Here is a 72,089-nt window from a genome sequence, read left to right as displayed (position 1 = left end):
GAGGACATGCTGATTGGAAAAACCAAGGGAGCTCAGATTCTAGGGCAAAAGCCGTCTGCTCCCTATCTCTTCTCATACTTCTGATCATGTCGCCAGGCTCGCAGGGGTGTGCTTCATTCCAAGGAGAACTGGAGCTCTCCACAGATCGCTTACTACGATGCAAGGCACAGGTAAGCCAAGAGTTTCCTTCACCAGGAGGGTAATAAAATGCCACCAACAATTGCTCCAGACACCACTTGGTGGCACCAGTACCCTGAAATGATTGAAATGCAACCTGCTATTCTTGATCTTAAAGTGGAAACCTTGGACTCCTAAAAGGTCTGGCCAACCCTCAAGTTCAATTTCTTCCATGATTATCTGACTTCTTCCAGAACTTTCACATCCTCCTTTATCTCAGTCTATGGAAATCCTGAAAACTAGAAGATGATAACGTTTTATTTCAATGATCTCTTATCATTTCAAAAATTCCTTTTTTGCATATACACATATAATTTGCATAAATGTGACCACCTCTTTCAACCACATTTTTCTTACATTAGCCTTTTCCTTTTTTGTTTCTTTTCCTCACCTACCACCACCTTCTAGACAATCCATCTTAACAGCCTAGAACATATCCATTCATATTTGTTTCCATCACCATCTAACCTTATACAAATGTATGTATAGGCAAAAGAGAAATGTAGAGAGATAATGTATAAAAGTTTTTTTGATCAATGATTTAGAAAAGGACTCATATAATATACTGTTTTACACATCTTGCTTTTCTCCCTCAACAGTATCTGGTGGTAATCCTTCTAAGCAACTAGTATTGCTCTAATTCATTTTGGGGGGGATGTTGTCATGTAATATTCCACGGTATAGACATACAATAATTTATCCGACAACAGTTCCTTATTAAAGGGTATTCACTTGCTTTCAGTTTTTTGTTGTTATTTTGCCACAATAAACAATCCTGCTGTAGAAATCCTGTGTTTATATCCTGTAAGGTAGTGCTCCTGTCTCCATGAGTTAAATTCCCAACAGGAGAATGCCAGATTAAAGGGTAAGTATATACTTTTAACTTAAGAAATGTTTTTCTTAATTTCACAAAATTTTAAGAAATGTTGCTAGATTTACATCCCCCAAAAAAGCTCTTTAAAATCCCCATATCCACCAGCGAAATATGAATGACAGTGCCCTTTTTCTCACGTCTCCACTAGCAATATGTATTGTTGCTTTTTTCTTTTGCCAGTCTAATGGATGTAAAGTGACAACTTATCATTAACTAACTTCTTGTTTTCCCAAATGGTTGTGATTTGGAGCATCTTTTCAGTTTGGTTTTTTTTTTTAGCCATTTTGATCTGATTCTTCACAGCTTTTGCCCAAAGCAAGGATTTTTTAAAGGGATTTTTGCTTAGTAATGAAGGTAGAAAAATATTGCTGAACATTAAAGAAAATGGAAAAAAAATAGGTTTTATCATGGTCACTATTACCTATATTTGGTATCTAACACTAAAAGCACTTGGGTGTTCAATTCAGCAGCACATACACTAAAATTAGAACAATACAGAGAAGATTAGCATGCCCTCTGCATATGGATGACATGCAAATCTGTAAAGCATTTCATAGTTTAAAAATACATGCAAACATACATGCATGCATATACACATACATAAAAACACTGGGGAGCCAGAAAATAATCTGTGAGTACTATTCAATTCTGAAATGTCGACTCTAAGGGCAGAAGATGGTTATTTCTCTCTTCATAAGGAATTATCTCACTGTTAGTGCTTTGTTTCTGACTGGACATTGTATTGCTATATATGCTTAAGTAGGACTTGGTATTAAATCGAACCAGTTGCATTTATTTGAGTGTCATTCAAAATACTTGTTTAAACAAAAAAAAGAACAAAAATCAGTAGGGAAAGAAATTGTATTTTTAAGCTTCTAAGAAGATTTTATAAACAATGGAGCCCAGAGAACAAAAAAAGTCATAAAATGACTTGACAGTGTCCTTTTAAGTGAACATATGTGAGTTTATGCCTCCATATGTGTTCACATATGTCCTACATATGCACAACCAGCTGCTAACCAACCAAATTGTTCAATGTGTATGTTTACTGTAAAACAAGCCGAAAGTGTTTGGTCTCTTTGTTAGAGAAACAGCTCATAATTTCAAGTATACAAACGTCAGTTGTTTCTCATTTCTTTTTTTTTTCCAAGCCAAATGAGCTGTTGATGCCCAATTTGGCAGGATCCTAACTGAGGCTGACTCTTGGCCAGCTGCAGAAACCTGGCCCTGAAAGTTTGGGAAAATTTTTACAAGAATAAGGAGCTTTTCCTAATGGCTCCCTAAACCAGAGGAAGTTTCCTTAGAGCCTCCGCCGGTTTTTTCCTACTCAATATCCCAAAGGATAATCACTAACATTGCTTGAATACTAATGGATGGAGTTAGGGTGTGAAATGAGGGTCCTCCCCGACTTTGGTCAAATACTTTCAAAACCCACTGTTAACAGAAAACGTTCTAGGGAGGTAGAGATTATATCTGTGATAACAACTTTATCTATGAGTCCTCAGTATCTCATCTTTCATTCAGCCTTTAGACAGTGCTCCGCAGCTTAAAATGGTGAATGAAATTTGGACCAATTTCCAGTTGAAGGGGCAGCCTTTGGACGGATTAGACCCCTACTTCTACAATCACAGCATTGAACCCAATCATCACGATCGGTATCCTCTACTACTCACATTAATATTCTCTGAAGAGCAGGCTGTTGTGAAAAGAGCTCATGCTCTGGAGTGGAAGAGTCTCTCCAGTCCTGGCTGTGTCGTTCGTTGCCTGGCTGTGTGGCTGTAGTAGCTTTACGCTTCCAACTTCAGTTTCCTTATGAGCTATATGGAAATAGTAATACAGACTTCCTAAGTTTCTGATGAAGATGAAATGAGATAACCTATATAAAAGATGATGCGCAGTATTGGGGACACATTAAGGGCTTAGTAAATGTGAATGCCCTCCCTCTCCAATTCTCTTTTCTTCTCTCTAGTCCCTGCAAAGAGAGAGAGACATAAGAACCAGGAATATTTCTTGGTCAAGGGGATAATCTAAAAGTCCCCAATCCCAAAGATGGGAGGGATGGGTAAAGGAGAGGCTGAATTCAAGAGAAAAAAATCATTTAAAATGTTCTCTTTTTTTTCATATTTTTATTAATTATTTTTATTAACATATAATGTATTATTTGCCCCAGGGGTACAGTTCTGTGAATTATCAGGCTAAAATGTTCTCTTTTGACAAAAAAATAAAAATAACAGAAATAAAACGTTCTCTTTCAATATCACTGAAACCAGACAGATAAATATGCATGTGTGTTCATAAATGCATGCCCATTTATTGAACACCTACTGTGTGCCTTGAGTAGTGCTTGACAGAAGAAATATTTAAAGCACCATCATAATTTCTTCTCTGATGCTCAGTTTCCTGGGATTTATTTATTAGTGATGATTCTCTGCTTTTCAAAGTGAATGCCATCATAAGGAAGAAGTATGAGTATCGTTGTAATTGTCTTACTCAGCCTCTGTAAAACAACCAGAAGCATCCCACCCATCTTTCTGTCTGCCAACACAGGCTCTTTCTACATCAAACCACCTCTCATTCCTTCTTTCCCTTCCTCCATTCAACCTTCTGAAGGCTGTCCAGTATTTGGCACAGCTGAAAAACACAATTCCTCTTGTTGCAGGTGTCTGTGTTTTTGGAGCAAAACGAGCCTCTGTTGACAATTGTAAAGGAAGGAAGAACGGCTGTTTGCATCTGGGCGTGGGGTAAGAAAGAGAGAACAGCTGGTGGCAGCTGTGGCAGACAAGAAAGTAACCCAGTGAGCAGCTGCTGGTAATTCAGAATCTACTAGACTGCCCGGAATAACTGAAATCCAGAAGAAGCATGTGAGACTCGACTTAACTACTTTACTGTACCCTGCTCTTCATTAGATCCGACTTGTCCTTCATTAGGGACATTCCCATGATAGCTGCATGAGGACTCCCAGTGGGAATATCAGACCCCTCCTTCCCATCCATAACCCTTTGGAAAATCACACCAAGAAAAGTAAAATGGCACAGACGTTACTTCCAGTAAGCCCATGCTTATTTTTTACAAGAGGAAGCAGTCTATGGTTGACAAGGGAAGGAATGTTACCAGTGATGGATCTATCATAAGAATGGGCAGAAAGAATTCTTTCTATATTACAAGAGATTATGGTCATTTTGATGATGATCCCACACTTCAGAATTCAGTAGGCTAACATAATGTGATAACTTAAGTGTAATAGAAGCCTAGAAAAATACATTTTAAAACCCTGTCAGGGGTTTCAATGTTTGTTTTCTCATATGTATGTAATCCTGTGAATGTGTATACATAGAAATATTTCCCTCTACTTTCTTTTTTATTCTTAATAAAAAGAAGATAAAGAGTCTTTATATCATGCATCTGGTGACAAAATATTTGGTTGGTTGTCATGCTTCCCACTGGTTCTTTTACTCATCTGGAATTCTAAGGTAAACTGAGAGGCCCCAAAATGTGTCATCTACTTCTCATCTTGTTCATCACAGAAGAAAAGCATCTCATCACTCCAATTTATAGAATTTCAGCTCTTTAGTTTCTAAGGTAAAGTTCAAGAGAAGAAAAAAGAAACTACCACAATGTTATATATTAATAAATTATATACAACTAATGCCCCCAAATAAAAGAATCATTAAGGAAATTATATGGCAAGCTATCTGTATTTACAGAAATGATAATTTTGCAGATAGTAATAGGGAAAATGCTTGTGATGTAGCATTTGTGGAGAAGTCTGCTAAGATCATTCACACATGAAAAGTTAATGCAGGGTGCCTGGGTGGCTCAGTTGGTTAAACAATTGCCTTCAGCTCAGGTCATAATCCTGGAGTCCCGGGATTGAGTCCCACATCAGGCTCCCTGCTCAGCAGGGAGTCTGCTTCTCCTGCTAACCTCTCTCCTCTCATGCTCTCTCTCTCTCAAATAAAGAAATAAAATATATTTTTTTAAAAGTTAATGCAAAACATACATCATGATTAAAACTAAGGTAAAAGGATAAGCACAGGACAATGATATAAAAGGAATTTGTTAAAATAGAAAAAGCCAAAGAAGACAGCAGAGGAATCTTAAATTTTATTTCTTTTATATATTCTTTCTGTTGATAAATTATATTAGTATAAAAGATCTAAATAATAATAATTAAACTATTATGAAAATTACTAATAAAATCACTAAACTATAAGCTCCGTAAGGACTGGGTCCTTCCCTGTTTCTGATCACCTTTATCTCCAATGCCTGTCACAGTGCCTTATTACCAATAAATATTTGTTGAAAGAAGAAGTCAATGAAATGAGTCATCATTTTAAAATGAAATTTATAAAAGAGAGAATGAAACCACTTCCATCAATGGCATACACGTGACTGAGAAATGAAGGCTGGCTCTACTCTAGAGATCAATTAGAAAGATCCCCGAAGATATGCTAATGGTATTTTGAAATCAGCTCTGTCCTGCCTGGTGAGATATGTGGCCCAGGCCTAAATGACCCCCCACATTCTGAATTAGAAGGGTGAGAAACTAGACAGTGCAAATATGCTTCCCGCTCTAAGATAGGATTCTGTGACTTGGATTAAGAGGAAAGGGAGTGGGAGTAGTTGCCAAAATACTAATGTCACAAGCACTTGGCCCTTAATTTACTGACCAGAATGGCCCATGACAAAGTTCTCAGATGTCTTGTGCTCTAGGTGAGTAGCTTTGCTCAAAGCAAATTTGATTAATGTTTCTATCCTCAGCTCCCCTCTCAAGTCCAGGCTTGGTTACCCAGTCTGGCATTGAAAGCTTGAGTTCTAAATCAGCTAGTAAGAATATGAGATTTTTTCATTCTTGATTTTACTGTCCCATTTTCCTGCAACAATAAGGTCCACAGTTGAAAGAATTTTCACTATGTCAAAGGCTGCCTTTGAATCAGCCTTGTTTACTAAATTCCTCCCTGGGGAAGTTGGGATAGACTCATCATTCCAATATGAACATCCTTATACAAAGTCTGTTTTCCAGATATCTTGAACCTTCCCCAAGCACAGCTTATATAAAGTGTGAATGTTCCATGTTAATGTAAAGTACTCCTACACTCTAAATATGAAGTAACTCAAGACCCTGACAAATTTGTATGTTATCCAAAATATGTTTGCAGATTTTTCCCTCTTGCCTATAAAATAGCATTAAAGGAAATGTCTTGCTCTATAAATATAACTGTCAAGAGTTTAAATGACTTACACTTCATCATCATCATCACCAAAATCATAAACTGCCTTTTTTTGTCCAGGGCTGGGATTGTAGTATACTCAGCATATTCAACAGATATTTGAGTAACATGCTGAGAAGATGCAATCTTCTCTGATAAAAACTAGGTTTTTATCAACCTTCCCTAAAGGGACCACAGCATATAGTTATTTCCAGATATAATTTCTATATTAGAAGTGTGAAGGCTAATTTTATGTTTCAACTTGACTGGGCTATGGGATACCCAGATATCTGGTCAAACATTATTTGTTGTTTCTATGAGAGTGTTTTGGGATGAGATTAACATTTAAATTGGTAGACTGAGCAAAAGCAGATTGCTCTCCATATGTGAGTGGGCCTCATCCAATCAGTTGACAGCCTGAATAAAACAAAATATCTGACTCTTCACCGAGTAAGAAGGGATTCTTCTGGCCTGAAGTCCTTCATACTGGTACCTTGGCTTTATCCTGTCTTTGAAGTTGAACTGAAACACTGGCTTTTCCTGAGTCTTTAGTCGACCAGCCTTCAGACTGGAACTACACCATCCATTTGCTCTTTTGGTCTCCAGCTTCACCAGCTCACCCTACAGATCTCGAAACTTAATCAACCTCCATAATCATATGAGCCACTTCCTTAACTAAATCTCTTTATATACACATCCTATTGGTTCCGCTCCTCTCAAAAATCCTGAGTAAAACAACACATAAGTAAGTAAATAAAACACATAAGTAAGTAAAAAAAACACATAAGTAAAACAACACATACTATTCAGCACATGAGATTCTATTCACTAAAGGAGGACTCTGGAAAGATGGCAGAGTAGAAAGCACCAGGGATCTGTCTCTCCACCCAGATAACAATTGCATTGACAGAGTCTCTCTGATATAACTATTTTGAAACTCTGGAGTTCTTGAAGGCTTGTAATTTCCAAGGGAAGACTTGGATGGTAAATTGCAGTTAATTTTAGTCAATTTCAGTTCTTGGCAGAGTAGTAACTAACCGTTCCCTACCTCAGTCTTATGGTAGGCAGCTCTGCCAGTGTTCCTGGAGCAGCCTGCACATACTTTGATGGAGCCAGGCTAGGCAAAAAGGATGTTGTCCTCTAAACATTGGAAATCTATGCTCTGCTCATTGATTGCTGCTTCTGATCAAAGAGGTACAGACAAAGAGGTGGACAGCCATTGTTGTTTCACTTCCCCTCTGTTGTTGCTAGCCCCTCCCCTGCCAGCTAAAGTGAATTTAGGGGATTTAAACTTTTCAGTTTTTCTCCTTTCAGAAGCCAGACGTTAAAGTCTAAAACATACAAGAGCACCTGCATATTTGGAGAAAATTAGAAAGTAACTGCACATGCCCAGGAAAAAGCTCAGAAAAGACGTTAGAAGACCTTAGGTTTATACCTCAGCTGATCCTTAGCATAGAGACCTACAGTAATCAAAAACAAAGAAAAAACAAAGACAATAATAAAAACCAGTAAACCTTGGGGAAGAGTGAGGATCCGATTTCCAGAGTCACCCTGGTATGTTCAGTGTAAAACAAAAAAGCACAAAGTATACAAAAAATAGGAAACTGTGGCTCATTTATAGGAAAGAAAAATAATAAACCAACAGAAACTCTCCCTGTAGACTTAATAGCAGATCTCCTAGACAAAGACTTTAAAGCTCTTATCTTAAAAATGCTCAAAGAACTAAAATAAGATGTGGAGAAAGTCGAAAAAGTGATATTTGAACAAAATGGAAATATCAATTGATAGAAAGTCTAAAAAGAAACAACAAAAAAATCTGGAGCTGAAAAGTACAGTAACTGAAGTGGAAAAAAAAATCACTGTAGGGATTCAAAGGCAGATTTGAACAGGCAAAAGAAAGTATCAGTGAACCTGAAGACAGAACAAGGAAACCTATCAAGTGTGAGGAACAGAAAGAAATAAACTGAAGGAAGGCAAACAGAACTTAAGAGATCTGTGGAACACCATAGCTAATCCAGTAGAACTAAGATGTGCAAAGAAAATGTAGCATCTTTTTTTATCCTTATAAATTCAGTCTCTTCCACATTGTGTCTGATAAATGCTCAGTCTTTAAAGCTCTCCCCTTCTCTCTTGCTCCTACAGAATATATCATCTTAGAGTACACAGGCACTGATATGACCTCATGGTGGCCGGGGGTAGGGAATGGGGCATCTTGGATCCCATTCACCATCTGAGTTCTTGTTGGTTCTTCCTGTGGGATTGCTGTCTAATTTCTGAACTGACCTGCTAAAGTGAAAGTGAACCTGTCTTTAGGGCACTGTACTGGCATTCACTACGGAAGTCAGTAACAGTAGCCAATTATCTCTGGTCTTGAACTCTTTCAGATCTCCCATTATACTCTTTGTCCAGTCCCCAGGCCCCCAAACAATATGGTCCCACCCCCTTATTTCTCTGACTTCTTTTCTGTCATTCTTCCCCTTGCCCACCCTTCCCCAGCCACACTGACTTTCTCTCTGTTCCTTGAACACACCTGGTATGTTCCTATCTCAGGGTCTTTATACTCTAGCCCTCTGTCTGGGATCATGGTTTGTTCCTTCACTATATTTGAGACTTTGCTCTGATGTCACCTTCCATATAATATATTCTTTGACCATCTTATTTAAAACTGAACACCATTCCTGAGATCCCATAGTCCCTTGTTTATTTATTTCTGTGGCACTTATCACCATCCAATATAACATATGATTTACTTACTTTTATTGCCTGTCTCCCTCCTCAAGAATATAGGCTCACTGTAGTGATTAGGGCTGGCAAATGGTGTAGAGAATTCAGAATTAATGTGGTACTTGCTGCATGACCATGAGATTCAATGACGTGAATCAATCCCTTAAGAAAAGTTGAGCCATGAATGATTGAATAAACAATAAAATTTTGTATTGAGTCAGTAACATGCTTCCCCCACCCATTCCAGTCCTTCACCTTTCAGATTTCCACATTTTCCTCATTTCTGTCTCTACTGGCTTTCGTTTTTAAACTCCAAAGGTACTAGCCAATGACAAAAATGTCTTAATTTTTTTCAAAAACTTATTGAAGTCCTACTTAAATTTTTGTATTAGTGAAGGTAAACACTGGCTGCTGTAATGAAAACATTTTAACCTAATAGAACCTTTTTCTTCACTGACATTATCAACCCAAAGTGTTATATGCAGCTGGCAGGTGGATTTTCCCCACAGAGGGGTTTTTAAGGATCAGGCATCTCCCAGATTAAGACACCAGATGCCCTATCAGTCACTCAGCAACCAGGCAGGAAAGGAAACAGGGGATGAGATAGATATTGGCTGCCTAACTACCTTGACCGCACACATCACTTCTGCTTACGTATCATTGGTCAAAACTAGATCATGGCATAACTGGATGCAAGGAGCCATGGAAATTGTAGTCTCTGCTTGGGCAACTGTTTCCCTGTGCTGATTCTATGCCATGGAAGGAAAAGGACAGATCTTATTTCCCATTTAGCTTTTTCTACCATCACTTGTCCTATGGTGTATAGGCATTCTCACATACATTACTTCATTAATTCCTTCAACTTCTTTATCAGGTATTAATATCATTTCCATTACATAGAGGAAAACACACCCAGAGATAAAAACTGGCCTCTCAAGTTTTTAAGATGTGACTTCATTCATGGAGATTTACATTTTTAATACAGTCTTTCCTGAGTTATAACTTAGATACTACACCATTCACAATTTAAATTATATATTTCAGTGGTTTTTAGTATGTTCACAGAGCTGTGCAACCACCACCATGGTCAATTTTGGAACATTTTTATCACCTGCAAAAGAAATGTGTGCTCAGGGGCACCTGGGTGGCAGTCGGTTAAGCATTCAACTTTTGGTTTTGGCTCAGGTCATGATCTTGAGGTCATGAGATGGAGCTCTGGAGTCAGACTCCATGCTCAGTGCAGAGCCTGCTTAAGACTTTCTCTCCCCTCCCTCTACCCCTCCTTCCCAATCTGTCTCTTTCTCTATCATTCTCTCAAATAAATATTTTTTTAAAAGTAAAAAGTAGAAATAAATTCAAAAAGAAATATACATTAGCATTTCCTTCTCATTTCCTCTTTAGCCCCTTTTTAGCCCTAAGCAACCACTAACCTACTTCCGGTCTCTATAGATTTGCCTTTTCTGGACATGTACTATATGTTGGTTAATTGAACGTAATAAAATAAATATCCAGATATAAGTGGAATCATACAATACATGGCCTTTTGTGACTGCCCTCTTTCGCTCAGCCTAGTGTTTCCAAGGTTCACCCATGTTGTAGCAGGCATCAGTATTTTATCTCTTTTTATTGCCCAAAAATATTCCATTGTATGGATATACCACAAATCTGTTTATCCATTCATCAGGTGATAAACACTTGGACTCTTTCCAATTTTGTTTAGTATGAATAATTCTTCTATAAACATTTGTGAACCAGCTTTTATGTGAACATGCGTTTTAATTTTCTTGGCTCTATACTTAGAACTGAAACTGCTGGGTCCTATGGTAACCTGTGTGTTATCTTTTTTTTTAAGAACTGCCAGGCTGTTTTCCAAAGTGGCTACGCCATTTTACGATTTTCTTATCAGTGTAGAGTTAGAGTGTTTTAATTTCTCCACATCCCTCCCAAAGCTTATTTTTTAAATCTTTTCTATTATAGTGGGGTTTGCATTTTGAAGGATGACTGTTTCTGTCAACTTCAAGAATTATGAGTTATGGATCAATTCCTCTAGTAAAAAGCTAAGTAAGAATGGAGGGGCTTAAGAAAAATTTTAAAGGATTTGTCTTCTGTGTTTTTTCTTCCAGGTATACCTTGCCTTAATCTGCCATTTGGATGCCCAGAAATCCGAAGCTGTGTTGTGGGATTCCATGAATGCTTGCCCTTGTTGGGTTTATCCCATATTGCAGACTCTTCCTAATCATTCCTTTCTTGACACTTTCTTGCAGACTCTTCCTAATCATTCCTTTCTTGACACTCACAATAAATAATTGGATGCAGGAAATTTTGAGCCTTTTGTTTTAACCCATCTATTTAGATACTGTTGACTTTCAGATATGAGAATCTTTTAACTCCTGTGTTTAGGAGTAGAAAGCTTTACATCAAAATTATGCTTACCTGGATGAATACTCATTCATTAGGAAAGTATTTTTTAGAACTAATTTCTATTAAGCTACTTTAATAGATAAAAATACTTGATAAAAATTTTTTCCAAGGCATTAAGACATTTCTAATTTTCTTCTCTTTTGGTTTTTAATTTACTGAAATTCTTTTCATTGGAATCAGTTATTTTCCACATAAGGTTTAAATGAAAATGTTATTGAACATTTTTTTTCCCTTACTGTTCATATCAAATTTTTCTTGATTATAGTTTCTACAATTGCATGTGTTCTTTTATGGTCATTATTTGTACTAAGTCCAATGGTCTCAGGTCAAATTATTCACACCCAAACTTAGTAAAAAAATTGGATTCTTACATCAATTTTTAGGCAATAATAAGTTTCAACATATGCCAATTTAGCTGTTGGCAGTTTTATTTAGTGTTGATTACTTTTGCCAAGTCTAATTTTTCTCTGTTCAATATTTGTATGTTTCAATGTGAGCATCAAGACATGATTTGTCAACAGATTTTTATCTCTAACAAATTTTACCATGTGTAGTTTCAACTATTGTCCTTTGTTTTGTGGTGATCATTCCTAACAGTAATATTTAGTATGAGTTGGATAAAAGACTGACGGTTTGGACTTTTTTTTAACTAATACATGAGAAAACTGTAAGAAAGTTCCCTCAGCTATGTCAAAGTTATTCTGCTGTCTGGATTTCTCTGTCTTATGACCCTTCTTTAACGTATTTCCAATCATTTTGTGTATTCTCTACCAACTTCCCACGCTGATGGCACAGCAACAGCAAATGATGGGATCAGAATATCCTTGGGGTTAAATGTTCCTGTGTCATGAAGGCTAGGGGTTTAAACAACCCAGTGTCACAACTAAGATATCCAGTTCAATATGCCGTTATGTCTGATTCATCACTGGGATCAGCTGGGGAGCTTTACCTTTAAACATACAGATTCCTAACCGATCTCTTCCCATCCCTGCCTATCCCTGAAGCAAATTATCACTTCACAGATCTGGGATAGTCTCCTAGCATCTGCAATTTTTTAAAAAGTTCCTTTAGTGATTCTTATGTCTATCCACAGAAGTTTGGCTGTCTTCTGGGCTAAGCCATACCCAGAAAAGGGCTATCTGTATGGGTCATGCCTATGTTACAATACTTCCATACCTTAAACTTACCAAAAAAGAGAAATAAGATATTAGGAGGAAAAAGGACACTGCTGGTGGCTAAAGAAGAATGGATGGGTTCCCTAACCAGAAGGGCCTAGCAAAGACGTAAGAGGTGAGCAGGTAAGTAGTCTTCAATTTGGGGGTCAAGAGAAGGAAGTGGAAGCAAAACAGCACAGTTCAGAATCTATGTGCTCAAACTGTAAGCACTATGGGGTCTTGCCTTTTTCACAGTCCTTGTTCTACTTTGACTGGTCCCGGGCAGACTTTTAAGGCTGGACAAAACGGTGCCTTGCTCAGTAACTAAATCATCCGGTAACCTGATACAGCAGATATAAATCTCAGTCTACAACTCAAAATGGGGTGGGGGGATAGATATTTATTTCCTGTGATTCAAGTTATTTCCTATTTTTGAGATGCCTGTTCCCTATAGAAAGAAAAATAAGTTCAGTCAGTTTAAAGTTTGCCCTAAAGTGGGTCTGAAATAGGATGGCGGGACTGTGGTTTCAGTGCCAACATATTTTGAAGGGAAGCCTGTTATGTCACCTGTAGAGGCAGATGGACCCTCGCCCAAAGTCTGGTTTGGATGTTGCTACTGATGCCATCACACATCTACCAAACAGTTAGGAAAAGGCTTATTATTTACATAACTGAGATGTCTGGGAGGGCAGGGAAGGCCTCTCAACCAAGTCCAAAGTGAAAAAGCAAGGGAGAGAGACTGGTATATATTTTTAGCTGGGTTGAGGGGTTGGGGCTGAGGATGTGAGTCCCCATGTGGCAGGAACTTGTGGTTTTGCTGGTGCCAAAATGGTGAGCACTCGGGCCTTACAAGATCAGCTGGTCCAGATGTGGTACAGAAGGAGAAGAGGAAGAGGTGAAATTTAACAGCTGTCAGCAGTCAAATATCAGAGTCCAGATCTTCATTATAAAGTCATTCATCTTTGATTTCACTTGTCTACACAGAAATCTTCTGAAGCAACCAGCATCTTGCCTGATACTTGATCTGTAATAATAATTATTATTATGGCTACTTTTGTTAATTACAAAGTCTCCCAAGAACTGCCCTGTTTTACATGGATATTTCATTTAACCCTGACTGCACTCTGAGGACACAGGTATTATTATTAATTACCCCACTTTATAGTTGAGGAAAGTGAGGCACAGAGTTAATGGCATCTGCTTCTCGCTGGTAAGAGTGAGAGCCAGGATTCCAACTCAGACTGTCTGGTTCTTTACCTCTATTTCCTGTCCTCCTCATTCTTCTCATCCTACCTCAGCATGGTATAACCGAGCTGCTTTGGTGCATGAGCAGTTGTACAAGTCTGTCCCGACCTCTAGAACTTGCTGTTTCCATGTGACTCTAATCCTGGAAGCAGGGCTCTGAGCCCCACTCTGTGAAAAAGACCAGCCAAGAACCTGGCAGAAATCAGATGCACTTCCTAACTGGATAATTAAAGATTTTGTAAAGGAACTGTTTACAAAAATGTGAGTAGAGGTTAGGAAAAGCAACAAAGGAGGTGACAGGGAGCCATCACCACCCTACATCCAGCCAGTATAAATGAGGGGAGGAAGTGGCTACAGGAACCAAAAAGTGACCAGTGCAGAGAAGGCCATCTGACAGAAGCTGCAGCCTTCAGTTAAAGGGCACTGCTGGGAAGGCAAAGGAATAAATACCCCATTCTTCTTTTCCTCCTGTTCTCTAGATCTCTTGCCAATGTCTTCTACTGGCCAATGAAAGAATGGAGGGCAAGGAAACTGTTCATATAGTCTATACAGATAGTCACCCAGGGCACCAGGTAGGATGAAGGGTGGAAAGTGGCTCTGTGGAGTAAAGCAGATAATCACCATGGTAGGCTTTTTCACTGCTTTTATCATTCCTCCTTATTATACTTTTATCACTCCTCTTCCCTTCTCTTCTCTCCCCAGGCTAGGTAAATAACAAACTGACAAACACACACACACACACACACACACACACACACACACACACACACAGGAACAGGGACAGGAAGCTGTCAGGGACAGGAAAGGAGTGCTCTCTCTCTCTCTCTCTCTCTCTTCACTCTGCCTCCCCATTTCTTAGTGATCTGGTCAACTGCAAATACTACAGTGTCTGCCATATATTGGCTTAAATACAAAAGAGGTTTATCTGGCTCACATAACTAATTTTATGACCCAGTGGGCCATCAAGGGCCCCAAGTTTCTCCATCTTTCAGCTCTACCATCCTTGATATTTCAGCTTTCATCCTCACTCTGGTTGTCTTATGGTTTCTAAGATGGTTGCTCCTCCTCCAAACATCACATCTATGCAACTGTGTAATAGGCAGAAAAAAGGATAAAGGAAAAGACTCTCAGAAATGCATCATTTACATCTCTTTGCCTAGATTGAGTCCCATGACCACTTTGGACTACAAGAGAATATGCCCAGCAAGTGGTGTGAGTTGAGAGAACTGGAGTTCCCTTGAAAAGGGTAGAGGGGCAGCTGGGTGGGTCAGTCGGTTGAGTGTCTGACTCTTGGTTTCAGCTCAGGTCATGATCTCAGGGTTGTGGGGATCAAGCTCCCTGTCCGGCTCTGTACGCAGCTGAGAGTCTGCTTGAGAGTCTCTCCCTCTCCCTCTGCCCACCCCCCATGCTCTCTCATTTTCTCTCCCTCCCTCCCTCCCTCTCTTTCAAAGAAGTAAATAAATCCTAAAGAAAAGGGTGGAAAGGAAATAGACACTGTGTAGGAAACGATCAGTGCCTGACATTCCATTTTTATCTGTATCACAAATCTGCTCTGCTCTCATAACTCCTTAGGCCTTTGGAAATCAAATCCAGAAAGAGACTTACAGACTTAGAAAGAGAGAATATACACTGAAGCACATGACTGCTCCAAAGTACAGGTTTATCACATCTTCTTGCAGGTGGTGTGAACATGTGACCATCTTCTCAACAACTGAATGTGAGCAGAACAACTGTGTGCCCCTTGAAGTTAGGTCTTAAGACACAAGACCTTTGTTTAAGGTACATCTTCCTCCCCTCTCTACAGTCTAAAAGCTAGTGCCTCTGACCAGCTTCTGCTATGCTCTAAAGGATAATGGACTAACGAGATAGCACACCTCTAAATGTCTACATCGATCAGGAACATATGCAAATCTGGACTATTAAATCCAGGACTGTTACAGAAAGAAAAAAGAACTTTATTGTATAAGCTACTGCCTTTTGGGGTCTCTATATTACAGTTTTTATCCTACCTAATGTAGTTTCTATCCCAAACATGATTCTCCAGGATGGTTATAATCTCATGCAGGGCTGTGCTTGGGTTTATTTGTGATATTTTCCTAGGTTTCCCCAAATCAGTGGTTGAATTCTTGCCCTCCTCATTTGCTTGTCATTACTCATTTTCCCAGGGCTCTTTCTCTTTTCCAAACACTATTCCATCCTTCCCACTTCCCCATCCAGAGTTCAAACGAGAAGGGAGTAAATTATTTTTGTGGATTAGTAGCCATTGTTTGGGCAGTGTGGATTTTGTCAAGGATGAAGATTCAGAGTTAGGAACTAAAGTCATGGGCAAGAGGGGTATGGAGCAGCACCTGAAGGAGACAAGAACATACGAAAGCCACACTGGGAAATTCTCACCGTCCCTCCTCTAGGTCAATGGGCAGACAGAGTCTCATCATTAAACCTAGTCTAGGCTCATTCAGTGCTCTAGATCTATGCCGCTTGAGATAATTAGTCTCTGATTCTTTGGTATGACTGCCATCAGGGCTTTTCTTAAAATTATACCTCTTCTCTCTGACCTCCTATGGAATCTTGCCTTTGTAATTCAATTTAATTATTTATCAAGTGAGTGCCTGAGGTATTTAAAATTCTGAAGAGAATATAGTAAATGACTGTGGAGACAAGCATGGACATAAGAATTAAGAGAAGGCTTTGGACAATGCCTCTTAGCCAAGATCCTACCCATCTGCAATTATCCCAGAAAAAATCCTCTCTCCACCCAGAGTCTATAAAGATGACTTCTGTCTTGATGTCTTATTGACATCATAGGGATATGTAACACTTTTGATTCTCCTCATTTACCCAGAAAAAAAATAATACAGTTGAAGTATTAAAAAAAAAACTATAGAAACTTTAAGAATCTCAAAGATGGCTATGAAAAATAGGAGAAAGAGATGAAGAGCTATACTGTCAGTTACTCTTAGAGTGCAGAGGTCTTGAGCTGAAGATCTTGGATAAAAGGATCACTCCAGCAGCCCACTGCTTGGTCCAAATATCAGAATAGCTATCACCTTTGTGATGTCACACTCTGGAAGATTCCAAGGGATTCTCAGTTTTAGATCTCCTGTTGACACAGAAGTCCAAGAGGTAGATGCATAATAACTTTCTAACTGGGAGACAGGGATCCAAGGATTGATTCCCTGGACTTTTACTGCAGTGTATGTAGTTAGCAACACTTGATATGGTCCTTTCTAATGAAGTTTGAAAATAGTCTTATGTTCTTGTCATTTTCTTTAATCCAAGACCCAAGTGTGAAGGTCATGTAAGAGTTCCTGTAGATTAACATTTGGAAAGCTGCTTGGACCTGTTGATTATAAACTTGAGTATGCTGTGTTAATCCCCTATAGTATTTTGCCATGTTGGAAGGTGAAAGAACAGTTAGGATGGGGGTGAGATCTCTACATGCACTGAGTATCCAGTGACCATCTCATATGGAGATTAGGGCCATGAAGTTTAAGTATAAAAACCTTTGGCCTCAGCAACTAAAGTTCCTCAGATAGTTTTACAAGTCTCAGTTGGTACCTCTATCACCAAACAAATAGGTGGGTATTGCCAAATGGAAAACACAAAGTCTTAGAGTTTCTTCGCTACTATCAAAGCAGTTGCTTTATGGCAATGAAAATCTTCTAGAAGTCCAAGAAATAGAAACACAATAGTAAGTACATACTCATAACTACATGAGGTGAGTGACTGAATGAAATCCATCTGTAAATAGATGTCTAAAAGATCCGAAAGGTTTTGGGTTGTGTTTTTACCACAGCTTTACAATTTTCTCAAGACAGTAGATTTGACAGATGGGAAACACACCACAGATAGCCTCTACAATCTTACTGAAGTGTCCACAACAATGCTTATTGATGATGTTTTTAAGATTTCCTTTCCGTAATGGGTCATAGCATGTAACACTTTTTGAGAAAATCCACTTCAGTATCTTGATGCAGGTCAAGAGAATATCTTGGTATCACCATAGCTACTGGGAGGATAAAAAATTTAATCTTTTCCAATATACTTATTTATAATCAAATGTGGATACTAAAATTAACTCAAGACCTAATGCTGATACTTAGGAGCTAGTTTTGGCTTTGACTCTTAGACTTGTTGGAAAGCCTGAAGGTGTTAAAGCAACTCATTTAGTATAGTAATCTGCTATTACCCTTTGTTGCTTGAGTCTGCTTTTTACTATGGGGCCCAACCTTAATATAGTCAATTCCTTTGGAAAAACAAATCATCTAATAGGAATTTTATGTGACTACCATGTTTAAATGAAATACCAGATGCAGTTAAACCACATTGCTTCCAAAGCACACCAAAATCATGAGCTATCCCAAAAGCATATTTACTATCTGTATAGATAGTTCCTCTCTTATCTCTCCCTAATTGGCAGGCTGTAGTAACTGCTACAATTTCAGCAACTTGTACAGATCTGGTCCCTGGGAAAGGATAATATTTGAGTGAGTTGCCGTCACATACTAAGCTAAACAACCTCCTTGCTCCGTTCTCTTAATAGGCTCCATCCATAAGCATTTCTAAATCTGGATTGTCAAAGAGTTTCAAAGAGATCAGAGTGAGGTAAGGAAAATTCCTGAATAAGTGCATGACAGTCATTAGGTTTGTTTCCTCCTCTGGGAGAGAAAGAAAGGTGGGGGAAGGAGAGTCTAGGAGCTACAGCAATGGATAGAAATATGTGTGAGTGAGAAGAGAAGGATTTCATAGAAGGTTAATCTAAAGCAGAAAAGCATTGAGTGTTTTCAGTCAAGAGTAAGGTCTGAATGACATGAGGAACGATAATGTTAAGAGGAGATCCTGAAACTAAGTCAATAGAAACCTCAATTAATTATGCAGCTGTTGCCACTGAAGACAAACAAAGAGGGTAGACTTTTGTTATAGGTAAAGTGAGAGGCTATTATGAGTGGTGGATGTCAGAAGCCCTTTGGGCTATTGAGTTAGAACCCTCAGAGCTTGTCTTTGGATGCTTCATTTACAATAGAAGGAAAGGTCTATGATAATCAGAGAGTACAAGCATAGGAGCTTTTGAAGAACACTTTTTAAATTACAGGAGGCACTAGGTGAGTCTGTCCTAGGCAAAGGCTCTGGTACTGAGAAGTTTATCGGTACAAAAATAAAATAATCTTCTCTTCCATGGAGTTTCAGAAAGAGTTTGCCCAGCCCACATTAGAGTAGCACTCCATTTGCAAGGTAGATTTCACTCCAACAGATCTACAGAGTGGAATCATTGTGTAGAAAGCATGTTGACTAATGATAGGAGATTCCTACCATTGAAATGTTTTAGCTACTCCAAGGAAGGAATGATGGAAAGGTGGGTTTATGGTAGAATATGTAGGTCTGGTATCAACAAAAAAGGAACATCCTTGGTTTGGTTTTTTTTTGGGTTTTTTTTTGCAATTGTATGGAAATTTCTTCCTTTTGTCTTAAGGGCAATTTTAGACAAACTGAAGGATCTACTTACTCAAAAGGAAGTAATTCTGTGGCAAAAATTTGGTCCTTTATTATTTTAGATTCTGTCTTTTAATTCAAGGCAGAGCAAGCATTTTTCCAGTATCCCTTTTCCTTATCATATCTACACATATCTTTGTATAGTTTGGCTATAGAGATGTTTTTGTTCCGGGTTTATCTAACTGCTTAATTGTGAAGAGTTGATAATTGAATCTTTTTTTTTTTTTTCTGAGCCAAAGTATCTTCAAAGTGCTCAAGTTCTTGCAGTCCAGAGAGAAGGTCATCTACCATTCAATTGTCTGTTTCCTAACTAAATCTGCCACCTCTGTATTGATGGTTTTAAGACCATCAATACAGAGGTGGTTAGGATGATTGTGGTTATCTTTGTTCACACTGAGAAAAGAGTGTTGTGGAAAATAGTAGTTAACCTGTCTCTGAAATCAAGGATGGATCTGAGTTTTTCCCCTCCTTATGTAACTGGATTTTTGACCCATCGATTTTGACAGGAAAGGTCTCAGGAATAGCTGCTAAGAAAGCTTGTCTGGTTTTTACACTTTTTATATCCACCTGCAGTTAAATTTCATCCCACTTTTTTTCTATCATTTTAGTAATCAATCCATCATGCTTTTCAAATCAAGTTCAGCATCTCTGCTTAGATGAACTAATTGAAAGAGATCAAGGACTCCCTGACTATAAATTCCTAAGACAATGCTTAAATTCTTAAACTAACTTTTGTCTTTCCTAAGAAGGGATTAGAAAGTTCTTAGCTATACTATGGAAATCTGATCTTGACCAAGGTTTAAAGCTGTGAAACAATTTCCATCTACATTAAAAGATATTGAAGGGATATTCTCCAGTGAGAGGACTGTATTTAGGAAGGGACAGTGGAGAATAGGAAAGGGGGTTGAGACAATGTGCAGGGAGATGAGGAGGAGGAACAAAACATGGGAAAGAGGAAGTGAGAGGGGGCCAGGAGGAAAGTCAATCCAAAGATGGGGCAGAAGAGAAAAAAGAGAATTTAAGTTTGGATTTTTAGATGATCCATATTTTTATTAGCTTTTTCTAAGGAGTCCCTAAGTAATTTTATAATTTTGCTGTCTTTTAGAAGATTTTTGTCTTTAAGAGGCCTCTTCTTACCAGTTAAAACTTGTTGACCACTAAATATTTGGAATCTTTGAATCCTTTGATGGGAAGGTACCAATCAAATGGATTTTCTCAATCATATCCCAAGTTCCCCAAGGTGGTCAGTAAAGTTCTAGAACACTCACAGAGCTTCTACAATTTAGTGCTATTGGCTTTATAATGTTAAACCTATATGCAAGTGGCCTGAACAAACTAACAAAATCTCCTTGGCATTATGGCCCCACTGTGATTTTGAACACCTCTATTAGTAGAAAAATCAAACCTAGAGATGTATACAGGATGTAAACAAGACAATAAAGATGAAGAATAAAGGGTTAGACAGTGCTTCAAGGCCAGGAGAGCCAAGCACTGGTCTAGTCCATAGAAGGAACTGGTCCTTTAACAAAGTGGTCTGGGCTGAACAGCAAAGTGACCAATCCTGCCTGAATCTCAGCAGTGAAACTATGGAATAAAATCAGCTGGAGAGTCATTACCATAAGGCTCTGAAAGGAAGGCTCCAAAGGAGCATTTTAACTTGGAGAAGGACAGCGGAAAATTTTGCATGGCTTTAGCAGGAGGGGGTTGGCCGAAATTCAGCTAGACTTAGCAGGACAGGGTTTGGCGGCAGTCCAGCTAGTTTCGGAAATGGGAATACAGGGATTGTTCTTGTGGAATAAGAGTCATTGTTTGGGCAGTCTGGATTTTATTGAGAGAGGTGAGGAGGAAGAATTAGGGGTTAAAGTCATATGCAAGAGGGGAGGGGAAGGAAAAGCAATGGGGGTCCAAGAGATTTGAGAGTTGGGGGTACAAGGATTTGTGAAAGCCACAGTGGAAAATTCTCCCATCTTAAGTCACTCGGGGTCTCTTACACACAAAACCTATAAAACTTGTTTTCACAGGGACCTTCAATGCCTTTATTCAAAGTGATTTCTAACAGTGACCATGTTAGTGGGAGCAATGTCTTATAGCAGAACTCCCTTAAGCCTCGTTAAACTGCTGGACTAAGCTGTGGACTGGGGGAATTCTGGGAGAACAGGAGGAACTTTTCTCTTGATTGCCTCTTCTTTATATAGATGATAATTCAAATCTGTCAGGAAGTCTGCAGGGTAAGATTCAAATGGAAAAAGGTAAATCCAATGGATAAATTCCTCCATATTACTGCATGTCCAGATAAATGTGAAAACCTTTTAGAATTCAGCAGTGGTCTTTTATTCTGTCAAGATCCCAGGATAATGAAGCATAATTTTGAGGAAGAGAATTCAAAGTACTTGGATGTTTGCTTATTTTGGTTCAGGGGAATGCTGGCACCCTTAGAACACCAGCCCTTAAGTATGCGACATTGGAATGGAAGTCAAGTAGGAAAAAGCGTTGGTTCGTCTTACATAAACTTCAGTTGAATATAACTTTCTCACGACATTTCAGCTCCCTACCCCAATCTTGGATAGAAATAAGTTAAAAGATAGGACCAAAAGAAGAGACAATGTTGAAAGCTTTTCCAGAGGCTTTAAAACACTGGAAAGCATTCAGTTCTGGTTTGATCTGGGGTATAAGTTAGTCCACTCGTTTTTCTTCTCTGGATCATACAGCTGGTTCCTGAACTGAATGTTCATCCATGCCCTTGTGAACAAGTTCCATAGCAGTTAGAGGTGAAATTACTGGAGAGGCTTCCATAAATCTGAGTCATTGCAGGGAAATTGTGTTACTTTCATCCTTTCTCCTCCTCATGATTAAAAAAATTTTAATAAAAGCATTGTTTTTGCCATAATTTCAAAGAAGGTCATAACATTTATGGATCTTGGCAAAAGCATCATTTAAGCAACGACTTATTCCAACTTTGAGACAGATGTAGTATAACATGCTGTAGGTGTTACTTGTCTGTACTTAAGAGTCTCATGAAATACAAAACCCATTCATTATTAAATTTTAGTCTTGTTTGAGGCTTATTTGAACTTGTTTTTTCAATGTGCATGGAACGTATAAAAATTGGCTTTGTCCAGAACATTCATTTAATTGCTTTTGACTGCTTGGTGAGTGCACTACGTACCAGGCATGACAGTGTTTTGTGTTAAGAGAGTGTAGTTCTGAAATAGCAGAAAAACAAGGATAATATTATTACAATTTAATACAAAATTCATTATGTCTGGGATACTGATGATCATTATTTTATTCGTGTATCCCTGAAAAGGCTTAATGATTAATTATGCACTTTTCTGCACCAGATGGTTCTTTTGGAATATATATTTCTTCTCGTCCATTTGCCATTCAGCTACTACATTCCACCAAGTCAGTATTCAGAACATTTTTCAACTGTCTCAAGAACATAAACTGTAGAAGTTCTATAATTTTTAGTGCTATGCTTTAAAAATTATACAGAGATAGATTTTTTTTTCCTGTATCTAAAAGGGTCTACTTAGAGGAACTCCATTTAACAAACTTGTATCAAGTTAAGTGACTAGAACTGTGATACGTACTATAGATACATCTTTTTTTCCCCATGAAAGTAAGATTAGCGTGTTTGCTTATACATACAGGGATATTTAGGATAAAGATATAAGAAAAATTAGAAAACAAAACAAGACTTTACAAACATGTCAAATTGGAGGTTCAGGTAAGCCTTCAGTTAAAATTGTTACATAGGTAAGAAAAATAGTTAGATTTTATCTTCCTTTGCTCTCCTCATCCTTCTTAATGACATTTTGTCTCAGCTATAGACACACTTATTCAGTTAGTTGTATAAACTAATTCACACTAAGGTCGTCTCGAAAAAAATCACTAAATATTTGCTGAACATCTCCCATGGACCAGACTCTGTATTTGAGACTCTAAACTTTCTTTCTTTAACCTTCAAATCATCCCCCAAAACATCAGCATTAACTGTAAGTTTATTAAAAATGCAAACTCTCAGACCTACTAAATTGGAATCTGCACTTTAACATAATCCTCAAGTGATTCATAAACATATTTAAAAATCTGAGATACAATCATCTAGAGTAGTGGTTCAACTTAATCAGAATCACTGAGGTGGTTTGTTATCAGGTCTACGTTTGGGGAAACTCAGGTCCAGAAGTTATAAAAGAGCCAAGACTGATTTTTGCTTTTAAGCCTTTTATAACATAGCTGGGGATCAAATCAATCACACATCAAGTACAGATCAGTTAAGTGTAAATCTGGGTGATTTTGCCTTTAATGCAGTCGTTCTGAGAAAGAGTAGTGTGGAGTTGAGTTGTCAGGAAAAGTTCTGTTGCCTGGGAAGATGATGGTACCACTGATTAAATTAAGAAAGATGGAAAATAAGGCTGATTTGTAAGAAAAGATGATATGTTTCATCTCAGATATATTGACTTAGAGAGGTGATAGATATCAAAGAAAGTTTGTTCCACTGATACTGGACATGCATGATCCTACTGCGCTAAAGCTAAAAATTAAAAGACTATCTTCCCCTTGAGGACAGGATCCCTCCATTACTCACTCTTCTATCATAGGTGCTACTGGTATACCTGACACACAGGAGACATTCCATAGCTTTTTGTTGGCTTTTGAATAAATGAATTTAGATTTGTTCCTTAAAACCACGACCCTTCACAAATTTTCCCACTTCAATGCATTTAGTCTTTGAAAGAAGACAATAGGACTAACCAAAAAGCTTAACCCAAACTATAAAACTTTAATAGCGGATTTTCAGGGCCTGAGGAAGCCAGAAGAAAAATATTTTTGATAGGAGACATTTAATTTACTGTATCACCTGTTGATAAGGCTAGTATATGGGGAACTCTACACACATCTCTTCTATTTTTTTTAATGTTTGTCATGTGTTCTGTTAGAAGGAAAGTTGTTAGTAATCTTTAACACTCCCAGAAAGCTTTTAAAATGCAGTCGAACAGGGCGAATGGGTGGTGCAGTCAGTTAAACGTCTGACTTGATTTCAGCTCAGGTCATGATCTCAGGGTCCTGGGATCAAGTCCCATGATGGGCTCTGCGCTTACTCGGCGTGGAGTCTCTCCCTCTGCTCCTCCCCCTCTGCTCGAGTTCCCTCTCTCTCTCTCTTTATAAAGAAATAAATCTTTTTAAAAAATGAAGTCGAACTTTATGATTTTCCCATTACCGTTATTGAATAGCACTAGGTGCTACCGCATGCAAAGTCTCCTCCTCTAAGCCAAGAAAAACCTACATATTGTGGGAAGAGAGAAATGTGGTTGCTAGCCAATTCTTCTATAACCATTCATCACATCTTTTGATTTCCAGTCTTCCTTGGAGCCCAGTTTATATACATAATGTTGAGTTTGCTTTACTGCTACCATACACCACAAAGAGAATTCTTCTACAATAAACTCAAGTCAGTGTCAGGATCCATATATTCCATCTTTGATCTTAAGGTAATATTTACTGACTTGGGGGAATCCCATGATAGATGTGACATTACATCCGGGTCATTCAAAATAATGAAAAAATTATTAAATATATGATCTCTCTTTCAACAGAGTAGAAAAGGTGTAAAGAAAAGAAAGAATCATAGCCCATTCTCTTCCCCACTGGAACAGGATGGGTGAAATCACAGTTTCAAAAAACCAGCTTTTATGTCTGAGCTCCAATCCAATGTATCATGGTTTATTAATTTACAAGCAGCCTATAGTATATAAACAATCTGTGTAAAAAATCAATTAAGCTAATCCTCTTTGTAGAGGTTCCTAATTTGTTATGCAGCTTTCTTCTTTATTGTTATAATCAGACAGCTTTCAGACTTAAAAACACATACCGTATACTCTACCCATACCTAGAAATGACTATCCCACTGATATTCTACCTTCTGAGCCAAAATCACCCACTCCTATTGCTTTAGGAGCCACTATAAGAGAAGCACCAGCAATTCTTGACTACCTCATTGGAACAAGGTGGAGAAAAAAAATACCTGGAAAATAAAAACAGTTTAGGAGAGCTGACCCTAACCAGTTTCCTCATTGGAATGACATTAATCCTAGATTCATTTAGGTTAGAAAAGCATCTTCTCTTTAAAGTAAATACCATTTTGTAAGTTATGTGACTATTTTCCAATTACATTTTAGTACAATTTGCTTGACCTGGTTGCTTTCCTTGTCATGATGGGTGGAGATGAATAGCACCCTGGGTTGGGAGTTTTGACTGAATTATGGAAGGCAGGTACCTTGGCATAGGGAGCCACGGGAGTGGGGGTGGGGGGATCAGAGGTTAAAAGTTTGCTTGGAGCACTTAGGGGAGTACAGCTGTTCTAAGAATTGAGGCTAAATGGCAGGAGTGAATTATGGAAAGTAAGGTGAGGCAATGCCAAAATTAAATTTCATGCGTTTCAAATTTTGTTCTACTAATCCAAAAATAGAAAAATAAACTCTTTTTGCTCTTCTTCACACCCCTTCACACATCCTTTCTTTTAGATTCCAGAATTCTTAAAAAAAAAGAGAGAGAGAGAGAGACTTTGTCTTGCCTTGGATTCGGTTGGTAAGCTCTTAAATGCACAATGATCTCAAGCTCGTATTTCTCAACGATATGCCTATTCCCTATCTAAACTACCTGACAATCCAAAAGCTTCTTTTCCATAGGATTTACAAGTTACAGTATTATGAAATAATGTACATGGAGGCTGGGAATATAATGGTTTGAATGTACATACCTAAATTTAGGCAGTTTAAAATATTAATGATACTCTAAAGGATTTCAGCTCCAAAGTTGGTGAGATTCACTCTCCAGAAGGTCACCAAAATAGTGTGCTTTTTCAGTTTAAGCCCTGGAGGAATACAAAGTTGCAAAATTCCAAGAAGATTAAATTCGGTTGCATTGCTAAATTGAAAACTAATTCAACAAGAGCCAATTGCACATGAGACAAAGTTCTCCACCACACCCTAATCCACCGAAACATATTGAACAAATCATTTGGCTAAAGAAGTGGGAACACTATTCACAATTATGTTATCATCAAGGGACAACTAGGGACAAACTATGTTCTAAAAATTGGAAACCAATTTTAAACCGTGTTGGAAGTCTTCACTATACTGGGCAGAATGTCTTGCCTATGGCTTGTTGCCTATTGTCTATTGAATTGAGTGAAGTTGAAAAAAAAGAAAAAAGGAAAATCCATTGTTGCTGTTTCAGCAGTAAATAGAAAGCAAAGAAGAGCTTTAGTTCAAAGAGCCTTAGGGTTTAGAAACAAGTTGATAAATACATATATTTATGTATATTTATTTGTATATTCTTATGTTTATTTCAGGATTTATTTCATATTATATGTTCATATAGTTCATATGAAATCAGATTAATAAATACAACTTAAAATTCCCTATCTTAGAGACATGATTCCTGGTTTGATCAAGTAGCCTTCAAACTGAATGTGTAAGTTACATAATTATTTTAGCCAGCCCGCCATTTGCGCTGTCCATGTGATGGAAAACAAATGTGTTGTATGTGAGTCCCCTCTCGTTTTGACAGCATAGACCAAACTGTGTTTTTGAGACATGTTTTACTGTGGGCTCTGGTTAGATCATAAGGACCCTGCCATCCATCCACATTCACGGGCACACTCAAAGTCCTTTCCAAAGCCATTTGTTTGCTTCCATGAAAGCACAAACTGCATAGTAAATCCACGTAATGTTAGGTTATTAATTTGTATGGAACTTTGCAGAGCATAAAGTTAAACTGTAGAAGTATTCTTCAAGACTACATGATTACAGAGAGAGAAAAAGAGGGAGGGTGTGCTATTTTACCACTGTTGGGGTTTTGAGTTATCATAGCCAGTTTCAGAAGCATACATTATGCTCAAGAGTCTAGTATACCTGAGAACATGATACTCTCAACAGGAATTTATTTAGCTTCCAAATGATCCATTAAGAAAGTTAAAAAGTACAAGACATGTTCTCAACTACTGTTTAGCAAACAAATTTTTTAGTGCTTGTAGGTGAGCCCAAAAGACACCAGTGTATAACTATAATAAAACTTACATGTCCCAGGACCTTTTGCCAAGACCATTTATATCTTATTTACTTAGCCATACTTTTGAGGATTACCCAAGCTCTTTGCTGTTTGTACTTACTTTCCCTCCTCCAGGAAATGGAGGAAAGCATCCCCCCTGGAGAAGAAGTTTTCTTCCCTCCAAGAAAGAGGCTAACATCTCCTATATCCATATATCACTTCTCACCTAATTCTAAAGATGTGTAAAAATAGGCCATAAATTCATTTACCTGCTAGGAGTCACTATGTGTAAAAGATAGCAAAGATGTTTCAAACTGGCAAGATTTTAAATTGTCTCTGGATCTTTATTTATGTGTATTCTTTGGAGATAAGTAATTGCTTGTTCCTTTAAAACATCTTTGTCTTACATTAATTAAAAAAGATATACATACCCCATATTTATTGCAGCATTATTTACAACAGCCAAATTATGGAAGCAACCCAAGTGCCCATTGATAGATGAACACACACACACACACACACACACCCACACACACACACGGAATATTACTCAGCCATAAAAAAAGGAATGAAACCTTGCCATTTGCAACAACATGGATGGATCTAGACAGTACAATGCTTAAGTGAAATAAGTTAGAGAAAGACAAATACCTTATCATTTCACTCATATGTGGAATTTAAGAAACAAAATAAATGAACAAAGGAAAAAAGAGACAAGCCAAAAACAGCCTCTTAACTGTAGAGAACAAACAGATGGTTACCAGAGGGGAGGTGGGTGGGGGGATGGGTGAAATAGATGAAAGGGATTAAGAGTACACATGATAAGGGCTGAGTAATGTGTAGAGCTATTGAATCACTATTTTGTATGCCTGAAACAATATAACACTGTATGTTAGCTATAGTGAAATTAAAAAAAATTTTAATGGAAAAAAATATTTGTTTTATTATCAACTAAATCTTGAACCTCACTTCAGGATTACTAGATTTGTGTAATCAGGCCCAGTGGTTTCTCTTCAGTCTGGGGAATCCCAATAAATAATGAGATTATTATTTATTATAATATTATCATGTAGATTGATTGGAAATTCTCTCCTAAAGCAAATTATAAATCTCTATTTAACTAAGGCCACAAGAAATCCAATGTTATTTACTTAAAATAAAGATAGGGGTGCCTGGGTGGCTCAGTGGGTTAAAGCCTCTGCCTTCAGCTCAGGTCATGATCTCAGGGTCCTGTGATCAAGCCCCGCATTGGGCTCTCTGCTCAACAGGAGCCTGCTTCCTCCTCTCTCTCTCTCTCTCTGCCTGCCTCTCTGCCTACTTGTGATCTCTGTCTGTCAAATAAATAAATAAAATCTTTAAAAAAATTTTTTTAAATAAATAAATAAAGAGGGCAAGGAATTAATTAATCCTTTTCTGATAACAAATTGCCAAGAATGTTACATGCTTTAAAAATCTATAGCTGACCCCTTTCTGTCCAACTTGTTCCTGCAGAGAACGGCACCCCCACTCCAGTGACTCTGGTCTTCTAGAAGCCTGTGAATCTGCCAACACCCTTTGCTGCCCACTTTCCATCCCCAGGTCGTTTGGACTCCATCCCCTAAATATTTCTGGAATGTATCCACAAACACATGCCCATCTAGGACATCATTGACTGCCACCTGTGTTACTCCACCAGATCTATCTCCAGGCTGGCTCTCCTCATGATTATTCTCCAAATAGCAGCCAAAATAATCTTTCTAAAATAAGTATCATTTTTTTACTCCTGCTAACCAACCATTAAATTACCTCCCTTAATCCTTATGATAAAAGCCAAACTCCTCAGAGCACCTGGGTGGCTCAGTCGGTTAATTAAGCATCTGACTCTTGATTTTGGCTCAGGTCATGATCTCGGGGTCATGAGATCGAGCGTGGAGACTGCTTGAGATTCCTTCTCTGTCCCTCTGCAACTCCCACCCCCCAAAAAGCCAAACTCTTTAACGTGACCTAAGTCCCTCCCACTTTGCCACCTGCTGCTCTCTCCAGTCTCATCTGCTGATCATCACCCATTCTCATTCCTTTGCCCAACTGCCATTTCCTCAGTCCCTCAAGTATATAAACTTAGTATATAAACTAAGTTAGATATAAACTTAGTATACAAAGTTAGATGGCCTACAAAGAATACCAACAGCTTCCTGTACCTAGTTCCCTAACCTAGAACAGAGCGTATGTTTTTGATAACTGCTTGTTTATGCTTTTCCTAATATACTCTGGAGGCAACAAGAGAGTAGGGATTGGTCTATCTTTGTTCAGAACTGTATCCTCAGCTCCCAGCACTGAGCCTGACAAAACTTAAGTGCTCAGTAGATGCGAGCTGAACACCAAATCACAAAGAAATAAAAAGAAAGATAGAGTCATTGGGGGAAAATACCTCATGCCAATACCAGAGACCAAGAGCAATTTCCTTTTTAGCTAATGACTGATACAAAAAAGGAAAACAAAAATAAATGTGTATAGGACAAGAAAAAATAGTTCACAAAAGTGTAAAAATAGGACTCTACAGTAGACATAAAGGCAATTTCAGCCACACTTCAGTGAAATACCCTCTTTCCATGTAAAATGACTGGTAGATTTTGTTTTCTAATGGAACGCAATGCTAGCAGTTTAGCAAGGGTACAGTGAAAGGAATAATGCCATATAATTTAAGTTTAAATTGGTCCAAATGTTTTTGAAACAATTAATGCATAATCTTAATGGGTATACCCCTCAGGAACTCATCCTATACAAGCAATTCTAAATGTGAGAGATTTATAAAACTACACAAAGCAGCCTTACTTTCAGCAGTAAAAAATCAGAAACAATCTAAAAATTCAATAGGATAGACTATGGAAGACATGATGTACCTTTTTTTGGATTATTATGTAATTTTTATGAGAATGATTAAGAAGCAATAGGAAAATGTGTTTATGATATAGCTAAAAATAATATAAAATTTTAAGCACAGTATGATTAAGTATATAAAAGCTAGGAATGAAAATAGTTTTGGTTAACAGTCACAATTTTTCTGTTAATTCAGTGAAAACAGAACTTATGCCTAAATTACCCTAAAATTTCCACTTTACTTTGTTCCTGTGAGCTATCTTTGTTATGAAGAAATAAAAATACTTTCCATTGGCTCTGATTTTGCTATTTTGATAGGTGTTTTGGGGAAAATGAGAGAAAGAATCACAATGACTCAAAACCATGTCATGTATGCATGTTTCCTTTGTTTGCATGTTACCATTATTCTTAAGACGATAGTTACTCAAGTTCTTTCGAAATAGTATCATAAAAAGCACCCAATGTGTTTCTTACAATCCATTCCTATATTCATAAAGAAAAAATGTAATGGTTGGAAATGTCTGTGTTGTAACATGGTATAAAATAGGTTACTGCTTATCCTCGTGTAAATGGATACTACAGATTGATGGGAAACTTAGCTACCAAATTACAAAATCCCAGAAAAATGTCACCATACAATTTCTAAAGGATCCTTCTTCAAACAGGGATTGTGTAAAATCAGACAGCCAGATAGGATTAGTCATGAGAGATTTACTGGAGGAAATACCTGTGAGGGAAGATAAGGAAAAGAGCCGGAGGAGGCTGGATGACCTGTGAGACCATGATGCAAGTCTGAGCCCCATGAAGGGAAGAGGGAAGAATGGAAGGATGGATAGGAAGCATCTTAGACTGCAGTGCAATTCTGAGAAAGTGCAGCAAGATTGTCGGGAAGTCTCTGAGAAAAGTCTCCCACCAGAGAAAGAGGAATCCTTTCTCTCCCAGGAATGGCCCTGCCTTAAGTATTTCTGCCATTGTTCCATCCCAGGCTTGAAGGGGCTCATTGTAAGTACGGCTTCCATGCGAATGCAGTGATACATTGAGAGCACAGCAGCTGGGCCCATCAGGTAATTATGCCCTCTGCAACAGGAGCTCGAAGAGGCTCTTTCTCATGGCTGCCCAGGCATCAATATTTAATCACATTCAGAATAGAGCATCTCACTTTATAAAAGAGCATCTATTCCAGTGATTGCTCAAAGGAGCTACCCAGTTATTTGATGGCATTTTTTGATGTAAGATGACCTTGTGTTTCTCATGACAACAGCCCCTGGCAATAATTAGGAAAGCATAGATCTCCATTGTTTGGGTGGGGAAATGGAGATAAGGAGAAGCTAAGGGATCTACGGAAGCTAAAAATAAATACCAAACTAGAACCCAAATCACTGTTGTTTTAGTATAAGAAGGTTCCTTCCCCTTTACATCCATTTACGTAGAAATATAATAGAAATTTCAGGATGTTAGCAGAGATAACACGTAAACAACCAAGACCAAATGGCTCTCGAGATCACTGCTGCATATTTATAAGAAAGGAGAGTTCACAGTTAAATACATTTATTTCTGAATAAAACCAAAAGACTCAGCTGTTTATTCATAAACTTTCCTGAGAGACATTGATTTTTCATCAATTATTTCATTTTCCGACTAAGGTTTTCTTCAACAAATCTTAACAGCACATGCTCAATTTTGAGGTACAACCAAAAAAAGAAATCGAATGTCTTTCTGGTCACTGGACACAAAGAAATTATTATTTTTGAAGGTTTTAAAATGTTCTCCCTTCTTTTAAAGACTTTATTTAGTTATTTGAGGGTAAGGAAAACAAGCAAGATAGCACAAGCAGGGAGAGAAGCAAAGGGACAAGGAGAAGCAGACTCCTCGCTGAGCAGGGAGCCCAGGACTCTGGGATCAGGAATTGAGTCGAAGGCAGACATTTAACCAACTGAGACACCCAGACGCCCCAAAGAACTTACTTAATGGCTTTAAAATAACTGTTAGTGTTAGGTTGCTCCCGCCGGCGACAGTGAGAAAAAGGCTACGAGGCAAATGAATCCGATTCCGCGACTGAGGGAGAGAGTGTGTGAGAGTCAGGGAAGTCGCGCTGGGAGGGAGTTGGCGAGGTCCTTTTATCCGGTTGAGGTAGGGCATAGCCTTGCGTCCATATAAGGCAAGGTATGCGGTGATCGGAGAGTATGGGGCGGGGAGAGTGTATCGGACCAAGGTAAGGCATGAGCTCGAGGCCATGTATGGCAATGTATGTGGTGATCGGAGGGTATGCGGCGGGGGACGTCCGTGATGGACAGTACCCGATTGGGAAGTTCCTGCGTGGAGAGTTTCAGTTTCCTGACGGTGACGTGGAGGCCTCAGTGAGGGTGGCGGGAAAGTCCGCCATCTTGGAGAGGGTTGGTGGGAAGATCCGCCATTTTGGAGCCCCAGTTTCCCAGCCGGCCCATCCCTTAGTTTGAAATAATTCTGATCTGACCACATAGAAAGTAGGTTCCTCCTTCAATTCTATACATGTAATGATGTGTTCTTAGATAGTTCCCACCTTAAAAACATTTGAAAGTTTAGTTAAGTGTTTAAGGCAAAATAGCTATAATTTTCTTTATGATGAACTATTGATGTAAAAAAATTTGTTTATGCACAAGGAGTAGTTTATTGTCATGAGATACTTATACCACTTCAGATCCTGTAAACATCATGAAGGATTTTATTTTCCAAAACTCAAGCACATGTCTGTCTCAACATCAAAACCACCTCTCACCTTATCATCTCTACCGGTGGGTGTTGTTAGTTCTAAATTTTGGATTTAAAAATTTTCCAGGATCTTATGAATATTATATAACAAGTTTGGGCAGAGGGAGGATGGATGCTAAACTTACTAAAAACATCATTTCCAAGGTACCCTTTGAATGACATCCAAAATTGGTTTGTCTTGGATTTCTTTTCTGATCTTGAGAAAAATGCATGAATTTTCTTAGGCAGGACATGTATTTGAAATGATGAGCTGCATTAGTCATCTCCACTAAGGTACATTATTCTTAAAACAAAGTAAAATAAAACTCATTGCCATAGAAAATTTGTTTCCTCAGACTTCAAAGAACTAAATTCTCTATTTCTTTATAACAGTTACAGCAGTACAAGTTTTAGGGACCATCATCGCCAGATTTTAAATTGAGCCTGAAACAACCTACCTCAAAGACCTCTCGGGCAGTTGAGTAACTTTATCTTTTTCTGCTCAAGCCATCTAAACAGAACAAACTCACATCATTTATTTTGCACATTTGACTCCACTCCATTGGGACAAAATCATTTTCTGGATGTAACGGAACTGCAAAAGGGTGACCATAACACTTGATCATTTAGAAGGAAATAGAACATACACTCCCTATTCTACATACATGAGGTCACTGGCATTTTTGCATAATGATTTCATAAAAATATAACCATGTGCATGACTGGAAATGAATTTATTTAAGTTCCACTCAGAATAAAAAAAAGCATTCAAGGAAGTAATTTATAAAGTTTAAAAACCATGTTTTGTCTTTTTTCAGTTAAAATTATTCTGATATATTTAAACTTAAAATCAACCAGGGACAAAATTATCAGAGAATCTTGGAACTTGAAAGACTCTCAGAGGTTGTTTTAATTGAGATACAGTTTTAGAACTATGTAATAGAGATCGAAATTAACATTGACTTACCCAGGATGAAAATTAATTTTTCTCTCATATAACATGGCAGACTTGGGCAAACATTGCTAGTAGGATGATTCTGGTCTGTGAAGTCATGTAGGGACCCAGGATCCATCTATCATGCTGCCTTGCCATCACTAGTGTGATACATTGTCCACCTGGTTAAGATTGATCATTACCGAATCCTTAAACTGGCCAAAAGCCTGTCACATGGCCATACCTAGACACAAAGGAGGCTGGGAATCAGCCACACCTAGATGCAAAGGAGGCTGGGAGTAGAGTGTTTATTCCAAACATTCATATGCCTAGCTGAAATTCAATTAATATGGGAGAACAGAAGAAATTTCAGAAGATTAACTAAAAGTCTGGACCTCAGAGGTCATTTTAAATCCTAATATATGGACACATATAAAAACTGAACTCTGAAGATTTAAGAGAGGTTGGACCTCTGTCCATGTCCTCTTGATTCCTTATGGTTTCCTAGGGCTTTGTAAGACACATTTAGAAGCCATTGCTGTGGACAAAAGATGAAAAACTGAAATTTCTAAAAGGGTCAGGCAGCTAAAGTAAATAAATGCAGCAAGTCAACTGGGTCCTATGGCTGGCAATGGAGCAACGTTAAGAAAGCTTTCCCAGTTATATCAAAATGGGTCTGCTGCACTCCATACCAACATCAAGTTATGGGCCCCAAGTTACCAGGCATTCCAATTTTTCAAGAGAAGTCAGAAATCTGTATTTTAGTGAAATCTCCTGCTTTTCAAATATTGGTTACTAGTTAACACATCTTGTATATTGTGAAGGCCAGAAACACATCTGCAAGCCAGATTTACTTAAGGGTCTCTCAGTACAATCTCTACTTGTCTAGACCAATTATTTAATTTTCTAGACAAGGAAACAGAGGCCTAGAGTGACGAAGTGATTAGACTATGGTCACCCAGCTAGCCACACCTGGTTAAGTCTTTTTTGTCTTTCAGTTTAGGACTCCTTATGCTACACCATCAGAAAATGCCACTATGAATGTCAGAATAAGCAAGGGAGAAAAACACAGAAAATAATTCCTTATAAGTAATCTAATTCTATGCTTCAATTTAGCGTTCAGCTTTGAAATAAAATATTTAACAGCAGATCAAGTATGTGTCCTATGCCCCATTCTCTCTGAACCCCATAATTGAAAGTAAGAGCTGTTCTGTTTTCTGCCTGCCTGGCCTGGATTTGCCAGAGCCTTGGCTGCCTGATCAGGAACACATGAGGCCGGGAAGTGTCAAAGAATATCACTGGCACCCACCCAGTAGCCAATCTTGCCTCTCTCTGGCATGGCCCATTTAATTGCACACTCATATCATATCAGTGGCAGATTTATTGCAAAACACATTTTTCACTTTTATGTGTATTTTTTTTCTGTGTGCTGTAAAGTTATATGGTTAAAATATTTTTGGCTTAAAATTTTAAATATATGGAAATGGATAACATTTATCTTCTAAATGCCTGAGTGGAATTAAATTGTTCATGGATTCGTTATACGGTACTTGCATAAGCTGCTTTATGAATATTTCTTTTCTTTAGAAGACCCTTGTAGGGTCTTCTTATACTAAAATTGTGTGTCAAGCATGAAGAAGTACCTCACACCTTATTTCTACCTTATGGTGGGGTATTTTCAGTCCAAAACTTAGATGAACGGATGTGCTTACTTTTTGCTTTTTCACCCTAAAACTTTTGCTTTCATCAGTCTTCCTAATACTTAAGTTAAAAAAATTTTTTGGTCCAGGGAATGTTATCCTAAATGTATAGTAAGAAAACTCTGGAAATGTAAGTAGTCTATACCCACATAGTAATTCAAAAAGATATTTAGTTTTCAAACTTGAATTTTTTTCTAATTTAAAATCATTAGAGCTCTTTTTTTTTTCATCTGAGGTTTTGGTGGTTTCTGTGATACTAGTAGTTGGCAAAAGTAATGTCTATGGGGGGCCAACCTCAGAAAATAAGAGTCAAGGGGTGGATTTGGTTTGGCTGGGAAAACACAGTATTTTTCCATTCCCTATTTCTTATGTCTTAAATCATCAGATTTTATTAATAGAATAAATTGAACCACAAGGAACACGTCCAACATCACTGTTAAAAAAGCACAGACACGAATGTACAAACAAAGCTTCTCTATTTCCTGGTCACTTTCTATAGTCTTACCTCTTTTTATCTTCTGTTTTTCTTTACTATTCATTCTCTTCCTCTCTCCTATTTATTGCCATCACACTTCACTTGTTTCTTCTTTTAACTTTCCTCAACATTCTATCCTGTCCTGCTTCATTTTGTCACTGCGTGTCTAAAAGGATTGGTAAATTATTTATAAATTAAAATTTAATTGTTTATTTGTAAATTGAATATATTTAAATATAATTATAAATGATAAATTATTTATAAATCTTGTTATCTATTACATATACATTCTATCTTCTTATAGATTTGCCTGATACTTTTATAAATGTGTCCCCAGACAAAAAAAATAATGGCATAAATATTTTTATGGGCTGAATTGGGTCCCCATCCCCCACCAAAACCACCACCAAATTAATATGTTGAAGTCCTAACCCCTACTACCTCAGAAGGTGACTATTTGAATATAAGGTATTTAAAGAGGTAATTAAGGTTCAGTGATATCATTAGGGTGGATCTTAATCCAATATGGCCTATCTTTATAAGAGATTAGGACATAGAGAAGGAAGGCCATGTGAGGACAAAGAAAAAAGATGGCCTTCTACAAGCCAAGGAGAGAGGCCTCAGAAGAAACCAACCCTACTACTGATCTTGGATTTCTAGCCTCCAGGACTTGAAGAAAATAAATTAATTATAAATTAAATTATTATAAAAATTAAAAATAAATTATTATAATTTGAGTCACCTAGTCTATACTTTCTCATGGAAGCCCTAACAAACTCATTCCAGTAACATTCAAAAATCCAGTTTAAAATAACAAACCTTTGTGGGGACCTGGTGGCTCAGTCGTTTAAGCACCTGCCTTCAGCTCAGGCCATGATCCCAGAGTCCTGGGACTGAGTACCTCATCGGGTTCCCTGCTCAGTGGGGAGTCTGCTTCTCCTTCTGTCTTCTCCCCTGTGCTCATGTTCTTTCTCGCTCTCAAATAAATAAATAAAATCTTAAAAAACCCTCAGAAAATACATTTTTTAAAAAAAGATAACAGACCTTTGCAAGTTACATATTTTTAATTGAAAGTTACATTTTACTACACCATTCATAATATCCACTATATGAGATGTAGTATGATAATACAAATTCTCCCACTTTCTAGTATATCTGAAAGAGTAATTGTCTCAGATCCACAGTAATTCACTTAACTTTTCTTTCCTTCATCTTTTTAATCTATGGAACAGAGAAATCCAAGTAAAACAAATTTCTGTTTCTCTAGCTCTAACAATCTTATTCTGTTGATCTCACTGATGACAGTGTGAAGCATTGTTTTTGAGCCCCCCCACCCACCACTCACACAAAAAAATGCTTAAATATGGTGAATGTTGCTGATCTTTTTCCACTTTTTTTTTCTTTAAAGATTTTATTTATTTACTTGAGAGAGAGACAGTGAGAGAGAGCATGAGCGAGGAGAAGGTCAGAGAGAGAAGCAGACTCCCGCGGAGCCGGGAGCCCAACGCGGGACTCGATCCCGGGACTCCAGGATCATGACCTGAGCCGAAGGCAGTCGTCCAACCAACTGAGCCACCCAGGCATCCCTTCCAGGCACTTTTTAACTCCAACCTAAATATGAGTGTTGCATTTTCACTACATCTATGGTAAACATTTGTTGTCTAAAAAAAAAAAAAAAGATTCTTTTCCTTCCTCTGCTAAAGAAAACAGCCTGGCTAGTATACAGGTGGCAGCTTTTGTTACACTGAACACAGAGCTAAGGTGCGAATGTGACAGAAAGATAAAATCTTAAGCAGTGAGAGTCAGAGAAGAGAATTTAACTAGCAATGCTGATGAGGCAAGAAGGAAGATTATTCAAGAAGCACAGTGAAGGGCAAAAGCAGTTTCAGAGGGTGCCTGGGTGGCTCAGTGGGTTAAAACCTCTACCTTCAGCTCAGGTCATGATCTCAGGGTCCTCGGATCAAGCCTGTCATTGGGCTCTCTGCTCAGTGGGGAGCCTGCTTCCTTCCTCTCTCTCTGCTTGCCTCTGCCTACTTGTGACTTCTGTCTGTCAAATAAATAAATAAAATATTTTTTTTAAAAGTGGTTTCAGCCTGATTCAGTATGAATTACTTCATATACATGACATTGAATCAATTATAAGGTAATGGGTTTAAATGAATAATTAGTCATTGCTAATTCACCCGCTGAAATGCGTCTTTCCTTCCCCTAACCTCAATTTCCCTTATCACCCTTCTCCAAGACAGCAGGACACCAAACCTCAGAGTAGAGAAGATAAATGAAAAGAGGTTGTCAACAAGCCCACAACTCAGTGGAGACATTACTGGTTTCATCTTGTCTTGCTTCCCCTTTTAAGAACACAGATAAACTGAGGTAATTGCATTTACCATGTGAAAGGAGAGAAGGAAACAAAGGGGGAAATATTGAGAATAGTTGCAGGGGTTGACAACTGGGCAAAGAAAACAAAAGATAGATCAAAGATGGGATCTCGCTCTCTCCCTCCCTCACCTCTGCCTCTCTCTTTCTCGGCAACCCTTCCGCTCTTTTTCCCTATTTCCCTCCCTTCCTTTCTCTCATCTTCCAAATTCTTGATCTCCGTGGCTCCTTTGAAACTTCCAAGCTGTCTCTCCTACCCAATAACCTAGTTCCATAGGGTACCATTTCTCCTGTTCTGCTCTTTTCAGTCTTTATTTATGACCCTTAGTGCTTTGGAAGGAAGGAAGGTGGGTCATTTCTCAGGAGAGTATCTTCTCATCTAAATTCCTATTATGCCTAATCTAGTCATGCCCAGTTGTCACAGTTTTGTTCAAAAGTGGAAAAATTCTAGCTATCGTCCCTCCTTACATTAGTATCCTCCACTGACTTGCAGATGATCTACCAGAAATGTCTTCTACTTGACCAGCCATAGAGATCCTTCAAAGACTACATTTCCTTGAAAGTCAGGCTAAGGAAATCAAGTTCTGTAGTTAAAAAGCATTATCTCTGGGGCACCTAGGTGGCTCAGTCAGTTAACTGTCTGCCTTTGGCTCAGGTCATGATGATCCCAGGATCCTGGGATCAAGTCCCACATGGGCTCCTTGCTCAGTGGGGCATCTGCTTCTCCCTTTGTCTCTCCCTCTCCCTACCTCTAGTATGCACGCTTTCTCTCTCTGTTTTCTTTCTCCCTTAAATGAACAAATAAAATCTGGAAAAAAAAAAAAAAGAAAAAGAAAAAAAAGCACATTATCCTTACCATACCTGTCAGGCTGTCCTCCTCAGACCACAAGGATACTGAGAATTGTAGCCTTCAATCATTTGCAAGGAGGGAAGCTTTCTACCCCAGAATTTCTAATGGAATTAATGCCAGTTGAATTTACATGATAATAAAAGGTGTGCATACAGTCAAAATAAAATGCTTCCCAAGGATAATAAGGTCTTGGAGTGGAGCATTTTTTAACTTCACAAGGAAGTTTAGAGCTATGGAATCTAGAGCAGTGAGTAGCTATTGGTTTTTATTCCACGATTTCCTACACATTAAGACAGAGCTGTAGTGGTCCAGTTGGGGCTTAACTAGGAAATTCTAGCATTAATAAAGACTGTCCTTAGAGGTTTACTTATCTTTGTCTATTTACTGAACCCATACAAAACATCTGAAAAACACAGTGGCATGTAGGGTGGGGTGTGGGGGCAGTGGAAGAGTTGAGTAATAATGAATAAACCCAAGTACAACTAATAATAATAGCTAGCATACACTTAGCACTTACTACATGTATTGGTAAACCATTTAATTCCACCTCCACTCTGAAACTGAAGCAGAATCTATGTCTAAAACAATTGCTTTGCAGTACAGCAAAGTTTGACAGACAAAGGGCATACAAAGAAGCACATCATGAAAGGTTTTTATTCTGCTTCGAAGTAAACAACATGTCAGGTACTGCTGTATACAACCAAGTCTTGTGTAATAAATTTTCACTATCCTGAAACCAAGACCAGGGGGGTATAGTAGTTAAGAGATGACATAAAAGACTTACCAATAGCCCCAGTCAATAATCAGAGGTTTAAATTTCAAAATAGAATCAACAATTAAAGGAAGGAATTTTTGTTTATATCCCAGTGCGTCTGTGTCAAAAGTACACTTTGGGGGATGTAGGTCTTCGATGAGTCCTACTTAAGGTGTCAGTGTCCAGACTACTCACTAGTGGTCTATTACGGTCAATACCGGTCCTTTACGAGATAAAGAGCTTTTACGGCAATGTAATCAACATACTTCTCCCTTCGCTGAGAACATCTCACAACCCCCTAAAAAGAAGAAAAATGTCCAGTTGAAGTAGAGTGTGTGTAGTCAAGAAATTGGTCTAGATTCTGGTGCTAGCTTCTGAGTCTGTTGTAACTGATAGCAAAGTTTGTGGACGGACAGTAGCTTACACAGCAGAGTTTAATGGCAGTGCTGTAAAACATCCAGCCTTTGTCAGCTGGAAATTATATTCAGCTGCTAATAGCAAAGACCCAACTCCAAGCGAATTAAGGGACTCTTCTCTCACAGAACAGATGTGAGAGCGTATATGGGACTTGTGTGTCTATTGCAAGCTGAGCTCTCCCAGATCCACTAAATCGTACAGCTGGGTGGGCCCACAGCATTGCCTTAGAGGGAAACGGTGCATCTGGGATCAGTTGCTGGTGGGGCTGCAAGCAACTGGGCAAGTGGCCCAGCAGGTGCCCTTGTGTTATCTCCACTGTCTGCACCTGCACGTATCCCCTAGCTCCTCCCCGTGGCTTCCTGAAGTCCATTATGATCAAGTGGTGGAAGAGAAAGATGGCCACGCTTGTTTCCACAGACTGAACAGTTCACTAAGTAAGTGTAAGCCAAAAACGGGTGGTTGCCCCTCCACAGCCCCACCCAGGCTGGCCCTGAATGTAAGTGGGGAAGGAAAACCTCCCAATAAATAGGGCTTCGGGTTGTCCACCCAGTCACCTACTTTGTATAGAAAGAGAAGATGCTTAACACAAGAATATGGTCTAAAGAATAAATAATAAGATTAAAGACAAAGGTCTGGGAAGGGGAGTGGGGCAAGTACCGCATGTTATCCAGTAGAAGCTTCCACCACCAAGAAACTAATAAATAAATTTTAATAAATAAATAATAAACAAAGAAGCAGACAATGAATGCCAGCAGCCCGTATCCTAAACCACCATATTCTTGGAGCAGTGGGCCCATGAACAGGATAATGGTGGCAGGATTGGAAGCATGAGCCTGACTCCCTGGGTTCCCACTCACCAAAGCTGATTAAATGTTTCTTCTGTTGAAAGTCCAAACCTGCCAGCAATCAAGACCAATGCTGAGACCCCCAGAATGGCACCAATTCTCCAGACCAACTTGGGGCCAAGTTGACTACGTTAGATTCCTTTCATCCTGAAAAAATGCAGTCATTTACCTCCACTGAAATCAACACATATTCCCAGTACGGGTTTGCCTTCTTTGCCTCTAGGACCTCAGCCAGCACCATTACCCAAGTGCTTATAGAATGTGTGACCTACTACTTTGCATCCCATATGACATGCAGGGTACAAAGGGACCCACTTAAAAGCAAAGGAAGTTAGCCTGTGGGCAGCTGATCATGGGATCTTCAGTCTAAATATAAAGGTGCTTTAACTTTCTACCGCACACTGGACTACTACACATCGGGATATCAAACAGGACATGACCCATCATTCTATCTGAAACCCCTGGTTTTCTAAAGGCTTTCTCTGACGATTTAGGCCTCAGTCAGACTGCTTTCCCTAGCACTCCTTTTAACTTTTATTGCCCCCTTCAGGAGATAATTAAGGTGTCCAATATCACTATTTCTCTCTTCTTTTTATATCTTATCTTATTCTTATGGAGTCTTGCCCTTGCAATATATAATACAACTCTTGGAATCTATCTCCGAACATGATGGTGCCATCCAACCCGAGTTATAGCAATGTCTTTTTGGTTCTTGTAACATAAAAAATAAAAACCATATTAAAACAGATAGTACCTTCTAGCAGGCTAGTGGTTACAAAATAAGAATCATATTGCTACATCAAACTGGGGAATTATGTCCTCCAATCTCTGAATAAGTGTTCTTTCTTTAAACCGATAAAAAATTTGTTTTTATTTTTCCCTTTAAGAGAACCTTCATCTGCTTCTACAAAATACAGGCAGGATCAAATTTTGTTACCTCTGATTTTTCCATTTTCCCTTTATCTTGTGTTTTCTAGTTAAATCTGTAAAAGGCTTAAAATAAATATGTTCCTCCTCAAGATGAAGATTTTTTAAGCCTGCAGTAGACACAATTTTCCCAATATGCCAACCACGTGAGCGCAAGCCAAATAATTCCTCAGTATTCACAAAATCTCTTATAAAGCAGTTTCACAGTAGTTTCCTTTATCAACATTAACTTCTATCTGCTCCCAGGGAAAAAAAAAAAAATTCTACATCTGTTTTTCTCTAGTCCCCATTTCTGTGCCTTTTATTCATATTTCCATTGCCATGTTCTATTTCATCCAGCCAGCTTAAAATATCACAGTGCTCCTTTATCCACGTAACATTGTCTTCTCATTTCTGTAATATGCACTTTTTTTCTTTTAATAAAATCTTGGCCTGCTTAGCTGTATTCGTGACACATCAAGCCAGAAGTTCTTATTTTTTTCCAGTTATTTCTTCCAAAATTTATCACACATTGCTTTACTCTTGAAGCTTACATCATCCTCTTTCATCCCTCACAAGGAATGACTACAAATATGCCTCTTGGAGTAACTCTTAGTTATTTGATGGTCCAAACTCCCATAACATAATCCCCAGGCAGCTCAGGCTGATTTATCTTTTGAATCTTTCTGACAATAAAATGTTGTTGAAACAATTCTATGATGTCTGTGTTTCATGGCTTTGAACAGATTTTCCCTCTCCCATTTTGGCCTTCCCTTTGTTTACTTAGATCCTGAAGAACACGAGAGATCTGAAAGAAAATACACCCTCATATCTCCATAACACATAAACATTAAATAGTCCTCTTTGCACATCACTGACCTTACTCTTTCCTTTGTTCTCTCTCTTTCTTTCTCTCTCTCTCTCTCTCTTTTTTTTCCCCAAGCATCAATTCCCCCTCTTCTGGATAGTTCCTGGGGATCTGAAGCGTTTCCTGACTAAGGGCACCATGAGCTATATTTCTATTTTGAAGTCCCCTAGCATTTACATCAAAAAGAATGGAATCAACTGCTGTGTATTCATTGTAAACATATTGCTAGCTCTGTGTGTGTGTGTGTGTGTGTGTGTGTGTGTGTGTGTGTGTGTTTGCACAAGCACATGTGCACATGCCAGGGTAGATAATTGCCTCAACTCATCAGCCGAAGGTCTCTTTCTTCTTTTGCATCATGATTTCTGTCTATACAAATGCTGCAAATGCAGCTGTGAATAGATGCTTGCGTGTTATATTATCTTGGTCCTTATTCCATTCATCTAGAATTTATTGAGCATCTATTCAGTGTCTCTCACCATGCCAGCTGCTCAATCAAGTGGTCTCAGCTTCCAACAGCTCATAGTCTGCAGAAAAAAAGAAAAACAAGAAAATAGGCATTGACAACAGAGTATAAAATCTACAGGAGGAAATGGAATTGACAAAGAAAACCCCTAAATCAATGTAAGAAGAGGGGGAGGAAGGAGAGAGTGGGAAGAGGAGGACCAGTAGAAGTTCCCTGGGCAGAGGAAAGGCGGGCAGAATGTCCCAGGCAGAAGGCAAAGCAAAGCAGAGTAGGTTTTAATGGCATGGTTGGGGTGACGCACATGGTGCCATATGGCTACAAAGACAAATTCAGGAAGATGGTGGGAGATGGAACTAACAAAGCAGCAAGAGCCAGTTTTGAAGGGCCTTTGTAGGGCATGTTGAAGAGTTTGCCCTTTGTCCCACCCCATTACTTTGTGGCTCTAGTCACCAGACTTCTGACTAGCATTGGGAAGGCGGTTCTGGATTCCATCTGCTGTCTGATTTCTGCTGCTCAGTACTTAAAGCACCTGTAATTTCAGGCCGTACTCCCAATCTCATGATCTACCTCTCCAAATTATCCCAAACGCAACTGCCATATTAACAGTGTTACTGCATTTTTCTCTCACATCCAAAAACCTTCAGTGTTTTATTGCATACCAATCGCAGCAGAAATCCCTACACAGCATGACTCCCCATGAATCTCCACTACCATTTCCTGTTTTCCCGTAAACACACCTTTTACACATGGGTGCTGTAGTTTCCCAAATCTACGCCCTTCCTCAAAATGGCCTTTCTGTGTTTCATCTACTCAAGCCTTTCCAGTCTTCCAGACTCACGTCCGATGTAATTTGTCTCCTTGGAATCAATAAGGAACTTCATTTCTATTATCTTTTAGCCCTTATTGTACTGCATCCTGTAGGTTTATGTATTCATTTTAGTCATCTGACTAAAACAATTGCTCCTTGAGGGTCAGAACTGTGTCTTGGTCACCTTTTTAAAATTTTCAACAGTACATAACACCATCTCTTGAGCAGAGATGTCAGGTAAATATTAAACTGGACTATATTAAACTGATGAGATATTAGTGAAGGGCAATCAATTTACTCTTCTCCTCCTCAATGATCACAGTAGTTCATCACCTCAACTCCCTTTATTATGTTATTTGCAAGGTAGGTAGAGGCTGATGTTTTATCTCTATTTTATAGAAAAAAAATTTGGATGTTAAGGACTTAAGAAGCGTAAGCATAAATGTAACTGATACCTACTCAGAGTTTGTTTAGATTATGCTAGATCCAGGATTCCTTTCCTGGAAAGGATTAAAAGGGAAGCTTTAAAAAAAATATATTAAGGGTTATTTTTACTACTGTTTATCATCAGTGCTGGGAAAAAAACATAACGGAAAAGTTGTTAAATCACTAAAAAAAAAAACCAAGTTAGGGACTTCGAATTTTATAATTCAGGGACATGAAGACTTCACGTGCAGAGATAGAAAGTTAAGAGGTAGTCGGGAGTGCTCTGGGTTCATTTAAACTGCTTTGGGTTAATTTGTTGAAAGTCAATTGATTCAAAGCCATTTCAGCACATGGCAAACCCACCAAAAGACCATCTGGAGGAAACTGTCAGCTTCATATCCTGAGGCTACAGGAAACTTGGTTACAACCATTTGCGGGCAGTTTCAGGGATGGGACGTGAGCCCACCAAAAGAGAAAAGGCTATAAACTGGATTTAAGAAAAAAGACTGCCCATTCACAGATAAAGCATCAAGCACAGAGCAAAACCAGCATCCAAATTATAAAATACGCGTAAAATTAACATCCAGCTAAGTTGAGCAGATAAATCCTTACTAAAATAGCTGAAGCGTAAAGGCTATATAGCAAAACTAAAACTTTGAAAAAAATCTTCCATAATTCATCAATCTTGACAAATTGACTTTTTGGAAATTGATTTTTCAGTGAATTGTCCTGATTCTAGTTGGGATAAATATTTAGCCTCAAATGCTCACACATTCTTCTATAAAAGTTCGAGGTTTGTGTCTGAGCATGATGTCTCTGATCCAAGACCTTCGTCTGTACCTTAAACGTATCCTACCTATTATTGCCTTTCCTTATGTCCTTCTTTCAAGATTTTAAGTGTTATGAAAGTTGGGACCAGACACCACATCTTATGACTCTTCAAGTCCTTAGTACCTTTTTGGTAGACAGAGCACCACCCAATTGCCTCGCCTTTGAGGGAATAGTTAGGGGAACCCTCAAAAGATGATTTCCTCCTTACTGTGGTTCAGTATTTTCACCTTCACTATGAAAGTGTTACTATTTGCAACTATGGAAGTGTTACGCTATGACAGTGTTACTGTTACAACTAAATCAAGAGTATTCTGGAGCTGAATGAGGTTTTCCTGCCTGATTCTGACCCCACTCAACTTGACCACGTCTTTTCCTTTTCTTGAGTAGAAACTGGAAATGGAACCATATCTCATCCTTCTAAGTCCTACTAATTATTGGGTAGTTTTCATGTAATAAACTTGGAATTTCAAGAAGTTTCTTTTATTGATAATGCTTGCTTTTACCAAGAATTTGAATTGCTTTAACAACTTCTTCTTTCTGTTTTGCAATGACACAAAGCCTACTCAGAAAACAGAACTTCTCAACCTATGAAACTGAGCTTCTGGCTATTTTTATTATTTTAGATAAATAATAATGGTCATTATTGGTGGTTCCCCCTCCCCCTTGATATTATGACCCTTGTACGACCCACCTTTATCTCTCACCCTGAGGGAGGAGGTCCTCCCATGTCTGATGTCTGAGAATCCTGGATATCTCCTGGATTTCCAGCTCTGGAAGACTATACTCTGGTCCAGTCCTGTGCTGTTTGAAACTCATTGATTAGCTTGTCATTAAAGCCTAAGTTTATCGTCTTGTGAAATCTGATTAATACCCACTCTTCTAATCATACTTTGTTTATATGCTGTCACAGCATTTGTCATATTTTATGTTAGCTATACCCACAACTGAATTCCCCACTGGATTGTGAACATATTTTTGCTCTTATGCTTTCATTCTAGGGATATCCATCTTTTCTGGATGTGGAATGACTAGATTCCCAAAAACTCTAAAGTTTAACCACATGTAACCAAATCCTAAAACTACTAGAACATGAACTCCATGACACATGCCAGCTTATAGAGCAGTGCCTGGCAAAAGTCAGTACTAGTCTCCATCATGTTTGTGATACAGAAAAATACTTTGTTAATATGCAACAGTATGAAGGGAACAGTTTACATCAGTCTTTTTCAATATTTGTAAACTGTAAAGACTCAAATACTCCTTTCATATCTTAGAGACAAAACACAGTCTAAGATTTTTGTGTAACAGTGATTTCTAAATTTTTCAGCATGGATATTTTTCATTCATGTGCTTTCACAAGAACACCCTTATTTGAATACTTAAATAATTGTCACTTTTAAGCTTTACAGGTTCTAGGGTTTTCTGCTTCCAAAGTAACTGCTATAACCACATCGGAACTCAAGGAACTGATGTTAACTTAGGTAGAAAGAGCAGTCCATTAGGATAACTTGAAGAGTCAAGACACCATACCCCAGAGTTCTCCCGGGTGCCCTGAACAATCTAGACTGTTTCCTGGTGTGGCATGTCCAGATGGGGTCCAAGAGTTCTGTAGGGAAGAACTTAAACCTGACCAGCAACTGTGGCTGGGATATGCTCCCATTACCTGAGCCTCTTAGGGACTCAGGTTCCCTAAGACAGCAGACTGGAGGAAAGGAAGGCAGAGCATCGAAAGAAAAACTGGCAAAATGGAGACAAAGCCTGGCCAAGCTGGGCAGAGTGAGCTTCAAGAGAGCCAGAGTCCAGGAACAGGGTCTGATTGCCGGCTCTGCGCCTGGTGTGAGCACAGGTGGAGGGGAGCAGGAGACACGTGGACCACCAACAACTGGGCAATGAGGGTGGCAGCAGATCAGTGGAACAGAGGAATCGTGGCATAGCAGATACAAGAGCAGAAATTGTCAGATGGAGCAGCAGCAGCAGCTCGAATGATGTGTGAGACCCTCCCGGAGTTGGTGAAGACTCAAGTGAGGTGAGAAGAGCTGGCTCTCCTACCAAACAATGCTCAGAACATGGGTTCCCACCCACCGCCTCTAGCTAGAAAAAATACAAGTTGCCTCAGGGAGAAGCATTCAGCTGAACGGAAAGAAACAAATCTTTAAAAATTCAAGTCATGTTACCAGCTCAGCGGCTAGCAGCTTTTTCAACAAAAATGTATACCCCTGTCAAAAGAAAACAGCATGTTGGAAAGTCTCCATGTCATGACACTTAGGAGACAAGGGGAAGGGATGCAGATGGTCTCCCCTAGATGGGAAATAGATGTGTAGTGCCCCTCAAGCCATGCCAGGAAGACACGCTCCCCCTCAGGACATTTTTCAGGCTCATTCAGCAGGAGTGGGTTCAAGGGAAATATCATGGAAAGGAATGACTCATCAACTCACTAGTGCCTTGGCAAGAGTTGGTGCATCTAGGTTCCAAGACTGCAGAGAATGTGGGGTCCAAAGAGCAAGAGGCCTGGAGCAAGAGCCCAAGGAACCTGAAATAGCACACACGACAACTTACTACTGGCTGGGTAACAGACGTTCCTTGCCTATTTTCATTTACTCATTTAATCCTTAAAAAAACAGCCTTATGAGGTAGGGACTGTTGTTATGCTCTCATTTTACAGATGAGAGACCTGAGGCACAGAAAGGCTGAGAAACTTGCCCAAAGTCACACAGGTACTAAGTAGCACATCTGAGCTTCAAACCCAGACAGGCTGGCTCCTTCCCCTAACGTCCCCACGTCCCCACGTCCTTCAGACAATGCTTCTCTATTGTGGACTCTGTGCCATGCCACGTTCCCTTCCAAGTATTTTGCATAGATTAGGACATTAAAGGTTGAAAAGGGAAGGTAAGGATAGAGGAAAATAAATTTTATCTAAGGTTTCCTCTGTCTTGGGGTAATTTTTTTTTTAAAGATTTTATTTATTTATTTGACAGACAGAGATCACAAGTAGGCAGAGAGGCAAGCAGAGAGAGAGGAGGAAGCAGGCTCTCCACGGAGCAGAGAGACTGATGTAGGGCTCAATCCCAGGACCCTGGGATCATGACCTGAGCCGAAGGCAGAGGCTTTAACCCACTGAGCCACCCAGGCGCCCCTTGGGGTAATTTAAAAAAAGAAAATAATTAGGATTCACTCCTCTCTACTACTGCAGCATGAAATCTGATTGGGAAACTAGTAAAAAAAAAAAACTATGGCTACAATGAAGATCCGGATTTTTAAAATCATAGGATTCTAATGAAAAAAACAGTAAGTGGGCTTGCATTACTAAGTCATAGAATAGTACAGGAGAATGAAAGTGAATCAAAAACAAATAATGCTAAATATGTCAACCTGAGTAGATGCCCTAAAATAAAAATGTTGAGTGAAAAATATCAAGCTGCAGAATGATACATGAAGTGTGAAATCATTTACATAAGCTTTATTGAAGTAAAATTTAATGTATGCATTTTAATGAGTTTGGACATATGCTTATACCTATGAAACCATCACCACAATCCAAAAGCTGATGAACTAAGTCTGTGTGCTTAAGGATGTAGTTGATTTACATTCTTTTTTTTTTTAAGATTTTATTTACTTATTTGACAGATGGAGATCACAAGTAGGCAGAGAAACAGGCAGAGAGAGGGGGAGGAAACAGGCTCCCCGCAGAGCACCGAGCCCGATGCGGGGCTCGATCCCAGGACCCAGGGATCATGACCAGAGCTGAAGGCAGAGGCCTTAACCCACTGAGCCACCCAGGTGCCCTGATTTACATTCTGAAACAGGTGTCTTGTCCTCTAGTAGACCTGTAACACTTTTAGGCCAGGAATGAACCATTTATTTCATAAAACACAACAAAAATGAAAAATGTGAAATAAACATGTCTTAAGAGCTTATCAATAACTTATGTACACATAGATTTTACAAAGTAGTTGACAATCCTTTTACACAATAATTTTGATGGGTTCCTGTAATAAGACAGATGGGCACAAAAGGTACAAATTAGTATTGTTCTCCAGTCTCTTTCCCCCTCTTCTTTATTCTTCAAATAAGGAGAAAAAGAAGTCCATATTAGTATTGTTCTCCATGGTCCTTGCCTCCCTCAACTGTACTGCCCTTCAGATAAGGAAAAAGAAGTCTATATTTGTATGGTATCAAAGATTTTCCCAGTTGCTGAAGGTTCAACCCAAGTACATGCTGACAGAGTGTGACACCGGCATTCGTACAGAGACGGCACAGGAAGACTGTGATTCTCGTCACTTTAGGTTTACAGTCATTTGCTTTGGCTTGTCCGTTATGCCATAAATATCTCCAATGGCATAAAAATGTGACACCATCCAGTCTGGATACCACCATCTTAAAGGGAATAAGGTCTAGTTTAGAGACATGAGAGAAACTTCCATAAACTCTACCAGTCAAGGTCCAAAAAGGAAAACAGAAACCACTCTGGTCATATCAAACAGAGAGAATTTACTACAAGAAACTCATCACAGAGATATTGGAAGAACTACATGAGCCAGAAGACAGAAGTACACCCAAAGATCAGTAACTACAGAGAATCATTATCGTGCTTAGAAACAGAGAAGCAAAAGGGGAAACACTATGACCCAGAACCCACAGTGTGAGTCTCTGAGGCTGCTGAGAATCCCGTATTGCCAATGCTGCTGTTGGGGCCCCTGGCCCCAGCACCTCAGACACCCACCACCACTGACATTGGAGCTGCACCGACTGAGAGAGAACCCAGAGCTCACGCTGGCCAGTGGCCTCTACTCCCCAAATCACCTGCCAGAAGACAAGAGGAAAAAAAAAGTTTTCTTCCCTCTTCCCTGTTCCCAGTTACCTGCCAATGTTGCCAATGTCTCCCACTAACAGAACTCTCGCAGTTGAGAGAGAACCTGGGGGAAATAGCTTGCAGGCTGTCAACCCCAAATGTGCAGAGGAGTATTGAGAAGGGGAGAGGTAGAACTCAGAGGTCAGATACTCTCAGCCATTCATTAAAGCATCTTTTATACTTCCAAGAGGAGTCCATTTGCCTTCTTAGAAACAAAGAAATAGGACAATTACTTCAAAACTCTAGTCAATTTTTTGAGGCTTTTTCTTCTAGAATTATCTATAATCTTTATTTCTATCTATATAGAAATATCTGTATATCTATATAGAAATACATAGATATATATAGATATTTACAGATATATATTTTCTACATAGAAATAGATATATTTCTAGCTTTATAGGATATAATTGAAGCATAACATTATATAAGTTGAAGGGGTACAACGTGTTGATTGGATACATTTATAAGTTTCAGTGTGATCAGCACCACACTGTTAGCTAGTACTTCCATCCTGTCACCTAGTTAGTATTTCTTGAGAACATTGAAGCATACAGTATTATTAGCTCTAATCACCATGTTGTACACTGGATCCCCAAACTTGTTAATCTTATAGTTGGAAGTTTACAGCCTTTGACCAGTATCTCCTTATTTCTCCTACCCCCCAACCCCTAGTAATTACCAGTCTTCTGTTTCTCTGAGGTTTTTTGTTTGTTTGTTTGTTTGTTTTTTAGATTCTACCTGAAAGTGATATCACACAGTATCTATCTTTCTCTGACTTACTTCACTTAGCATACTGGCCACAAAGTCCAATCATGTTGTTACAAATGGCAACATTTCCTTATTTCTCATGGCTGAATAGTATTCCATTGTTTATATATACCATACCTTCTTTATTCACTCATCTGTTGATAGACATTAAGTTGTTTCTGTATGTTGACTATTGTGAGAAATGCTGCAAGGAACATGGAAGTCCAGATATCTCCATGGAATCCTGATTTCAATTTCCTTAGATACATACTCAGAAGTGGGATTGCTGGATCATATGGCAGTTCTATTTTTAATATTTTGAGGAACCTCCATACCATTTTCCAAGATGACTGCTCAAATTTACATTCCACCAACAGTGCATGAAAGTTTCCTCTTCTCCACATCCTCATCAATACTTGTTCTCACTTTTGTCTTTTGGATGATAGCCATTCTACCTGGCATAAGATTATATCTCATTGTGGTTTTGATTTGCACTTCCATGATGATTTGTGATGTTGAGTAATTTTTAATTACTAGTTAACATATGGTTTCATTGATAACTGTATTTTATACTTTCCTCTACCATCCACCTAATAATGTAAATTTTAAAGATATCAGTATATGCTATATTCATTCATATAATCTTCTTTATCTGTTCAAATTAAATCAGAGCCAGAAGTAGTGTAATTTATTTTCCTCCTTATTATCTGAATTCTCAAGGCCAGGCGAAAAAGTTGATGTATAGTGTCAAAAACTTTACTCTCACAAATAAATATTGCTTAAGTAATTATGTGAATAATAAAGTATAAATAGTTAAGAATGCCATAAAGATTTCCTCCCATTAAATAAATCTTGAAAGTAATGTATTTCCAAATTTTGAAATCCTTAGCTTTAATAGAGACTGTTCAAATTTTTAACATTATTATTAACTGGTAGAACATTTTCAAGAACTTTTGCTGACACCTTCATCTTTTATTCAAGGGCTTTTTTTGTCAAGTCTGAACTGATGTATTACATACCATTTCTTTTCCTAAATGATTTTGGAAATGATACACTTTCTTTTCTTTCTTCTGCTTTTATTTAAAAGTCTAAAATACACATAATGGGGGGTAATTTAGGTGTGGCTCTTCAAAGACTATAGTCCCTTGCATCGACAGCAGGAGGCGTGAGGTTGAAAAAAAAAAAATGAGGATGAGGGCTGAGAATTGTTAGATTTAAAGACAAGAAGGCCATTGGTGGCCTTCCCAGTTTGGGTGGAGCAGATGGTTGATTAGAAAAATGCAGGTTCTGAGGTCAGACCACCAGGATTTGAATCTTAGCTCTACTACTTATAATATCTTTGACAACTGTGCAAGTGATTTATTTCTCTGAGTCTCACTTTCCTTAAGTGTACAATAGAGATAATTATACCTATTTCATCCCACGGAGTAAAAACAATAATGCATTTAAGCTCTTAGAACAATATATGGCAAATAGCAAGTAATCATTAAATGTTTATTGTCATCAGTATTAATATATGGATTAAAGAATAGTCATACACTTCAACTAGAAGCCCCCAAATGGTAGCGCTCAATGGAGTTCACCTTGGCATTCTCTGGTTCACTTGTTCACTTAGCAATTCTGTGTTGGGGAATTTGTCCCACAGATAAACCTATTCATGCACAACATGGTGTGCACTATACTGGTAATGGCACCATTGTTTGAAATCTATAAAGAGTAGAAACAACCCAGAGGGCCAATTACACACCCCAGTCTATATCACCAAAAGAATACCATGCTACTTATTAAAAAACTGAGGAGGACTTCAGTGTTCTGACATAGAAAACCTCCAAGACATATCATGATGTGCAATAAGAAAGGGCAGATAACTGTATATTATGTGCTACATTTTCGTTTAATGAAGAGAATGGTTTCTAAAATGATGTGTTATCCCATCATGTCCACCATTCAATGATCAAATAAATTCTACCACACCTGTAATTTAAACCATGGCATTGGTATCTGCCTGAGACAAGTTAGTGATTCCCACCAGGGAGACAGCTTTCTTCTCTCAATCTCCTTTTATTACAAGTCTTACATCCTCCCTGGTCTCTCTTCCTCTTTCCATTCTACCATCTTCTGCTCTGCTCTCTCAATCCTTTTGTTATTCTCTTGCTTTTTCCTTTGTCCTTGGACCCACAAGCACTTCCAAGCCCTGTCCTAGGTGGCACTGAGGACAAGATCCCTGTACTAGAGCACATCATCCTATAAATAGTACAGCGGCAACAACAACAACAACAACAAAACCCTGGTTTTAACTTTCTACTTTATTACATTCACATCAAGTCTCTAAACAACTATTCAGTCATGAAACATTTTTATCTTAAAAGCCAAAACCTGGAGGATGTGTTGGCCAACAGCAATACCATTTTGTCCACCATCTGAAGTTCAATAACTGTGTTTTCAATCCAGCTTCATTAGTTCTCACTTCTCATTAGCTGAAAACTCACTCCCAAGACAAGGTGCCACAGGAAAGGGCCTAATCTGCATGTTGTGCTCATTTCTGTGCTGAACAGAATTTTCTGTCTCCAAAGTTAGTAGAACAACTAGTTTGAAAGAACAAGTTTTACAGATGAAACGGACCAAAGCTTAAAAGGAAAGCTAGTACCAGCCCTGCGTTTGCTGAAACCTATTAGTACACCCACAGAGTAATAGGAGGCAGAGAAAATAACAACACTCAACCGGATTCTTCTTGGCCCAGGGGACAGTTGCCAGGAACAGGCTTTGCTCATCTTTATCTTATTCAATACTATTTTTCATACTCTCATTCTAGAGGGTTAGAAAAAGAACTGTCTTCAAATTAGTAGGAAATATCAAATGTGGTGGCTGAAATTTCAGGTTTTAGAATCAGACTTAGTAGTTGCAACATTGTCTAAAAGCCACTTAACTTCCCTGAGACTAAGTTCATCTTAATATGGTGAAGAAGATGATTTTTATCTCATTAGTGTTGCAAAGATTATATGAAGAACAGGTCAAGTACTTAGCTTAGAACCTAGCGCGTAATAAACACTTAAATTAGCTGCCATATAATCACTTCCTTTTATAGCCCCAATTGATGATTATGTCCTTATTACTGGTGATCTGCAAAATCTAAACTACACGGTCCCACACAACTCATCTCTAGCGTTGAACTGCATGCTTCTGGCCACTTGTTTTTTGTTTTTTGTTTTTTTTTAAGATTTTATTTATTTATTTGACAGAGAGAGACACAGCAAGAGAGGGAACACAAGCAGGAGGAGAGGGAGAGGGAGAAGCAGGCTTCCTCTGAGCAAGGAGCCTGATCTCAGGACCCTGGAATTATGACCTGAGGCAAAAGCACATGCTTAACGATTGAGCCACTCAGGGACCCCACCCCTAACCACTTGTAAGTACCCATTTCACCATGGCTTCCATCAAGCCTCATGTCTTATTCTGTGTGCTCACTGATGGCAGTCTGCCACCTCGAGCCATGCAAGAAACAAAAAAGTCCTCCTTTCGAAAGAAGTGTTTTTTAAAAAAATTAAATTTGTAATATACCATTCACTAAGAAAAATAATGATCATCTCTGGTGTCATCATTAAATCTTGTTCCTTATTGTCCACAGGCTGTCAGACTAGTTCTTTGGTAAACGTTTAAATGATAAATTTGTAACAATCAAAGAAAGGGCCGGGGGGAGAGGTGAGAAGGGTGCAAAACACAGTTTTAGGAGAGAAAAAAACAATGCCAGAGAGGAGTAAAGGCAGAAGAATGAGAGCACAAGAGTAAATCAATTCAAAATGTCAAAACCGGAAAATAAAAGGAAAAGCAGCTCTGCTGAATATAATCCAGACCTATACATGCATTCTAGGAAGGAGGAAAAGATAAACCCTTCAATCAAGCTCAAACCATGCTCTAGCCCTGGCCAGATCCTCTGGTCGGCTGATGTGTTTATAAGAAATGTACAAGTCTGCGTTAGTTCCTAATTAAGTTAGGATGACTGCCAAAGAAAGTAGTAGTATTTTTAAAGGAAAGGTTATGGTTACAAATGGGTATCAAAAGCCTTGACACTTAAGTGGCCATGAGAATAGCTGCCAACCGAAGCTGCATAATCGGTCCCCCAAGGTTGAACCCACAAGTAATGTTTCATTCCCATGAGGGCCGTCCCTGAAAGAATCTAGGAAATGGCACAACGTCGACTCATTCAGTTCATTGACTTTATTCACTTGGATTGGGACAAAGGCAAAAAAGAAAAAAAAATTGTTTTTAAATAACTGTGGATTTTTTATTATGCTGTTTTCCTCCAGCACTCACCTGGTAAGATGGTCCCTGGAGAGCGGTTTCTTTACAAATCCCTGAAGGGTATTCAGGAAGAAAAAGATTAACTGCCTCTATCCAGAACGTGGACCCCTCTTTGTTCCACACAAGCCATTCTAAGAAATAAAATAATCGACTTGAAGTTTCCTCATCAAATTGGCCTTTCAGTTTAATTTGCTGTTATTAAGCAGGTAAATAAATAATAACAATAGACCGTTTAGAATCATCATCAGTGGCATCGTCTCTACTGAATGGTGCAGATGGAATTCTTGCGGATCACAAATCTAAACACAGTATGTCTTATATGCCAACAAAATGTCATCAAGAGGCTCAGAGAATCCATTTCCATTTTTACACCGTACTGCCAAGGAGAAAATGGGCAAAGCTCAAAGTGTCCGGAGAGCGGAGAAGTCCTTTTGAACCACTCTTGCCAATTAGCACATTTATTTTATATGAATAACATTTTTTGCCATTTATTTTTTTCCTAGTTCCATTTTTTTTTGCCTTTAATGAGCCCTAAGAATATTTATTGGAAATAGCATTTATTGTTAATGAGAATTCCTTCTTTCCTCCTTCAGAATTCAGTGCTGGATCAAAAGTAACAAATGAAATAGCATGCAAATACAACGCACCTTTATGCTTCACTCCAGAATTACACCAGAGAGCCCCCTGGAATGTTGCACTGTCAGCAAAAAGAAAGCATTTGTCTCCTTTCTAAAGAACATGCCTACCTAAATGTTATAGGGATCCACTCCATCAAAGCCAAGGGGATTCCTTTAAACCCACTTGCATAGTTTTCAGGAAAGATAAGGGGAACTGAGTGATTCTAGGCCTGAAGAAAGTGACTTATGATTCTTCTTGGCCCACAAGGGGTTATTTGTCCCCTAGGTGTCACTTGGCAATGTCTGAAAACACTGCTGGTTTTAACAACCACACAGCTGTGTAGTCACATAACTACAGAGGAATGAGATACAAACACAGGTTGCTTCTGACTCCGGAAGTAAACCCTAAAGCCCCAGAGTCCTCCGCAACACCAAGAAATGAGAAACCAGGGGAGAAAAGTTAAAGGCAAGTCCCCAAAAAGGAAAGAATAAGGTTTAGTAAGTTGTATGAGACTCAGTTGTACTTAACCAGCTCTCACCCCCTCAGTACCAATGCTCAATCCTGAGGACCCCAGCCTCTTTTTTTAACACATAAGAATGACTAAAAATCACTCAAGTTGTACATACTGAATTAGCCCAATTTTCATCTGGTGGTTCTCCAAATTTCCCTACCTTCATTTTATGGCTTAAAAAAAAAGAAAATTCTGTTTCTAAACTAATTCAGAACTGACTTATACATATAAAAATAACTAATATTTCCCATGGAAACTTGAAGCCACGTTCTTGGCCTAAATGATGTTAAGTGGGTGAGAAGCAGCAGCTAACTGTTTCTTCAACTATTTTGCCTTGTGTGGGAGACCTCATGAGAAATCCTCTAAACTCGCTTTGGCATTGTACCCAACTTAAGCTAAACAAGACTGAAGGGTGGGACCCTAGAGCCACCTGCATTTAAAAAATACACATACAAACACACTGTAATTTGAAATGGAAACAGACCTAATTGTTGCCATCTGTGATAAAGTCAAGCCTTCTTAATCATTGGGTACGGGGCAGAATTGGCGAGGTGGGGGGAGCATAGATAAGTTATATAAAAGGAAAAGGATAAAAAATCTTCTTCACAGGAGGGCAGTAAGTGGTCATTCTCATCTAGCTGGTAAGAGCATCCAGACAAGATAAAGAATACAGTTAACAGTACCATACCATAGCTGGGCCTTCAACTTAATGGTTAACAAAAACTCAGTGGTGGTAGTTTTTTTTATTTTTTAATTTGAGTATAGTTGACGCACAATGTTACATTAGTTTCAGGTGTATAACATATCGATTCAATAATTCTAGTTAACGCTATAATGGTCACAAATGTTGCTACCATCTGTCACCTAACAACACTATTTTAATACCACTGACTATATTCTCTATGTTGTAACTTTTATTCCCATGATTTATTCATTCCATAACTGGAAGCCTGTATCTCCCAATTCCCTACACCCATTTTGCCTCACCTTCCCTCAGTTTGGTCTCTGTATTTGTAAGTCTGATTCTGCTTTTTGTTTGTTTGTTCATTCATTTGCTTTGCTTTTTAGATTCCACATGTAAGTGAAATCATATGTTATTTGTCTTTCTCTGTCTGATTTATTTCACTGAGCATAATACCCTCTAGGTCCACCCATGTTGTTACATATGGCAAGAGCTCATCCTTTTTATGGCTATATAATATTCCACTATCTATATATACCATATCTTCTTTACCCATTCATCTATTGATGGACACTTGGGTTCCTTCCATATCTTGACTATTGTAAATAATGCTGCAATAAACATAGAGGTGCATATATCTTTCCAAATTAATGTTTTTGTTTTCTTTGGGTAAATATTTAGCAGTAGAACCCACTGAATGAAAGAAGATATTTATAAATGATATATTCAATAAAGGGTTTATACTCAAAATATATTAAAAACTTATACAACTCAACAACAATAACAAAAAAGTCCAAATAATCCATTTAAAAAAAAAAAAAAAGGCCAGAGGACCTAAATAGAGATTTTTCCAAAGAAAACATACAGATGACAAACAGTCATGTGAAAAGATGCTCAATATCAACTCATCATCAAGGAAATGCAAATCAAAACCACAATGAGATATTATTACCTTACACCTGTCAGAATGGCTAGAATCAAAAAGACAATAAATAACAAGTGTTGGAAAAGATTTGAGGAAAAAGGAACTCTCATGTACTGTTGGTGGGAATGCAAATTGATGCAGTCAGTGTGGAAAACAATATGGAGGTTCCTCAAAAAAAAAAAAAGAAAGAAATAAAGAAAAACGATCATATGATCCAATAATTCTACTACTGGGTGGAATTTACCCAAAGAAAAAGTGGTGGTAATTTTTAAAGTATTGCATAAGAATGGTAGAAAGAGTTCCTAGACTGGAACTACATGAGAAAATTATTTCTAAATTATAGAGGTCTACTCAATCCCAAATGGATTTCCATCATTCTATGATTATTCCACCAAAATCCTGATTTACCATTACCCTCTATTACATCCCTCATCACAAAGTATTGCATTTGTCTACAAACTTGTTACTCTTCTTCATTCGATTGTGAATCTCTTGAGACCAGGGTCTAGACCATGTTGATACACTTATCCCCAGGACATAACATGGCATTTGGCACTAATAGGTGCCTAAGAGAATATTGACAAATGAAAAATTATCATCCTGAAGAGAGATCCTAGGAAAACACAGCAAGCCTATTACTGTGAAATACTTTTAATTAGTGACTTAGACGAGGGTATAGAAAGTTTGGTGATTTTTAAAATGACACAAGAATGGAAGCGTTAGCTAAATATATTGAAAGGTAGAAAGAGAGTTTTAAAATATCCCCATGGGCATGACCATCAGGCCAAAACCAACAAGATGCAATTTAACAGAGATAGATGTAAAATCCTGAACTTAGGTTCAAACACTCAATTGCACAAACACAAACCAAATTTGTCTTAGTTTAGTAGTGTTTTATGTGACAAAGAACTTCAGGGATTTCACTGACAGAGGTTTTAATGTGAGCCAAGTGCGTGATTTGGCTGCTAGAAAAGCTAGTGTGATCTTAGGCTGCCTTAGCAGAAGTGAGTTGTTTATGATACATACTGCCCATTTAATTAGGAAGTAGTTTGGTGTGGCCATTAGTGGTGATGTACACATTGATCAAGACAGGTGAGGACCTGCAGCTCTCCATATGGTCATGCCACATCGGGACCCTGCATTCAGTTCCCAGGACCACATTTTAAGAAGGATATTGACAAACCCAAGTGTCTGAAGATGCCTGCCACCTGGAAAAAGCTCCAGAAACCAGATCCTATGCTCCTACGCTGGACAGCGGAAAAAAAACTCAGAAACTTTTAAGCTGGAGAAAAAAAAGGTTTTCCTTGAATATTTTGATGATTGAATGTGGAAAATGTGTTCTGATCCCTGCCTTGCAATCTCCATGGCTAGGGCCACCTGGCTGCCATTTTTATCCACTCAGTAAATATCTCTAATGTGCACGAGGTGGAAACATGAATCCTGTCCCTCCGAAGGGAAAACTTAAAGAACCCTATTTAGTGACTCAGTGTCTCAGTGTCAAGTGAAGTTGTTGGTCACCCCACAATAAACTTATGGACTCCTATCCCCGTAACCTAACTATAGCCCCATTCCCCATGTCAGCATTTGAGTCCTTGTTTGTTTGTCATGCTTTGATCATCTTCCTGATGATGTTATCTCCTGTCTGCCTCCCTATCTGGATTTCTGTATTTGATCCATTCACAGGCTCCCTGTCACTGTACTGGGACAGTCATCACCTTGAGGACCTTAGGTAACTGTTGAAAACTGTTCTACCTGCTAGGCTCATAAACATATCTCCAGTCCCATACATTCCCACAATGGCTTTCCCGTTGCCTCCCTACGATGATAATCTGTGTGATTCAGAAGACTGAACAGGTCATATGGAGAGAAAATAAGGTGGAGGTGATTTTTGTCTTTCAATTACAAAGATGATGTTTCTTACAATACAAGTTTAAAAAACAGAAACAGGGGCGCCTGGGTGGCTCAGAGGGTTAAGTTTCTGCCTTCGGCTCAGGTCATGGTCTTGGGGTCCTGGGATCAAGCCCCACAGCAGACTCTCTGCTCATTGGGGAGCCTGCTTTCCCCTCTCTCTCTCTCTCTCTGCCGGCCTCTCTACCTACTTGTGATCTCTCTCTGTCAAATAAATAAATAAAATCTTTAAAAAAAAAAACAGAAACAAAAACAAAAGAAAACAAGATGAACTGCCTTGTGAGAGAGCAAGCTCACCATCACCAAGAACTCCCAAGAAACCTGGGAGAAATTGGAGCAATGCCACGAAAGGATTTCTGCATTGTTAGCGAGCTGGGTTGGATTGATTCTAAGGTAGTCTCCCAAGCTTTGGTGTATCAAAAGTCATCCAGGAAGCATGTTTTAAAAACGTAGAATTCCCAGAATCCAGTAGGTCCAGGTTGGAGTCCAAGAATCAGCATTTCTGACAAATAACATCCCTCAAAACACGTGATTCTAGTGCAAGTGAATGTGAGTCACACTTTTCAAAATAGTTCTTGAAAGAAAGTTACTAATATATTTACTGAAAACTCACCCTACATGGAGGGCTTTACATACTTTTTTCCATTTTTTTCTTAATTAAACTCAACACAGTTCTGTGGGAGTTGTGACATAATCATTAAGAACTTGGACTCAAAAATCAGGCTGCTAAGTTTCAAATCCTGTCTTCTTCACCTTCTAGACTTTTTCCACATCTCAACTTTCTTTTCCGCAAAGTGGGGTTCATATTAGCAACTTCACAGGGTTGTTATGAGAATTAAATCATTCAATTCAGATCAAGTGCTTAGAACAGCACCTGGCACACAATAAGCATTCGAGATTATGATGACTATAAGGTAGTACTATCATTCCCTCATTTCCACATAAGGAAATTGAGACTCAAGGAAAAGAAGTCAGTTAGTCTCAGATCCTTCAATTAGTAATAACTCCAGTCTATCTGTCTTCAAAGATTATACATTGTAGGGGCACCTGGTTGGCTCAGTCAGTTAAGGGTTCAACTCCTGATGTCAGCTCAGGTCATCTGAGGGTCATGAGATCCGCCCTGCATCAGGCTCCACGCTCAGCACCAAGTCTGCTTGAGATTCTCCCTCTCCCTCTGCCCCTTATCTCTCTCTCCCCCCACCAAAAATAAATAATAATAATTTAAAAAAGATTAAAGGGGCACCTGGGTGGCTCAGTCCTTAAGTGTCTGCCTTTGGCTCAGGTCATGATTCAGGGTCCTGGGATCAAGCCCCTCATCGGGCTGTCTGCTCAGCAGGGAGCCTGCTTCTCCCTCTCCCACTCCCCCTGCTTGTGTTCCCTCTCTCGCTGTGTCTCTCTCTGTCAAATAAATAAATAGATCTTTTTTAAAAAACAAAAAAAGATTATATATTGTACTACACATCCCAGCTCTACGATTCTATGATCCTACCAGCCAGAGATCACTATTGACAGGATTGAGTAGGAAACTAGTTCTAAAGATGGTCATATGGATATAGGGAATAGACAGACGCTTATCTCAAATTCCACCATGAATAATTTCACAAGTGAAGAAACTGAGACTCAGATAATGAAGTAATATTGACAAGGGCTCGCATCAAGAAAAGAGTATAAATTCAAACCCATGCTTCTTCTGCCACTTACTCTGTACTCCAACCGAGAGTGAGTCACAACTGCCTGGAAAATTCTTCTCATTCAAGTAAACAGACATGTTTTAGAAACAAAGGTAGGAAACGAAAGTGGAATTCAGGGTGAATTCGTTCTTGTATAAAGACACTGCTACCCGCAAACATGGAAACGGTATATATACTGAAAATATTTATTTTCTATCACATAGCCACAGCCGGAAAGACTTAGGCTAACAATCGATGTCTCAAGAGTAACCGAAGACAGCACGGTATGGCGAGAATTTGAGGGTTTTTTTTTTTTTTTAAGATTTTATTTACTTATTTGACACAGAAAGAGAGAGAGCATGAACAAGCAGGGGGAGCAGGAAAGAGAGAAGCAGGCTCCCCGCTGAGCAGGGAGCCCAATGTGGGCCTCGATCCCAGGACCCCAAGACCATGACCTGAGCCGAAGGCAGACACTTAACCAACTGAGCCTCCCAGGCACTCCAAGAATTTGAGTCTTAAGAACAGGCCAACTTAGTAAACTGCCGTTAAAAGGTTTAGCTTTGGAAACAGGAAAACAGGTTTGAAGCACTGCCCCTACCACATACTTTATTTGACTTTTCTGAAATTCTCTTGTTTACCTTGCAAAGCGTGAGGTTTTAGTGATGTCATTTCAAGCCAAGCTCCTAGCATGGTACTTGTCACACGGAAAATGCTCAGTGATAGTGGCTGCTAAACCGGACCTCTACAACTGTCCTGAGGCACAGTGCTCATCTCTGGAGAGCAGGGGACTCTTGTATCCCCGAAGGCAGGGAAAAGGAAGTTCAGGGTGCAGGTGTAGAGGATACAAAGAAAACTTCATAATCTGCATGTATGGCACGAAATCTTGAGATTGAGCTCTTAGCAAAGAATTTGGAAGACCTAAAACTACTATCGTCCTCTGCCCAAGGCGGCACTTATTTGTAGAAATTCTTAGTACAACTGTCTCATTAACATGCAATCATTTCATATAATCTCTAGGACAAAAAGCTTGTCCTACATTTCCCTCTACTCCTAATGCTGGTTCAGTGTCAATATTCAAGTAAGCTTTTATTGAGTGAAAGAATAAAAGGTTGAATAAACGAAGTACTTAATATCATTCAGCCCACCACAAAGGAAACACTACATACAAACTCCTCACAGCACATATACTCAGGGGTTTTCTAATCCAAAGGTCAGCAAACTTTTTTCTGTAAAGGGCCATACAGTCAATATTTTAAACTTCGAGGGACATATAGTGTCTGTGATTATGCTCCACTTTGCCATTACATGTACCAAGAACATAGCCATAAACAATGCAAAAAAAAAAATGGATGAACGTTTGTGTGATTTATGGACAATGAAATTTGAAATTCTTATCATCCCCATGTGTCATAAAATATTCTGTTTTTTTCAACCATTTAAAAATATGAAGTTCACTGTTAGCTCATGGGCCATAGAAAAACAAGTGAGCTGTCCTAGACTCTAGTCCAGGCAACGAGCATCAGTGAATGTTTCCATGCAAAGCTGTTTCCAATTATTTCCAGTAGGAAGGAATCTAAAGTGATTTCTTCAAAGCTCCTAAATATTTTTTTTACATGGGACCAAACTCAAAATACATACAAATGGTAAACTTATTCTGGTCTTCAACTTTCAGTGGATGACCTAATAATACCTGCCTTATGACATAGACACATGAGGGTCTTGATTGGGAACATAAGTAGAAAAATATATTATGTTAAGAGATATATTCCCTCAGAGATACACATTTCATCTAAACGATCGGAACCATCGGACAAATCCATGGTTATTCTGTGAATATAAGAGAAATCAGGGACCCATCAGGATCTTCCTACAGGAGCATAAACTTCATGATATATTTTTGTGTGTGTGCATTTTAAACTTACACACAGAATCTAAATGAATTAACTATATATGTTTACAAAGTTCAGATAAGCATCCACATTGTTATTTATACTGCATTTCTGTTATCTCTGGGTCTGTCTCCTGTAAAATGTCAACGCAGGAAAAAACAGGAACAGGATATCTGTGAGATTTAAATCTCTGCTAATCTAGTCAGTTTATACGTTGGCTATAGAAAGCAAACTGAAAACCAAAACTATGAATAATGAGACAGTCTTTAGATATTTAAAAAAATCAAACAACAAGTACAGTCTTATCACATGTGTTCATTTTTATTTTAAACAGCATTATTTATGGTTTGCTGGGGGAAAAGCAATTATCTTAGAAGACCTGATCTTAGTGCCCAAATTTAGAAGGAGAGGGAGGCTTCTATTTAAAACGATTGTCCAGGGCCCATCTCAACCTCACCACTGACTCACCTGGACTTTAGCAAGTCAGAATCCTCTGAGTCACAAATTTCCTATTAACTTCTTGTAATAACTATTTTGGTCAAGTTCTGGTGATTCAGAGAATACTTTAATGCCACATCTGTATGCAGACAGCAAAGCTGGATGAGAACCAAGAGAACCAGAGGTTGTGTTTTTGACATAAGTGTCAGTACTGATAATTCCAGATCCCCACCATTAGATAAATCTGAGTCAGTCTTTGAGGTTCTTGTTTGCCTGTTGCTTGCTTGTTGTTGTATTTTTTTTATATTAATTCAAGTCGGCCATGAATACATAGATGTAGGATATGGTAACATCTGATAGCACTAGTTATCACATTGCAATGATTTTAGACCTATGGTTTACAGGAACTCCAAAAATTCATAGGATTTTTATTTCTCTCTCTTCCTTCCCTTAATTCCCTTGGTTTAGTGTACTTGTTAGGTTTATAGCATTTATTCTTTTAGATTTCCTGACTTCCTAAGAGGTCTAACATCTTAAAATGTTTTACATGATCTATTGGTCTATGAATAAATATCTACTTTGGTTTTTACTGCAATAATTGTTTGAAGTAGTAGGTGCTTATTATAAAAATTTAAAAAATAGGTAGAAAAATAAAATTTAACAATATCCTCTAACCCCAACCAACCCCATCTCAAGAAATTACCAGTGTAACCTGTGTGGTATCTAATCTCCCACACCTGTTTCTATACTCACCAATGCACTTATCAACATATATATCCACATATTGATTTCTGTTCACTTCATTTTATTAAAAAAACAGATAATTCACTGTATATTACTCACAACTTGTTTTATTTCACTAAAAAATGTATCTTGGAAATGCTTGTAGGTGACTATATACATATGTGTGTATATATACATATATATATATATATATATATATATGAATTTATCTTATTCTGTTTTGATACCTGCATAATATTTCATAGGTTTGTTAAATAAATATTTTCAGTACTTCTCTAAATTGATGGGCATTCAGATTTTTCTTCCAGCTGTTTCCACTTCAAATCCCCATATATGTATTTTCTTATGCACTTGTGCAAGTGTTTTTCTAGAACATAGTTCCAAAAGAGGTATTTGCTGTGAAATGACTTTCCTGAAGAGTTAAAAGAGTTTAGGTATCTATGAGTGTTGATGTTATGAAGCTCTTCAATGTTTTCCAATATGATGGGTGAAATATCACACTTTTTTTTTTTAAGATTTTATTTATTTCTTTGACAGACAGAGATTACAAGTAGGCAGAGAAGCAGGCAGAGAGAGAGGAAGGGAAGCAGGCTCCCTGCTGAGCAGAGAGCCTGATGCAGGGCTCCATCCCAGGACCCTGAGGCAGAGACTTTAACCCACTTTAACTCACTGAGCCACCCAGGCGCCCAAAATATCATATTCTATTATTGCTTTATTAGATATTTCCTGAGTACTAGTGAAATTGATCATACTTCCAAATTTATTGGACATTTAACTTCACGATTCTTTTTCTATTAAGTTTGCCTTTTTGTTAATCAGTGTCCAGCAATACTTTAAATGTTTGTGATAAAAACCATTGCCATTATTATTGGAAAAATTTTCTCTGGATTTATCATTTGACTTTTTTGTGATATAGCTCAACATACAGAGAAATGTAATTATTTTCTGTAATCACCTGCCTACCTATTTCTTTAAGGTCTCTGGTGTTTCTTCCTTTTTAATTTTCTTCTTCCTTCTTTTTGTTCACTTATTGATAGCTTAAACCTTTAATATACCTAAAATTTTTTTGTACATGACATCAAACAAGAATCTAGGTTTCTGTTTCCTGACAAAATTGCCAATTCTGCCAGCACCATTTATTATATCTACCATATATTTTCCCCACTGAATTGAAATGTCATCTTCATGCTATATTAGGCTCCACTATACATGCAGTCTTTCTATTTGGTTCTCTTATACTCATCTACTTTTGTGCCAAACAGTACAGGTTTGATTATAGCAACTTCATGGTAACTTTTGATATCTAGTAATGCAAGAATCCCATCATCATCATTGTTCCATCATCATCATTGTTCCTAGAATTGTTATTAATTCTACAACATATGTTCTTCCGTATAAACTTCAGAGTTGTTTTGTCTAATTTTAAAAAGCACATGTGGAAATTCTGATTGAATAAAAATAAATTGGTTTTATATATTCATTTTTGAATGACTGATTTTTCCATAATACTAACTCTTTCAAATCAAGAACAGAGCATGTCTCTTCATTTTAGAAACTTCAATAACATTTTGTCCACACATAGTCTGAAATCTTCTTTTAAATGCATCCTTTTTGGGGAGTCTGGGTGGCTTAGTTGGTTAAGCATCTGCCTTCAGTTCAGGTCATGATCCCAGGGTCCTGGGATCCAGCCCTGCACTGGGCTCCCTGCTCTGCAGGAAGCCTGTTTCTCCCTCTCCCACTGCCCCTGCTTGTGTCCCCTCTCTCACTGTGTCTCTGTGTCAAATAAATAAATAAAATCTTTTAAAAATATATAAAAATAAATGTATCCTTTTTGTTCTGATTACTAATGTAGAGAAGACAAATTGATCTATATTTACGCTAATCTTATATCCAGCTTCTCTACCAAATTCTAATATCTTTAGTAGAATCATTGCTATTACATGCAAATAATATTTGCCTTTTTTTATATTTATGCTATTTTTTTTTTGTTTTCTTGTCTTAAGACTTGATCTAGAACCTCCAAAATAGCATTTAATAATGAGGAAAGCTGTGAGTGTCCTAGTGTTAATCTCACTTTTAATGGGAATAACACTAATATTTTACTAAGAAGCATGTGATTGAACTTTTTGATTAGGGGTCCTTATTCTGTTGTGATAGTTTTCTCTGCCACTATTTTTCTTAGCATTTTTATTAGGAATGTAGTTAATAAGTTTGATTTAATTTTCTCTTTTTAGACAGAATTGATAGAATGATAATGCTTTTTCTTCTTTCATTTGATAATGAAATGGATTATGTTGCTGGCTTTTTTTAGTTGAACTATCCTTGCATTCCTGGAACAAAACTTACTTTGTATATTATTCTTTTAATACACTGACAAATTTTACTTGCTGTATAGGTCTAAGTCTGTAATTTTTATACTTTCAGTATTGAGTTTGATATTAAGGTTATGCTAGCTTTATAAATGGTGTGTGTAGTTTTCCCATAATCTTGAATAATTGTATTATGTGTGGATTACCTCTTTTTAAATGTTACCTCAAAAGACCCTGAATGTTTTCTAGAACACAGATGTGAAACAATCTGGGTCTCATGTGTTTTAAAATACTGCATGTTCTGCAACAACATTTTATAACAACATTTCTAATTTTTTCTACAGCAATTGGTCCATTTAGGTTTTCTATCTTTTCTGATAAAATCTGGTATTTATATTTTGCTTGATATATTATCTAACAAATTATGTGACAAAATTTCTAATTTAAGCATCAAATAATGTACAGAATTGTTGAATCATTATGTTGTATACTTGAAACTAATGTAACATTGTACATCAACTATACTCAAATTAAAAGAAGTTCTAATTTATAACCAAGCAGTTGTACATAACATTCTTAAAATTTCATTAATCTCAATATCATCTATAGTTATTTTCTTTTATCATATCTAATATATATTTTTTCTCTTTTTGTTTTAAATCAGACTAGTAAATCTATTTAGTCTCCATTGTATTTTTAATAAACATATAGCAAATAATAACAGAGAAAATAAATAATAACTCTCCTGATAATGACTCAACAACAGCTAGACAAGTTGGTGTAGCCACCAAAAATATTTTTTTCCTCGCTTCCATAGTAACGAATAAGCCCAGACAAGGAGGACACAATAAATCAATTTGATTCCTTAACTCAATGCAACAGCCTTGGATCTTACTTATTATGTGTGTTTTATTGATTTATTTACTTATTTATGTTGGTCAACTGGGGGGATGCTACATCATTGTTTCTACTTCCTGTTACACCTGGATTAATGCTACAGCTGAAATGGAACAATCTATATCTAAGCTAAAAGAAAAAGTATCCCGAAAAAGTATTCAGAAAAATTTTCTGAAATTAGCCTTCCTCACCAGATCTAAGAAATCTTATGGCATGGTTCCACGGTGTCTTTTGGGCTTTTTTAATAACACTTCCAGTTATACTAGTTTGTGTCACAGTTATTCAATATTTGTTGTCCATTGTCTTGAATGATTCTGTACAGCCACTATCCAAACAGATGATTTAACAAATGATTCAAAAAAAGGAAACAGGATGGGGACGCCTGGGTGGCTCAGTTGTTGGGTGTCTGCCTTCAGCTCGGGTCATGATCCCAACATCCTGGGATCGAGCCCCACATTGGGCTCCCTGCTCAGCAGGGAGCCTGCTTCTCCATCTCCTACACCCCCTGCTTGTGTTCCCTCTCTTGCTGTGTGTCTCTCTGTCAAATAAATTAAAAACTTAAAAATACAAAAACAAACAAAAAAAAACCAAAAACAAAAAAAATGAAAACATGCTGAGCAAAGATGAAATCTTGCCTTCATGAGAACAAACAACAGTAGTGAGTATCTTGGCAATCTTCCTGCAGCTTTGTCTGGGTAAGGACCAAAATGTGCGTGTGCAAATAAAAATGTTTACATGATCTTATGGAAAAGAATGAGTGTTCTTTAGCCATGGTAGCAAGTAGCCATCAGAATCATTCTTAAATCTACTCAATTGATCACTGACAATTTTGCCTCAATTAGCTTTCACAAGCTAACCAGTCAATCACGGTTCCTCACTTCTGAAAGTCAGCCAATGAGACACAGATTTGCTCTAAGAAACAAGCCTCTGAATGCCAACCAATCAACAACCATCTCACCTGAATAATCATACTGAAACAGATATGTAACCCACTTAAGCCTCTCAAAGTATGCCAATCCCTAAACCCCCTGGTGTTCAAAAACCCTACATAAGATCAGCCATCTACTCTTTTCAGAGCCACTATGTGCAATTGATATAGAACTCCCTTATAATAAGAAATAAATTCAGTATTGCATTTTTATTTCAGATATTAAGTAGTGATCTCACCACCCTTTGACGTTCAATAAAGATTTATTTAATGCTAACTCCTGGTATTTTAAAAAATAGTAAGACAAGTTTGTTGCTCATTTATGAATTCCACAAAGTAAAATGCACACTATTTTCAAATGAGTTTAACATCCCTAAATATCCTGAAGAACAGTGCAGATAAGCATAGTAAAGACAGAGAAATATATAGAAGAAAAAATTTTGACTTGATGCATGACCCAATGAAATAATTCTAATTTATCATCAGCACAAATTACTCATTCTTCATGATACCTATGATTCTTTTTTTTTAAAGATTTTATTTATTTATTTGACAGAGATCACAAGTAGGCAGAGAGGCAGGCAGAGAGAGGGGGGGAAGCAGGTTCCCTGCTGAGCAGACAGCCTGATTCGGGGCTTAATTCCAGGACCCCAGGATCATGATCTGTGCCAAAGAGAGAGGCTTTAACCCATTGAGCCACCCAGGTGCCCTGATACCTATGCTTCTAATAATGTTTTTGTACAACTTTAAATCCATTTTGGGAGGAGACAGATGAGAAAGAAAAGGAAAGGAGAAGGAGGATCTGAAAAGAAAAAATCAGTAAATGAGGAAGAATAAAATGAAGAGAAAGTAAGTTCTGGCAAATTATTTATGGGAAAGACAAAGCCTCAGTGGTATAAACTAAGCAAAGTTTTATGTATGCTCTTTTTTCATTTTCCTTTTCCTCACTCCTGGCATCTGAAGTACTCTCTATTTGCTCCCCTTGTCTTAATTGAGGACCTAATTTAACCTCACTTGGATGTCAACTAATCCCCATAAGAAGGTAATAAAGTTTCCATTTAAAAACATTTATTGGACACTCACTATGTGTCATACTGGGTGTTATTACTCCCAGAGAGATTCTCAATGACCCAAAGACATCTTAAAGCACAAAGTGATAAATCTATTGTGAAATTTTAAGCCCTTGGGTATCTAGTAGAGTGTGTATTTGGGGGTAGGGAACCACACAAATAGTCACAAAAGTATTTTGAACTTCGGAAAAATCCCATAAGCCTCATTAAATTTCAACTTCCTTTACTTTTTCCCATAACAAGTTTTCAGAATAAGGCAAATGATTCCTTTTAAACTTATCTATCTATATCTGTTTATGGAGGGAGAGGTTAAGGAAGTGGTAGTGTGTGGAAGCTTCCATTTAAAACTTTACCATAGTTGTTGCTTAAAACAATGGATTTTGTGAATATATCCCTTGGTCACTATCAGAAATAGAAACGTAGGCTGAATGGATCTCCGTGGTCTCATATTATTTTGTGTTTTATGACTGTCATTATTCTCCGTGCATAAAAAGAACAGTTATATCATATCCCTTTTGATTTCAACTTTCTTTGCATAAAGATCATAAACTTCATAATTATGTTAATACAGAAATGGTTTTCTAATTTTATATGTTAAGTTATTGCAAATTTAATATCCATTTGATGGTGAAGTTTTCTTCACCATGAAAATGTCAGTTGCCATTATATTTAGTACTAGACCAGCCTTAAAGTTTGTTTATATTTAAACTGGAAAGGGAAGTAATTCAAAATTGTATGGACTAGAATCAAATTTGTTTTAATGTATCTACTTGTCTCCTGAGTAGTTAAAATTGATCTCCTTATTAAAACCATTTGCTTTCTTAGACTACATTTATTAAGTGAACAGATTCCTAAAGTTATCCCATAATTTTACAACAAAATAGAATGTGTAATTTCTTAAAATAAAGTTGCTGTTTGAATCCTAAATCTTCCAGCAGTTCTGATCCTATTCTGAGGTTATCATAAGCCAGAAGGTAAGGTCCAAAAAGAATCTGAGGCATTGCCTGGCATCCTTTCTTCCTTTAATTTTCTTTCTTCCTTCATTTCTGTAGCATTGGCAAAATTGGTCTAATTCAAAATTGAGCTACAGAAAACTGTGTGTGTGTGTGAACATTATTGATGTTGTTGTTTACCCATATGTTTTTCTTATTTTTTTAATGGAGAGAGTTCCATTATCATGGTAATCTAAACTAGAAATTCCCATTCCACCAAGTAAATAAGCTGTTTACATAACTATGTTGTTTCAGGAAGAACCAAATCGGTATTTTTTGACAATCCATTGTTCTGTGCTCTCACTGGCTATCCGGCTCTAGACAATCACTGACTTCTCACTGTCTGTTTCTCCATCTGTAAAAAGTATAACAATTCTTCTATGCAAAGTGTAATAGTTAGGACTAAATGGGGCCAAACATAGCAATGTATACAAAAGAACATGGTAAAACTTTCATTTTCATTTTCATTTTAATCCCTCTTCTCTACACTCCCTGTGCCAATGCTTGCCATATGTATGCTGGAAAATTGGTATTAAATTTTTTTTACGTTTTAATTAAATGCACAATAGCTTTTCTCCCAGGCAGCCTGGAGAATTAGTTTTCCAGCTACTAATTTAACACTATTAATGAGGAAGAATTCAGACAGGAGGTCCAAAAATTCAAAGACAGTTTGCATTAAGGTCAATTAGTAACTCCAGACACATATGCACCAAGCATTTCAAGAAATATATGCCATGTATTCCTGAATTTCTGGTTAAGAGACATTTTAATTCATTTTATACATTATTCCCACCAACAATAATTATTTTCTTATTTTTACTACATCTTGCTACTGCTTCAAATTTATTATTATACCAAATTCACCTTTATCAAAATTTTCCGGCAAAAAAATCTATGATATATATTTCAGCTTCCACTGCATGTTTTTAATAGTCAAATCTGTTTCTACGTCAGCACTTCTATTATACATTTGTTTTTTAGGAGTTTAAAACTCATCCATAAAAATTAACTAAGGCTGAAATTTGGC

The sequence above is a fragment of the Enhydra lutris genome, unplaced genomic scaffold (genome assembly GCF_002288905.1).
Source record: "Enhydra lutris kenyoni isolate GAN:26980312 unplaced genomic scaffold, ASM228890v2 scaffoldscaffold7, whole genome shotgun sequence".
Taxonomy (NCBI): Eukaryota; Metazoa; Chordata; class Mammalia; order Carnivora; family Mustelidae; genus Enhydra; species Enhydra lutris.
The sequence above is the reverse complement of the archived record's forward strand: the minus strand, read 5'-3'. Positions refer to the sequence as shown.